Source organism: Callithrix jacchus, chromosome 7 (genome assembly GCF_049354715.1).
Source record: "Callithrix jacchus isolate 240 chromosome 7, calJac240_pri, whole genome shotgun sequence".
Classification (NCBI taxonomy): Eukaryota; Metazoa; Chordata; class Mammalia; order Primates; family Cebidae; genus Callithrix; species Callithrix jacchus.
In genome coordinates this window covers 117,981,940-118,054,028 of record NC_133508.1, presented here as the reverse complement: position 1 = coordinate 118,054,028, position 72,089 = coordinate 117,981,940, and the positions used below count along the sequence as shown (strand labels likewise).

Genomic DNA, 72,089 nt, shown 5'->3' with positions numbered 1-72,089 from the left:
AGGGATTTACTATTTACCTAATACTTTAATTGACTCTTATTATGTTACTAATTATAAAGGAAGTAAACCTTTGTGCTTCATACAAAAAGCAAATATTTTTAAATTAACTTTATGAGAGGCTTAACACTTAATACTATTTTAACAAGCTAACAGTGTCTTATTTCTCAGGTGTAATTCAGGAAAGCTTTCACTTTAGCAATGAATTCAACATTTTGTTACTTCAACATTCTAGAACATGTTATATGCCAATTCTTTAATAGCTAATACCTAAAAATTAACCAAAATATGTGGAAAATTAAGCAACATTGTGTTTTCATGGCATTTATGATTTGCGTATTATTTTCTTCCCAATAAAGATAATAAGATTCTTAGTTCCTACATTTCTCTTCCAACTATTCTGTTTCATCCATAGACAATTGTTATTCCTTGAACATATAGTGCTCTTTAATGTAACTTTGCCTCAAATAAGCTGTTTCTTCGTTCTGATATTCTTTCTACCTTCTATACTTGGGAAACTCATATTTTTCAATTCTCAATTCAAGCCTTATTTCTTTTAAGAAGTCTTCTCTTCCTGATTTGCTTTAGCAGATGTGAGTTCCTCATCCTCTATTCTTCATTTTTATCTCTTAGAATTAAAATACGGAGTAACTCCATAAAACATAGTAGACATCGGTATTCTCATTAGTTCAAGACTTCCTTTATGTCTTCAGTAAAGTTTTAAAGATTTCATCATTTAGTTGTTACATTTCTGACTAGAGTTAATTCTAGGTGTAAAATAATTGCAATTTCTACAGAAAGTGATCTATTTTCTATTGTAAGTTCTAGCTAGTAATAATTGTCTCTATAAGGGTGTATTAGTCCATTTTCATGCTGCTGATAAAGGCTTACTGGAGACTGGGAGATTTACAAAGGAAAGAAGTTTAATAGGACTTATGGTCCCACAAGGCTGGGGAGACTTAACAATCATGGCGGAAGGAAAGAGGGAGTAAGTCACAACTTACGTGGATGGTGGCAGGCAAAGAGTTTCTGCAGGGTAACTCCCATTTTAAAAACATCAGATCTCATGTCAGTATCATGACAACAGCATGGGAAAGCCCTGCCCCCGTAATTCAATCACCTCTCACCAGGTTCCTCTTGCAATGTGGGAATTCAGGATGAGATTTTGGTGGGGACACAGCCAAAACATATCAAAAGGATAGCTATTGATTTTGCATATTTGCTTTTTTAACTACATAACTTACTGACTAATCTTACTAACTGAACATTTTCAAATTTATACCTATGTGCTTTCTTAGAATAGTTATATATTAGCTACTGAAAATTAATACATTGCCACCTCAGTTCTAATATTTTTCATTTCTTTATTTTCTTATGAAATTGAATTGGTGAGCACTTTTATAACTTTGAAGGGTTGTTTTTTTGATGGGTGTATTTTTCTAATTCTAATATTGATCTAAGTGTTGTGTCTTACTCATTTTTCTAAATGTCAGTTCCTGACATATATTATGAGGCTAATATTTGTTACCAGATAAATGAAACATGAATATTTGAATACAGGCCATGCAATCAAATCAATAAAGTATAAAAATTATTGAAATGTTAAACATCTTTGAACATGAATATAAGCTGTTACTCATCCTATATATTCTGCTCTATACCATTTTTTTCTTCTCCATTCTCTTTATTTCTGCTTATAGTTGCTATGAGGTTTGATTTTGTATTTACACAAAGCCATAATGCTTTATAGAAGCACAATACCTTACTAATTCTAGTGCTTAATGATTTGGATAATAAAAAGTTATTCATTAGAGCTCTACTAAATTATACATTCAGAGAGCAAGCACAATTAACTTAATCATTAGAAACCTTGGATTTGAGCCCTAGTTCTAAAAATTATTAGCTGTGGGTTTTTTTTTTTTTTAAGCAAATCCTTTTTGATCTCTCTGAACATTGGTTTCTGAATCTCTAAAATGGGAATAATCATGCCTGTCCCATCTCAGTGATATAAAAATGAAAATGCATATGCAAATCAATGAAGCACTTGTCAGTTTGCTCTAATCTTTTGAAATTTGTGTCATTCCATAGCAACTGAATCAGTTTCCAAGTCCTTGGCATATCATTCCACATATCTCTTGCTTATTTTATTTATTTAAATTCCTACTAACCTATTATGATCATTCTTTATTCTAGGCTTTCATCCTATCTTATCTGCATTATTCAATAGCAAATTCAAACTACTCCATTTACAGAATTTCCTCCCCTTGTAATGATCCTGCCATACATATCCTCTGAATCCTTTGTGGACAACATAGGGTGACTTACCTAACCTCTGTTCCTACTTGCATTTCCCTTGTTTGCTCCTACCATAGGGACTATAAAAGTTATCTACAGCAGAATTCTACTGGGTGGATGTTGAGAAAATTTGCCTTCTTCTCAAATGTGAAGTGACATGGCATAAAATGGAGAGTACTGCTGCTGTTATTCTTCTTCCTGTTTCTCCCGCTGTTGAACAGAATAAGGTAATTGAATCCTTCACAGACCTTTTTAAGGCCATAGGGAAACCAAGAGGAGGCAGGGGCATGATATCATATAATAAGTTGTATAACCAATGCTGGCAGTCATCCTTCTGGTAGATTTGTTTTCAGGTAAAAATCATATACTCGTATTTATTTTAGCCATTGAAGTTGGGCATTTGATTTTTCCTTCCATTTTTAATTGATATATGTCTTCTATTATGTTCAGAATAAAATTCAGATTTTTTTGGTTTTATATGCAAAATCTTTTATGCATGTTTCCTGTATGCCTTTCCCAGCTTCTTAATCTATGCCATCCATGCTACCTTGCATTTCTCTAGGTGCCTTTAAAAATGTTCTTTCTTTTGTGAGGATTGCCTTTTTCCTCTTTTCTTGACTGTCATTCATTCATCTTCAAGATCTTGGTCAGGTATCTTTTTCTTTGGAAATTAATTGCATGTAGAAGTATTATGTGGAGTATTCTCATGAGAAAGACATGAAAGGAAATAAGAAAAATTGAGCAGAAAGAGAAATTGACTTTCAAGAGAGTTGCAACTTAGCCCTCAGCCAATCCCATGATGATTTATAAATCTCACATTTTTAGTTTATTTTAAGTTTCCTCTAATGGAGACCAGCAGGCCAGACTTTGGATCCCTACATAACTTTGGTGAAACAGTTCTGTACCTCCAAGGCAATTATCTGTGATGGAGGCATTTTATGCAAGTCTTCAGCGATCACACTGAAGCTGGGAACTGCTAGCAGTTGGGTGTGTGGAACTTGAGGGTATCTTGGTGGAACATAAAAATACCCACTACCCTTTTTCTGTGTGGTGGCAGTGTGCTGGTAAATGAAAACCTTTACTGATTTTCTTCACTCAGGTTTGATCTTCCTGAATCATGTCTCGTTATTTTCTGTATTCTCTGTTCTCAAAATGGAATTAGATGTATGGAAGGCATGCCTGTTTAATGAAAGTATAATCCTATAAAAGTACAAAGAATTGCTACTTTGTGGAAAAAAAACTTAATATGATAAAGATAAATGAAGATACAGTGATAAAGATTTAATATTTCTCAATATTTCCATAATTTGAAAAAGATCAAATTTTTATTAAAAAATAAATGGTACTATACTTTTCATGAATACTTCATTATATGGTTAAAAGAAATGTATTAATATTTTATTACACAGTAACAATTTATAGTTTTAATGAAGCTGTTGCATCATGTTTCTATGATGGAAACCATCCTAAACAAAATTAAACCGCAGTATTAATGCTTTATAGTTTCCTTTCTATGTTTGGAAAAAAGATACAATTCTAAAAAGAAATAGGATATTAATGAGAAAATTATGCATTAATAGAGTAGGCTTATTTTGACGAATTGCTATATCCACTGTTTTTGTTGTGGGTAACAAATTATCCAACAATGGATTAAACAAATAAAACTCTATTTTTATTGAGCAAGAAGTCACATGAGGGCACACCAGAGCTATGGATAAGTTCAACAATATCATCATTTTCTCATTTGCTTTCTATCCTGCACTTTGCCGACCTTAGAAATTATCTTAATGCTTCACGGTGCTGCAACTCTCAGCATCATGTTTATATTCAAGGATGGAAGAAAGGAGATGGCGGTGGTAATAGATGTCCTCTATTGTTATCAGCAAAGTGTACCTTTCTCATAGCTTCCCAACATACTTCAACCATAACTACTACCAGATTTCTGTTACATCTCACTGGCTGGCCCTAGCTGTCAGGGAGACTGACAAGATGAGCAGTGTTATTACTAGCCTCTATAACAGCAGAAAAGGAGTGGGGGATGGGCAATGGCCTAGTAAACTGTTGGATCTACAAGACTTAAGGAATTGCTGTTTGCATGAACTCAAATGAGTATTTCTGAGGGTAGCAGAGAGAGGACGTGAATCAGAAGAGACTGAACACCTTTTGAAGGCTGGAATAGTTTAGTTTCATGTTTATCTCTGCATTCACATTATTACTATGCCTTGTATTTGAGAGACAATAAAAATTTGATGAATTATTGTCACTAATCATATTGTCCTTTTAAATGTTTATCATATATATTACAGATACACGTTACTGATAACTTTTATATTACCATATTTTACATGACAGCCTAGATGCAAGTATAAAATCACATCAACTCTATACTTTTTGAGATTTAATATAATGCTCCAAAGAGAAAGATCAGCAGCACATATTTAAGAAAGTCGATATTTAGAATTTGAATTAAGAAAGAATGAAATAAATGTTGAAGACTAGTAATCTGCTTTATGAATGTCATAGTATTTATTAAAATTCCACATAAGTATTTCAGTAGTGGAGTGACAGTTCGCCAAATGAATTAGAGCACCATATAATTATTCTTAAGTAATGCAAACTAAGATTCCATATGACTAGTGATAGTGGCATATAATGATAGTGTCATCTCTCTATTTAAGGTACATCATGCCATCAGAGAAGATGAGATGAATCCTAAATGGGTGGGTAATGCTCCATATTGCAAACTTAACAGATTATGACATCAGGCTGATACCCAATCCATCTGTTAGCTGTGCAGGACAGAGGACATATTGTTATGATGATTAGACCAGGTGGTACCTCATTTGATATCACAGCTGTGTTAAACTTCCACTCAGAAACCTAAAACCATGTGAAACATTCCTTGTTTGGGGTCACACTGAAAAGAAAAAGCAGCAGCTGAGATACATTCTTAACAAGTTCCATGCAGAGATTCTTTAGTTGAAATTAAAAATAAAAACTTTTTTTGAAAGTTGGTAATTACAAAAATGAAAGGTGGATAAATTAAAAAAAACTTTTATAATATTTCATGGGAAATGAAGATTTAAAATCTGGATTCTGCTGTTTGCTTCCAGATTATTATATGGTATACTATTTGAATTTCTGATTGATTTATTCAGTCACAGAAAGTCAAAGGCAATTATGGTATATATATAATCTATTCAACAAAATATTGAAATGATTCATTTAAAAATGTATGTCAGTCCCTGGGACACAGTATGCTCTTAATAAATGTTAGCTATTACTTTTATTATTCTTGAATGTTGTGAATTTCTTATTTCTGAGTCCCCTGACAATACCCTGTCCTTTTTCTAGTTAGCCTTTCTATAGGTAACTGTGAGTTATATGTGCATGAATCTGTCTGTACATATGAAACCTCTCCAGCCAAATTTTGCCTTCAGGTTCACAGACAGATTGAGGCTGCTTTTGCTTTTTTTGTAAAATGGATCACAGATTAATTGCAACCATAATTTAGCCTTCAGCCAAAAGTTGCCTTTTGTAAACTTTTTACAGGGTACCTCCTGCTGATGTATGAAGCCCCAGTGGTCTTGGACTTAAAGAGGAGAGTTTGGGCTGGATTTCAGCATTCTCTCCCCATACCCAAATACCCAGAAGGCAGCCTTATAGAAAGTCCAACCTGCATAACCTTAGTTGATGCTACTTTTTTTGGAATTAGCTGCCTCCCTCAAGCAAATGTGGGAAAATTAAAGCCAGAAGCCAGTGGTAATTTCTTATAGAAAAATTTTCTCATTTTCAGTGAGGGGTATAGGGATTAAAAGTACCAAATAAAAAAAATTGGACAATTTGACTTATTCATTTACATAGATATATTAACTGTAAAGGCATACAATGGCCTCTTCCATTTTGGGTTCCTGTCCTGAAAGACATGTTGCCTGCAAATTCAAGCATAACATAGTTAGTAATGAACATCTTTATTAAATTATAAATTATTTTGAAGATGAGAAAAAAAATGATGCCTTATAAAGCACTGTGGTTTACCCTGTAATTTATAAGATGTTCTTTGTACTACTTAGAAGTAATAAAGATTCAATATATGTAGTAAATCATAATTTTGCTGAGACATTTCAGAAGTGGTGGCAGGAGCCAAGATCAGTCAAGCATTCTCATATCCACAGTTTCTTTGTAGATTACTCTTCCACATATGGAACAATTCTCATAAGATGATGAAAAAGAAAAACAAAAAGATTTCAGGGTGCTTGCATGGAGAGAGAGGGAGAGAGCATGGGCAAATGATTGAGATTGCCCCAATGTGAAAAACACTTTGAAAATGCTGATGATGTAAGTAAGCAAAAGGGAAAAAAATGAGGTCATCAAGTGATGTTTCTTTATTAAAAAGTTATATAAAATTTGGAAATAAGTTATAAGCATGGCTGTATATCTTTCAGTAGCATACTAGAGCATTTTCCTATAGGCCTTTCTAAGGATTATCCCTTAGGAGACATGCCTCTGTGCCTTGGTTTGATGTTCTATTGATTAAGAGCTAGATTTTGTGAAATTTTATACTGGTGTATTTTATTTTGTTCAGTAGAATTTCAAATCATTTCTGTCTTGTATAGAAATTGATATTAGTTTTTACTGCTTTATTGCCCTGTAGGACATTATCCAGTTTTTTGTTTATAACTTAACAAACTTACTTCAGTATCACTTTCCTCATTAACTATGTACATTTCTGTTTCACAAATACTCTTGGAATTGGCTTTACTGTTTCCTCATTAATGAGTGAATATGTCTTTGGTGTGTGTTAATTCTCCATTTGTATGAGAGTCACGTTTTAAACTTTTTGAAAATTGTGGCTTTTACATAAAGTTATTTATAAAAAAGAACATCTGTGATATGTGATTGTCTATATTATTGTGAAACATAATAATATATGTAATACATTATAGTATCAATTCTTAATTTTAAAATAGTTAATTACTAGCAGTTTATTAAATAGCACTTAAATTCATTGAGATGTCAAAATATGTGAATTATGCAAATTCTTACCATTGAAATCTCCATCACTCCTAAGTTTTGACAGTCTTCTTGAAATAAAGTTTTTTTCTGTTCTTCATTGGACTAGATGGCACTATTATGGCTTTGCAATATTCATGATAATGAATTTCATAGGTAGAATTTGTTTAGACTTAACAGATCTTCACCAATGGAAGTAAATTTTTAGCTTTCATGGTCTATGCCAGGAGGATTAAAAGGGTGTTTCTCAAAGGCAATCAGCTGAAGTCATTTTGTGATAAAATATATACAGTAACAATTTTCTAATTAGATTTGAATATTAAATCTGATTGGAATAGATAGCATGTGTTTTTCTCTGTCTAAAAGTTCTGAAATATTATTTGTGCTTTTGTATTTCTGATGGTTTTTAAATTCTTGTTCCAGCATCGTCTTCCTTAGAGAAAGATTTAAAAGCATTTAGTCTTAGTTGGAAAAAATAATTAGCTTCAGTATTATCTTTAACATGTACTTAAGAATCATTAGAAATCTAATGGTGTCACCATTTATTGTTACTAAATTTTTGTTATTTAGAGTGTATTCTATGTAATAATGGTACATACATTTATAAGTTAGAGAATTATCTAAGTTCTTGATGATGGGAAGTCTCTATTACACATGAGAAACATGAAGGAAGCCTTCAGAGGAGTTGGAGGTCACAGTGGCCCTTGTCTGAGAGGCTTCCTGGAGGAAGTGAGACATGAAATTGGCTTTGAAAGAGGATGAGGATTTGTGTGGACACAATGCAAAAAATGGGAGCAAAGCCAGAAGGACTATGTCTGATTTTGCTCAAAGAAGAAGATCAGAAAAGCAGTTAAAAATAAGTGTTTAGGACAGAAATGGCAATTGCAGTTCACCCTTGTATGTAAACTCCAAATAATCATTGATAACTGCCTGAAACATTGTGGTAAGAAGGGTTCTGAGATTGATTTCGAGCCAAGAAGAATAGAGAATTGTGATTTCCTGGAGATACCTGCCATTGGCATAGGATCTGGGCCCTAAGGGGAGGAAGGTGACGATGGGGAGAAGATAGTTGCAACACTGCATGTTTTGGTTAGTCCCGCATGAAATAAAATGTCGGGCTTCATCTGCAGTGTGTTAACCACAGCAGCTTCTGTGATAACATCCAACTTGGTTTCCTCAATTAGTTCTATGGGGATAATAGCAGAATATTAGCAAAACTCTCTAGTCCATTTAGCCTTCTCAGCATATCGTAAATTTTCTCTTTTGGAAAATGTGGCAATTTTAACCCTTTCTTAAGTTCTAAAGTAGACTTTTAATGTGACAGAAAACACAAACACAGAAGGTTACACAGAAACATCCTAAAGGCTTTTGTTCATGAAACTAGCATCCACTTCAAGGAATGGTATTTTAAGACTAAAAAGGAAGTCATATGAAGAGCACTAGTTTTTATAATTTAACAAAAAGCAATTATACACAGTGATCAATGTTTTAAATTTTGAGGCTCTGACTTTGAGATAGGCATGATTATATTGCAGAAAAAAAAAAACCTCCCTGAATAATACATATTTTCCTATTAATTGAATGATCTGGTAAATATCCTGCAATGACCATTTCTTAAAAAGACTCTAAATGAACATATTTATTCAATTGGTGTCTCAGTCTCATAGGTTATTAGTGAGACCAATATTGTTTATCAGATTTTAAATGAAACCACCATATTCTTCTTAAAATGAAATTGAAGACTTCTAAAGAAGGTAGAAACTCCTGCCTTCTGCTTTTGCCACAATAGAAATTATAGGCTTTGTTTTAATTGATAAAAGGGGATAAAACTTATCAACATAAAAAATGGAAATCTAAATCGTTCGTTAAACATTTTTAACAATAGTTAAATTTATAGTGTACTTAGCAAACTTAATGTTTGTTATGTAAATGAATGAAACAATGTATGCTAAATAAATGAAACTTTGCTACTCTAATGTCACTGTAGGAAGAATATATGCACCCTTATGAACACACACACACACACACACACACACACACACACACACACACACACAATACCTGTATGCCTCTGTATATCATTAAGAAATAGGTCATGCTGGGCCGGGCGCCGTGGCTCAAGCCTATAATCCCAGCACTTTGGGAGGCCGAGGCGGGTGGATCACGAGGTCAACAGATCGAGACCATCCTGGTCAACATGGTGAAACCCCATCTCTACTACAAATTACAAAAAATTAGCTGGCACGGTGGCACGTGCCTATAATCCCAGCTACTCAGGAGGCTGAGGCAGGAGAATTGCCTGAACCTAGGGGGCGGAGGTTGCGGTGAGCCGAGATCGCGCCATTGCACTCCAGCCTGGGTAACAAGAGTGAAACTCCGTCTCAAAAAAAAAAGAAGAAGAAATGGGTCATGCTATACATATATACATATTTGTCTACAACTTGCTTTTTACAGTTAGCATATATCAAGGACATGTTTCAAGGTTAGTATTTATAGATCTATGTCATTAATTTTAATGACCACATGCTATTTATTTATTGATATACTTTAACCATTCCCCAAGTGATAGGCATTTGTCTTGTTTCACATTCTTTGTCAAGGCAATCTGTATTACAATGAACACATTTTTATGTGTCTCTTTGCTTAAAATGTGATTGTTTTTCTATAATAGAGTCTAAAAGAGGAATTTTTGCATCTAGCAATTGCAAAACATTATTGTCAGGAGAAAGACCGTAAGTCAAAACTACAAGGCAGGATTCATTTTTCCACACCATTGCCAACACTAGATATTAGAAAAATTTTAAAATCTTATAAATCTGATAAAAAGTTGTTTGAATTTGTTTTTCTCTTAATTAAGAGGTGGATATACATGTAGAAAATGCTTATATTCTCTCACTTTTTTTTTTTTAACTTTTTAACAATATGTCTTGGTGATACAGCATATTAAAATATTCAGTAGCAATATCTATAAAATTTTTTTCTTATATATTTATATCTTTTTGTTTTAAATCCATTTAGATAGTCTCTATTCAAAAATTATAAATATATTCAATTTTTATTAAGTATTAAGTATTTACTTTTATACATTTTGTTCAAATACATCTGAGGAAAATTTTCTGTATATTTTGCATGAATTTTACATATGGATAATGTCACAAAAGAGGTTGACTCCCTTAAAATGGTTTTTGAAATGCCAATTTCATCTTTTTATAAATTCATTGGAAATTCTTCCTCTATTGTATTCTATCTAAAAATCTGAATCTGAATCTATTCTATTCAACAGAACTACAATGATTTTTTTGGCATGATTTCCTAACAGATTCAATGAGAACTTCACATTGTTTTTCTTAAAAAATTTTTTGAGTATTATTAGCATTTTATATATCAGACAATTTTATTATCAGCTTATCAAACATGGAAAGTATTATTTTAGACTTGTTTGGAATTGCACTGAATTAGTAGATTACTTTGATGTATTTCTAGAATTGTGTCCTCTAAGAATATGGTCCTCTTTTTATTTAGACTTTATAGATTTTTCATTTAGTTTTGTACAATTTATTAGATTAAATTCTAGGTGTTGATATTTTCATTTATATTTTAAAGAAAATCATTTTTGTTACTTTTGGACTGTAGCTATAACAGAGGCATGCTTATCTCATTTATGAAATGCTTTCAGTGTTTTATTTTTAATTGTTGTTATTGCATATTCTACCAAATGCCCTTTAAAAGTAAGTTTTTTTCTATTGTCTTGTTGTGTGTGTGTATGCACATGCTTCTATGCATATGAAAAGAGATGTGGGGTAGTTTTCCATTTAAAATAATTTTTAATTTTATCAAATTCTTGACATTTATATGGTCATGCATGCTACAAACTTAAACTTTAAATCATAGCTTTTAATGCTGAGCCATCCTTGTATGTTCTGAGATAAATCATACTTGATCATAATCTGTCATTTTTAAAGCATACTACCAATTTAGTTAAAGTAACTAATTTAGTTAACTTTCCAATATTTTTAATTTTTATACCTATGATTAAATGTGAGGCGGTCTCTACTTTTGCTTATGTGTTTGCGTATAACAGTTTTTAAATCCATTGTCCATGTTGATTTTATGCTATCTTTGAAGGATAAATAGGAAATCTGTTTTTAAAAAATGTTCTTAATGAGTGTTGAATACATTTCAGCACATTTTAGTGAATTTGCATTTTCCCATTACATTTCTAGTTAATGTGGATTTTTCAAATATACATGTATTAAGCAGTAAATAATATATCTTTGATTTTTGTGATCAAGTCCACTTTTGTTCCTTGTTTCATTAAGTTCTAGCTTATGTCCTCATTAATTTCTTTTATTTGGGTTAATTTAGCTATTCTAGTTATAGCTTCTTGAGTTAAAAGCCTATTTTGATTTTTTCAGCCTACCTTGTTTTCTAAACAATGCATTTATGATTACACAGTTGCCACTGAGAGATGTTCTCACTCCAATAATTGGTTTTGATATGAGTCTTCTCACTGTGGGTCATTTCTGAATACAGTATAATTTCCATTTACATTTTTTCTTTGGTCTAATAGTTACTTAGGGTGTTATTTGTTGGTTTCCAAATGTATTAAATTGTCTACTTACTCGCTTTCCCTTTTGGTCAAATTTAGTATATTCATATTCAAAGAACATGGCTTCTGTGATTTCTAGACTTTTGAAGGTATGGATACTTTTTTTTCTTACAATACAGTTAAATTTATTTTTATAATTTTTGTTTGGAAAAATATGTACTATCTTAGCTATATAAAATAAACTGAGTTAATCATACCTTATATATTCTCAGTATTCTTACATCTTTCAACCTAATTTTTTATTCTGACCAAATATTTGTTAGTCTTCTACCATGATATTGGATTTGTCAATTCTTTCTAAAATTTATATTTTTATTGCAATTCTTCGCTTCCTCCTTATAAAAGGTTAACACGTTTATACTCTTTCTCATATGGTCTTGCACTTACTCAAAGTAAGTGCAATATATATCCCTGGCCCTGTGACTTGCTTTTGCAATGAACTACTAGAGAATGGGCACAAATAAGGGAAGTAAATATACTTGTATGATTGGCTTAAGATCTTGTGCATCTGTTCTCTGCCTGCAATATCATGTTCCAGATAACTATCAGACCTAACATCAAAAAACAAAAGATAATTGTTGTAAGCCCCTGATATTTTGGTGGTTTTATTTTGTATTATTGCAGCAGAAACATGATTAAAATAGAAATAGGTTTCTGGGTGGGGCTACTGATTTATCTGTTTGTGTTGCTATAAAGAAACATCTGGGCAGGTGTGGTGGCTCATACTTGTAATCCCAGTGCTTTGGGAGGCCGAGGTGGGAGGCTGAGGTGGGTGGCTCACTTGAGGTAAGGAGTTCAAAACTAGGACAAACATGGCGAAACCCCATCTCTACTGAAAACATAAAAATTAGCCAGATGTGGTGGTGCGGCTGAGGCACAAGAATCACTTGAACATGGGAGATGGAGGTTGCAGTGAGCCAAGATAGCACCATTGTACTCCAGCCTGGGTGAAAGTGAGAATCTGTCTCAAAAAAAAAAAAAAAAAGTATCTGAGAGAATTTATGAAGAAAAAGGTTTATTTGGCTCATAGTTCTTCAAGCTATACAAGAAGCATGATGCCAGCATCTGTATCTGGTGAGGGCCTCAAGCTGCCTCTGTTCATGGAAGAGGTGAAGGGAAGTCCACCATGTGGCGAGAACAAGAAGTGAGAGAGGGGGAGGAGGTGCTAGGCTCTTTTCAACAACTAGTTCTTGTGGAACTAAGAATGAGTACTCACTTCCACAAGAATAACACCGAGCCACGAGGGATGCAGCCCCATGATGTAGATGACTCGCAGCTGGCCCCACCTTCAACACTGAGAATCAAATTTCAACATGAGGCTTGGCAGAGCCAAACAAACCATAGCCAGACCATTGTGCTAATATTAAAAACACTAAACGTACATGGCAATGTCTTTGAATAAGAGAACAATGAAACTATCATAGGAAGATGAAGAAATGGTAAATTTTGGTACAGAATTGTTCATAATCTGGTAAACCTATCACAATGATAACATGGAAGGCAGAAAATGAGCCTAATGAAGTTAGACAAAAAGATGACATGGAATATTGATAGCATGAGTTGGTTGTTATGAGCTGCATTTGAAAAGGTGTCTCAAAAATAACTGTGGTTGTGATTTTGGCATAAAAAAATTGATTAGAATTAAATTTTGTTTTAAAATATGAAAATACAATTTTTTAAGAGCTCTACTACCATTCTGGATTAAAAAGAAATTGTGACTGTGAAGACTGAAAATGACATCTGGCCGGCAACTTTGACCAGACAGAAAGCAGACTAGAAAAACTCTACTGTTGCCAGAGAAAATATATTTTCCCTTGCCCTTATCGGATGTGGCTAAGTAGGTATGATGATGATGATGGTTGCAAAGAGAACATTAGAATGGGTACTTACACCTAGGAGGCAAAACTAGGCCTATTCCAGAGTGGGAGGATCTGCTAATATTTGCCCAAGAAGAGATCTGAATTGTTATAAACCAGTTCCTTTTATATTCTTCCCATTCTCCTCAACTGCTTAATTAAAAAAAAAAATTGTTATCCAATACTTGCTTCATCATTGAATAATGAAAGATTTCTTGTCTGCTCTTTATATTTGTACTTCTCTGAATCAAGAGGAGTCACATTTAGATATTAGTACTTTCCTGAATCAAGAGGAGTCATATTTAGATATTAGTACTTCTCTGAATCAAGAGGAGTCATATTTAGATATTAGTACATCTCTGAATCAAGAAGAGTCATATTTAGACCTGGCTTTTTTTTTTTTTAATCATGCGGTTTTCAATTTTGAGCCAGTTGGATAATTGTATAGACGCCTGGGGTATCTCTGGAAGACAGGTATGTATTTTGTGCGCATTAAGTGAGTAATTGTGTCAAAGAAGGTAGACTGTGGTAGAGTTGTGTATTAGGGTTCTCTAGAGGGACGGGACTAATAGGATAGATGGATATATGAAAGGGGATTCATTAAGGAGCATTGACTCATAGGATCGCAAGGTGAAACCCCACAATAGGCTGTCTACAAGCTGAGGAGCAAGGAAGCTGGTCCTACTCTAGGAAGCTGGCAGTGCAGCCTTCATTCTGTGGCCACAGGCCTGAGAGCCCCTGTCAAATCACTGGTGTAAGTCCAAGAGTCTAAAAGCTGAAGAACTTTGAGTCCGATGTTCAAGAGCAGGAAACATCTAGCATGGAAGAAAGATGGAGGCCAGAAGATTTAGCCAGTCTGGTTCTTCTACCTGCTTTTATCCTAGCCACACTGGCAGCTGGTATGCCTACCCAGATGGAGGGTGGGTCTGTGTGCTCCAGTCCACTGACTCAAATGTTAATCTCCTTTTAGTGACACCATCACAGACACACCCAGGAATAATAATTTTTCTTTTTTCTTTCTTTCTTCTTTTTTTTGTTAGAGACAGAGTCTCACTGTGTCACCCAGGCTGAAATGTAGTGGCCTGATCTCAGCTCACTGCAACCTCCATCTCCCAGGTTCAAGCCATTCTCCTGCCTCAGTCTCCTAAGTAGCTGGGACTACAGGTGCCCACCACCATTCCTGGCTAATTTCTGTATTTTTAGTAGAGACGGGGTTTCACTATTTTGGCCAGGCTGGTCTTGAATTCCTAACCTAGTGATCCACCTACTTCAGCCACCCAATGTGCTGGGATTACAGGCTTGAGCCACCGCACAATCATTTTTCCATCCAATCAAGTTGACACTCAATATTAAACATCACAAGTGGATTTTTGTTTCCAATTCTTTGTGTCATCCTTAGTCTAGATATATACACCAACACCCTTGGCCACGTGACTTTGATTTGATTTTAACCATGTGCTATTTTGGCTAATGGATTATGAGGATGTGACAGGAGTGGAGACTTTACATGTTTGCACGTTTTATTTTTGGCAGTAGAGCCAGCAGCACTAGTGTAACTGCTAGTTCCAGAATGGGAGAAACACATGCAACTAACTTGGACCAGAGCTGTCCCAGCCAACCTGAAGACCTGGGAGAGAAAATAAAGTGTTTAAACATGGAAGCCATTAGAATTTGCTGTTAGTAAACAAAAACTTTAACACATCTTGAGTTTCTGTGTGATATGGTGTTTTAGCAGTATCTTTTAGCTAGTGTTATTGGGTGCTTTAGATGTGTAACTGAGAGTTTTGGCACTATTTTTTTTTTTCTTTTGTCCTGTTCTTTGCTTTGAGTTTCATTTTATCTCTCTCTCTCTCTTTTTTTTTTTTTTTTTTTTTGAGACGGAGTTTCGCTCTTGTTGCCCAGGCTGGAGTGCAATGGCGCGACCTTGGCTCACCGCAACCTCTGTCTCCTGGGTTCAAGCAATTCTCCTGCCTCCGCCTCCTGAGTAGCTGGGACTACAGGCACACGCCACCACGCCCAGCTAATTTTTGTACTTTTGGTAGAGACGGGGTTTCACCTTGTTAACCAGAATGGTCTCGATCTCTTGACCTCGTGATCCACCTGCCTCGGCCTCCCAAAGTGCTGGGATTATAGGTGTGAGCCACCGCGCCCAGCTTCTTCTCTCTCTTTAATATTGTTACATTGGCTTTCTTTGTGTTCATATCTGACTTTGCATATATTCCCATCCCTTTGTTATCAGTCTTCCTGGTTTTTTTTTTTTTTAGAACCTATTCAAAAATTAATTGGCATGTGAATAGACATTTTTTCTCTTCTTTAACTGTTTTGTGATTCTCTGTCTTTAAATGGGAGTTTAACCTGTTTTTCTTTTTATTACTCTATTTTGTCTTATGTATGGAATTTAATGTTTTGTATTAACGTGTATTTCTTTTGGTGATTGAGTAGTTTTTCATTGTTGTTTTTGTTTTTTATATGATAATCCTACATCTTTCTTCTAAAGGTACCTAGAAATTTTGAACAAACATATCTACCATTATGAAACAATTAATATGTCAGAAATTATATCCTCCTACCAAGAAGACAAGTAATTAAACTGAATTATGACAGATTAGTTTACTTGCCCTGTGTACTTTCATAAATATTTATATATAACATATGTGTATATATACATACATATTGTGTTTTTACTTTTCTATTTTTACCATTTTTACATATATAAGTAAATTACATATATATGTATATATCTATATGTGTGTGTGTGTATATATATATAGGTCTATAGATATATGGAGAGAGAGAGAAAGTCTTTTTTCTCTAGGCTCTATCAATTTGTCTTTGTCTTATATCTAGATTGTTTACTTGGCATTTGGCCATGTCCATTTTGTAATTTAATTCAATTTATATATACATGCCTTACCAATAATAACGGACTCTTGGAGGGATGAGGTACAATGGATACATCAGTTCATGTTCATCTTTCTATTATCTGGTAACGAAAGCAAGGACATCATTCTGTTTTCATCTTTTTCACGTTGTAGACCCATTTCATTTGATACTCTTATTCTAGATATTTTTATTTCTGCTTTTCAATCTCACATACATGTTATTTTCATTAACCATTCTTTGCAAGAAATAAATGTGGGGTAACTGAAAATATAATTTCTGGGACAAAATTTGCTGGTTTAAATCTATGCTAATTTTTCTAAGGCTAACGTTCCACTGTATAGGTGACTATAGTTAATAATTACATACTACTACAAAATAGCTAAAAGACAAGATTTTAAGTGTTCTCACCACAAAGATATAATAAATATTTGAGGTGATAAGCATGCAAATTAGCCTGATTTGATCATTCCACAATGTATACATGTATTGAAACCTCATGTTGTACCCCACAAATATATGCAATAGCTATCTGTCAATTAAAAAATACAAAAAAAATGTCAATTTGTTTGTCTTTGTAATTTCAAGGGATAGACTCTACAATCAACTTGCTTAGATTGAATTTTACTTATTCTAATGTAGTATGGTTACCTTTTTGCCACATTTTCTTTATCTGAAATGGGGATAATTGTTACTTCTTCCAAGGGTTGCTCTGAAAAACAAATATGTACACACACCACACACACAAACACACACACTTTCTCTCTCTCTCTCTCTGTCTCACATACACACACACACACACACACACACACAGGAACTCTTGACATATAACTAAGTTTTATTAAATATTAACCATTTGTATTTGTATTTTTTAATGCTATGTTGAAGAGAGTGAGAAAATAAAAAGGAAACTATACCTTCAAATGAAAACAACAGAAAATTAAAAAAAAAATTTTTAACATTTAGTTAGATGCATATTCCTAAGAAAAATACCTTTTGTATCATAGATTCATAGTTTTGTAGTCCTTTTCTATTTATAGAAATAGAAAATTCGATTTGACAGTGAAATAAAGGCCATTTCGCTATTTTGAATAACATGTATTAAATTCTTCTTATGCCTAAGCCATATTTCTGTGTGCTAAAATATACTGAAGAAATAGTAACTAAAGATAATTATCAAATGATTTATATTAATAAAAGAACAGTTCAATTTTAACTAACGTAGTTTCTGTAAGGGCCATAATCAGAATAGAACACAGAACTGGAAGTGCATATTCTTTTCTAATGGGAGTTGTATGAATATTGGGTCTTTTTGTGAAGATGATTATGAGATAAACCAGCATGGAAAACCACTGTATTCCCCACTTGAGGAGACTGCTGCCCAAAAAATAATAGAAAATTAAAGATTTCTTTAAAATCCAAGAGATCTTGAAGATTTAGAATAGCTACCTTATTACATATGGACAACTACTTTCTCTGGGGCTAAAGATGATGTGTCTTTTATTATAATTACAAAGGGCACAATCTACCTCTATTACTTTCTTTTTCATAGTTTTCTTGCTACATAAGCACTTGTGTAGTGACACTTATTTAAAAGTGAATTCTTGAAGACTTGTAGAATAATCACAATGAGAAAAGTGCTGAATGATTTTACGAGGCAATAATCCACTTCTCTTATTGAAAAACTCTGACCAGCCTTCAGCCTCATAGTTTATCCACACGGGAACCAGATTATTGCCTCATAAAACAGCTCGGTGCTCCTATTATGACTTAAATATAATTGTGTTTAAAGACCTTGTTGATTCCATTTAGCAAAATTAGTTGTTATCTTATTTCATCGTAGCAGTGGCTTCTAATAACCTTGATGATATTTTGATGTGTGCCCAATTATACTTTCAAGAACTGAAAACAGTAAATTTTTTTTAAGGTAAAATTTCTACTGGAAAATAAATTTTCAACCTTTTTAAATGTTATAATTCAGCATCTTTTTTTTTTCCCTGAGATAATTTGTTACAACTTAGTAAAAAGCCAATTATTTTCTTTTTCTAATACAGTTAAAATTAAAAAGTTGATTAATTTTTCTCTCCTGCAGATTCATTTTACTTAAAGAAGCTTCAGCAATAATAAGTTGAGTTTCAGCGATATGCATGTAAGGTCATACATTGTAATGTTAGACAATTTTGGATCTGATTAAAAATTTGGCATTTTTAGGATTTGTAACCATGGTCAAGTTGCTTACTATAGTAAACCTCAGTTTCGTCATTCATTAAAAAAGGCAATATTATGATAAAAATTGTTATAGGAAATTTAATGACAATGCGATGGCCTAAGTGTTCACCAGGTATTTTTCTCCCAGTGTGTATTAGTTTTTCCCTATTTTGTATGTAAAATGTTTCTATTATAGAGCTCATACAAGGACATATAGAAATAGTGTAATTAAAGGACAGCAAGAATAAAAAAAAAATCGTATCCATAGAATGCATCTTAACTTTTTTTTGCTAACAAGAAAAAGGATAATTTCAGAGTGATTCAAAAATCACAGCAGAGTATGGAGATGGTTATTGGATGTCCTTCAATATTCCTTAGCCAACTTGTTGAAATCCTCCTGGTGAAGCCTAGAAAATTCAGTTTTATGACAAATATTACCATTAATTTCAGAGCATTATTTTATTTGCAATAATTACTTTAGTGCAAGGTAACGGCAACTTCAGATTTCCTGAATGGCTGATTGTGTCACTTGCCTCCTGTGAAGGGGGAAATATTTTCTGGGCACTAGTTCAGTGATTGCCCATCCCTTTCTGTACTTGACAATCACAACTATAGCTCCCCTGATTTGGATTCCGTTTGTGCTCAAGAATGCATTTTCCTTAAGTCAAATTTATAAAGTAGAAAATCTTAATTCTATTTTTCCATAAGAGTCTACATATTATTTAGGAACCAATCTTTCATTTCTTACAATGTGACAATTGTAAGATTCTGTTAACTTTTCCTAATATTATTCTCCTAATACTCAGAGTGAAGTAACCATTTAAATTCTCTAAGTAGAAAATATGCTAATTATCAATTTAACTTATATATTAAAGGCATGTTGGAGCAACTGGAGTGTAATAAATTAAGTGCAATTTATAAATATTTTCTTGAATTCCTAGTTCATGGTAGATTATAGGTTGGGAACACCAAGAATAAAAAGGTCTTGCTATTTTTGTCATTTTCACAAATGTGTATTTTTGGTTATATTCAGAAACTTTGTCACTAAATGTCTATTCAGCTTGATTTTTTTTTTCTATCCAAACTGTAGGGGAGAGCATCTTTCCAGGAGATACTTTTAAGGAGAGCTATTAGCAGCTACCATCTTAGTCTGTGGAAAGTTGAGAGAGGAGAAAGACTAGTGGATGTGACTAACAACAGTAAAGGAAAGAGAGAGAAAAATAGGTTATCTTACCCCCATGTAATCATAATCAATTTCGATTATCTTTAAAAAATCATTTTTATTGCAAACAACCAAAGTGAAGTCTGAAATATTATATCACACGTATCTCTTATGACCTAACACTACTAAGACTCTGAGCTCTTTCTTATATGTTAACATTTCCCTGGTTCCTCGAAAAATGACATAAGTGAAATTCACAGAACTCATTACCATCTACCTCATAAGGGTATTGTGAAAATGCCCATTAACATTTATAGAGTGCTTTGAGCTCCACAAAAGAAAGACATTACCTAAGAACAAAGTAAATACTTTTAAAAGCAACATTTAAGTGATTTAACTGTGAATGAATCAAACACAGATGGGTTACCTTTATGTAAATAGAAGAATGAAATTAAGCAATGAAGTTATTGGCAAACAATTTCTTGCTTTAGGTTTTATGAATTGGAACTACTTTAAACATGGGTTGAAATTCCATAAACCTAATATGGGGACATTTGCCAATTTTTGATACTATAAATAAATATTCTTTTATGAGGATTCAAGAGAATTATTCAAGAATTATTCATATTTCTAATAATGATCCCACATTTCTCAAGAGAAACTCATGTTAAAGAGGTATTTATTTCAAATCAAAAGAAATTATTGCTTTGTTTTTATAAAATGCTGATTACAAAGATAAGTTTCATTTTCCACTGATTCAACTGATATTTGATTACAGATAATGTTAGACTTTATTGCATCTATTAGAAATGCAACAATATTTATGATTGAATAATATTTTGGAGTATAAAATGCTGAAATAAGAAATTATAGGTTGGCTCAAATATCAGTGGAGTCAATGTCTAGCCTTGGAACCTCAACCATGACATTTAATAGGACTCTGAAGACTGAGAACATAGAGAAAATAGTGATTACAGAGTCTTAGCAAAATTCATCCTTAATGAGCCTTAAGCAGAGACTCAATTTGTGTTACCAAATCATCATGCTTTTTAAGTGAAAATCGTTTTATCTCGCCTTAATTGACAAAGCTAGGGTAAGACTAAAACTAAAGATTAATTATCTTTTATTAGTTTCTCCTGTTAACACTACTCAAAATTGTTTTAATATTTGAGAAATACAACTTTGGGAAAATATAGTTCTCAACTCACAGAAGTCAGTCTGATTCCTAATAATGTATGTCATTTGGCAATCACAAAGTTTCGGGGTTTTTATTCTTATGGTCATCCAGTGAGCAAGTTTGCTATCTTGTCTTTGAAAGCATTCACATAGGTGAATCCATAATCATACCTTAAGATAAAGGTGGAAAGTAAGAAAAACTTTTAAAACGTAGTTAGATATTAACCATTTGCCAAGCCTCAAACTTTGTGGACATGACCTTATTAAATCATAGTGGTCATATAGGGAAAGTATTACTACCACTTCACGGAAAGAGAAATAAAGTCTCTAAGAGTTTTAGTAGCTTGCTTCAGATTACACAGCAAGCAAGAGACAGGCCTAGAATTTTTTTTTTTTTTTTTTTTTGCGACGGAGTTTCACTTGTTACCCAGGCTGGAGTGCAATGGCGCGATCTCTGCTCACAGCAACCTCCGCCTCCTGGGTTCAGGCAATTCTCCTGCCTCAGCCTCCTGAGTAGCTGGGATTACAGGCACGCGCCACCATGCCCAGCTAATTTTTTGTATCTTTAGTAGAGACAGGGTTTCACCATGTTGACCAGGATGGTCTCGATCTCTTGACCTCGTGATCCACCCGCCTCGGCCTCCCAAAGTGATGGGATTACAGGCTTGAGCCACCGCACCTGGCCAGACCTAGAATTTAAATCAAGATCTCTGTGGATCCAAATCGAATGCTGTTCTCCTTATATTCTACTTTCTAGTAAGATAAGCCATTTTGGTGGCTTTTCATAATAATAACTACAGCTGCAAAGATTCTCCTGGAAGTTATTACTTAGGTAGTTACTGGAGAGGCTGTGAATGTCAAGTGTTCTGCATAGCTTTTCAAGCACAAGAACCCCATTCAACATGTTCGCTGATTAACCTATTAAAAACTAGGAGTGATTTAATTTTAATTTGACAGGAATAAATAAATGGATCCCCTCTTATATGCAGAATTTTTCCTGATTTAGAGGGAAGCTCATCCTTTGTATAATGTTTGCTTATTTCTTTGAGATATGTTAGAAGAAGTAAAAGTGAATTAGAAAAAAAATCTAGTAAATTCACAAAATACTTAGATCAGTAGTATTAACATAGAACATCAATAAGAACAAAATAGTTCTAAGGCCTAAGGTTAACCAGCCAGACATCTGCCAGAGAGTGGCAGATCCTAGATGTCAGCCATGGTAGTGTTAATTCCCAAGCTGTGTGCTTGATTTCTGTACTAACTTAATTTAAATAAAAGTTTCTAATGTAAGATTTAATTGAAAGTGATAACAGCAGTCTTTACACCAAACCAAATAGAAATTAAAAATAAAGGCCAACAAAATAGGTGGTATGTCTTCTGATAAGTATCTCTTAGTACTTGTGAAGTTGTGTATTGCAGAGTCTACTTCAAGAACTCATGCTGAAATTTTGTATTATGATAGTTCTGACAGTACTATTCTTAATTTTTGGGTGAGAAGACTGAGGCCCAGAAATTTCTCATTACCTATCTGCTATAATTTGAGACTCCAATAAAAACTTTTCCCATTTTATTTTCTTTGATAACATTTATTATTTATGACTGGTTATTTTTTATCCTATACTATCTATTTTTTATTGGGAAAGAAGTATAGATATTGTTTTCTTTTTTGTCTTTATAAGCAATCAAGGAATCAGTTTTCTAATGCTAAGTTAATAAGAAAAATGAAGGAAATTTAGAAGTTTGTATTGAAACTTTAATAGTTTTAGGTATTATGGCTCTAATTCATGAAAGTATAAAAATGTATGTTTCATAATTTATTTCTCATTATATCCAATTAACTCTTTTGCTATGATACTTCTTTTTGTTTTTTGAGATGGAGTAGTGCCCTGACAGCAGGCTAGAGTGCAGTGATACAGTCTCAGCTCACTGCAACCTCCACCTTCCTGGGTTCAAGCGATTCTTCCACCTCAGCCTCCTGAGTAGCTGGGACCACGGGCATGTACCACAACACCTGGCTAATTTTTGTATTTTTAGTAGAGACAAGGTTTCACCATGTTGGTCAGGATGGTCTTGATCTCTTGACTTCCTGATCTGCTGGCCTTGGCCTCCCAAAGTGCTGAGATTACAGGCATGAGCCAACAAGCCCAGCCTGCTCTGATATTTTCATGTAATTCATAGCTATAGGCTATAATTCAGCAAGAAATAATAAATAAATAGATAAGCATTTGATTACTTGTCTATATACAACTATAGACTATTGTATGTTAGAGGAGAGTAGACAGGGAAAATTTTATTTAAAAATTGTGGCTCACGCCTGTAATCCCAGCACTTTGGGAGGCCGAGGCGGGTGGATCAGGAGGTCAAGAGATCGAGACCATTCTGGTCAACATGGTGAAACCCCGTCTCTACTAAAAATACAAAAAGAAATTAGCTGGGCATGGTGGTGCGCGCCTGTAATCCCAACTACTCAGGAGGCTGAAGCGGGAGAATTGCCTGAACCCAGGAGGTGAAAGTTGTGGTGAGCCAAGATCGCGCCATTTACACTCCAGACTGGGTAACAAGAGCGAAACTCCGTCTCAAAAAAAAAAAAAAAAAAAAAAAAAAAAAAAAAATTGTTCCAGATAATCTTCAGGTAAAAATGGGATTTTAGGAGCTACTAAATATATCAAATAATGATATCATAAAAGATGTACAAGAAATACATTCTTTATAAATGTGAAAATCTAAAGAAAATTGAAAAAGCTATATGTTAATTTTTTCAGGCAAGATAGCAAAGGCTAAAAGAGAAAAAAGGATTGAGAGAGAAAAAGTTTAGATGGCAGAGAAATCCATGGTATAGGACTTTGAAACAGTAATTTGTAATGTAATGAATAACTCTTGATAGAAATGATCTAGTTAAACCAATAGCCAAGCAATGTTTTCTGTTATTCAGAAGCAAAGTGAATTGGAATAGTGAGAAACATTAATTTAGTAAAGGAAATATTTTACTATTTCAGAAATTGAAGATAAGCAGGAATCACTCATTTATTCATTCATTTAATAATATTCAAGTATGCCTCTGTTCCAGACATTGTTCTAAGTGCTGGGGTTATAGCAGTGAACAAAATAGACTGGCTAACAGAAAATTGTGACCCTTATGGAGGAAGAACTCTACTAAACCTCTACATAGATGTGTGGAAGTGCTACAAAATGTAGTGGTTGGATCATTTCTTAATTCTTCCTGGGTCTATTTGATAAAATGTGTCCTTAATTCTTAAATCTATTCTTCTGAAATCAATGATTCTTATATTGATGTTGCTGCATCTTCAGTGTGAAAATTAATATTGCATTCTAGAAAAAAAAAGTAACAAATCAACCTAAAAGAAAACAAAAAGTTAGAATGCCAAGTTTAGGGATAATTCTGCATGAAAAGGAGAAGCATCAACTACTGAAAGTGATTTTTTGTTAGAATTCTCAAACAGTGATTTTTTTTTTTATTTGTTAGATTTCTCCAGCAGCTACAGATCTATTTCAGGCCTGTTTATGCTATTCAATAAAATCACACCACATCCATAATTATTAACTTGAACTCTGTAGGTCAGAACAAATGGCCATTCTAGAAGAAAAGTAAAACCACTAAAGAGTAAAGTTGCAATGATTAATAAACTACGAATTCTTATAATGTTCTCACATTAGAAGACAATGTTTCTTTGAAAAAAATGTAAGAGGTATTCTCCGCAGTTTCTTGGTTTTCTATTTTAAGGCACTGGATCTTTGTGAAATGTGAGGTTTTGTGAACTTGCTTTGGATGTGGTTTTCTGAAAAGGCCAAGAAGAAATTCTAAACCCTTTTTGTGATATATTCTTGTTCCCATCAGTGACCTCTCATTGAGGAGAGAGGGAAGAAGGACGAACGAAAATGAGGTTTTCTCTGATGGCAAGTCAATTTAAGAGAACCCTCTGATCAATGAGTGTGCTTGGTTAAGGTAAGAGGTTTCTGGTTTATTTTAAGGTGAAAAAAAGGTCAATACATCCTTGATGGCTTGTAGTCTTTGAAAGTGGGGATACATGTTTTCAACAAGGCATCAGATAGTTAAGCTTGATTTTGCATAAGGACTTTATCTGTGGAGTATAAAAATATCCTTAGTTAACTTAATGGCAAAAAGAGAAGTGAAACTCAAAAGTTGTATTTGACAAAATTCATTAGAAAAGACATATTAGTGAACATTATCTTACTAGACAAAAGTTGACTTCAATTAATGGCTAATATTTTAAAAAATATGTATGACATTGTTTTTTAATTGAACCAGTGAAGACACTGATGTTGAAACTATGTTCAATTCTAAGATTTATAAACCTTAATTTCTCCTTTCTCCCCGATTTAGAAGACATAACATGAAGTATATTTGACAATGAATTGTTTATAAGACACAAAAGGCAAAGAAAAATAAATGGAATATTCTATTCTATTTCACCCAAGAAACCAAATTTCCAGTTAGATTCAATATAGTGAGGGGTGTGCAAACATCTGAGCTAAGAGATTGTCATGTCCCTATCAACGACAACTGCTTGTGGGACCGAAATTGTTTAAGAAATCTGACGAGATTAATGATTTCCAACATTCCTTGTATAGGATGCAATGAGCTCATACTTTCCTTTGTTCATTATGTTTTACAAACAGCTAAATGAGTAACAGCACTAATTTGCTTTAATATAGTCCTTCATATCAAAGTATCTTAAAGTGTTTTTGCAAAGAAATTGCACAGGATCCAGTAATGCATATGCTGTGTTGTTAATCACATTGCAAAGTGAAGATATAAAGAGCTTAAGTAGCTCTTCCTAGATCTATGGAAAAAAATCATTCAAAGATTCATGAATTAATTGTAGGAATCCTGGCTCCTAGTTCATTGATCCAAAGCTGGACCTCATATTTATTAGATAGACATATTTGTCTTTAGGGGCTAACCAGAGGCATACAATTTTTTCAGCTCTAACTATCTCAGCTTAGTAATGAATAATAAAGAATTGCTAGGGAGGGCAAATTTCGAATGCTAGATTTGTAATAAGTTTGATTATGTTTTTCAAAATATTCTATACTTGGCAAAAACAAGATCTTTTGTGTCTATGTGTCTATCTCATCTTTTCTCAGTTTGTTTATTTATAATCTGCTTTGTTCCTAGAGGAATTTGCCGGTCAGTGAACAACAACACACCCATTCTTTGTCCTACTTAAAAATTTAAATTTGGATTTTAAAATATTTTAAAAATTGGTAAATAAAGAATAAACTACTGCTAAAAATGAAATCAGGACATTTTTTGGCCCTGTTCCATTTAAGAATAGAATCAAGGGTTCACTTGTGAACACTTCCCTTAGAAGAATCTTCTAAGAAGCAGCAGCAATGAACAAAGGAAAGTATGAGCTCATTGCATCCTATACAAGGAATGTTGGAAATCAGTGAGTAAGGGTCTCATATAAATATATGTGGATCCCCCAGTAGGATATTACACACACACACACACACACACATTTTCATTGTGTGCCTTACATGAAAATCGTTTATTAGAATATTGTAATCGACTCATATACCTTAGCACATATAAATCTTATGAGATTAATACATCATCCTGTATTTTATAAAATCTAGAAAACTTTCTTTTAAAAACTACCGGACACTCTGCACTATTTGGAAGCAATTTGGAGTCAGTTCTAAATAATATCTCATGCCATGCTAAACATCTGTTCAGAACATACCCTTGTTGGTGTAAATGCTTAGTACTCAAAGGACCAGGTGGTCCTTTGAAAATGTTGGTATTTTTGTTTGAGAGGACATTAAAATAAATATTCTGGACTAAGTCAGTTTACCTCTTAAATTTTTTTTTCTTATTCTATCTGTTTTCAGAATTTTCATGTTTCTAAAATGGGCCGGAGAACTGTCTTTTTCTTAAGCAAACTATACTCAACTCTAATTCAATCATTTGGTGAGGCCATTATACTTATTTATAAACAACAAATAATTTGGTAGAAATAGCTAGATTCCACCTAAGTTTTTCGAGAATATTAATTTAGACTATTTTACACTTTTGCACTGCAGCATTTCCTAATTTAATACAAGGATTTCTTGTTTGCCTATCATGTGAACTGTGGCAGGGGGTACAAAAGATACATAGCACATAGTTTCTATCCCCAGAGAATCTAAAGTTTGGGAACAAACAGCACCTAGGAGGGAAGGTTGCACTTCCACCACGTGGAAAGTTGCAATCCGAGAATGGTACATCCAATAGACCCAGTTAAGGGTAAAGTCATAAAGCAAATTTCATCCAGAAGGTATCTATGGCTATACTATGCAGATGGAAAATATAAACAAATGTATAAAGAAACCATTTAAATGAGCTAAAATGTGCAAGCAAAATGTTCTAATTGAGATTTGTTAAAAATTATTTCATTCATTCAAAAATATTAGTGTCTTTAATGTGTTGGATACTATTCTAGGATATTATCCTGAATGGCAGATGTGTCCCGCCTTTAGGGAGCATGTAGTTTCATAGAGGTGGGAAGATGGATATTCTAAGAGTTTCTCTTTAGTTACAGTATTAATCATTGAAATGAAGGAAACGTACAGGAGTTTGTGAGTGTGTATGTTAAGGACATTTAAGTTAGTATGGTGAATTATGGAAAACTTCACTGACATTGCCACATTTAGGATGAGATGGACAAAAGAGAAAGATAAGCACTTCACCTGGAGGAGAAGAGCAGGAAATGAGGCTGGTAAAGCAAATAACGAGGCAGACTGCAATACTTAGTCATTATGCAAAGGACGATGAGAAACGAGAGAAAAGTTTTGATCAGGAGAATCAGATAATTCAAAACAATTTTGTTTGATAATGGGTTATAGTGACTAAGACTGAACATTTAAGAGACAATTTCAGTAGTCAAGGAGAAAGACAATGATGGCTTGTATTAGGGTCCTTCTGATATGGTTTCTTGGATGTTATTTTTCACTCATATTTTCAGTATCAGATTCTAAAACATGGTGGAACACACTTGTTTAATACCAAATGCAATCTCCTGAGGAGATCTAAATAGGAAGCCCATATATTAGTCAAATGTGTAATCAGTGTGTATTGATTGTGGGTCTGCAGAGTGTCCTGCCTGTGTGTATGCTTTTATAATGGTCCAGGTGGTGCCTAAAGATTTCATGAATTGAATCCCAAGGAGCCAGATAATGATCATGTTTCCTAAGGAGGAAGATGATAGTAACATATCACCATGAGCTGTGAACATTTGCAGTAAGACCAATCTTTCCAAATTAAACAATGCATCTCTTTGCATTTCTAATGCTGGTAATAAAACTTTCACTTTAAACTAGAATGTGTATGTGTTGATCTGAAAGAGACAACTTACATCTTTTATTTTACATCACAAAACATGAAAAGTTTGTGTAATATTCCAACTTTGTTTTAATTATTTAATGTAACTGCACTCTCTTCTAGAAGATTATTTAACAATGTAATAGAATGTTTCAAATAAAAATGTTCTATTTCTTATGAGAAATTCTTCCATTTAAAGCAAATTTCAGATCGTTGCAAATATCTCATTCTTAGTTTACCAAACAATATTAAATTTATTAGAGAACAGTTTAACTGTAGCAACAATATAAATTAACACTGCTCCTCCCCTTCATTCATCTTGGAATAAGATAATGAGGCAAGACTACTTTAGTAGAGATATCACTTTTCACTGAATAACTCATCTGTGAATAGCCCCAGATTGCAAAAATTACAGCATCATTTAAGCTTTATTTATGGTTAGTGTGAGGTTAAAACTGTGGTAATATTTTATAGTGCATGGAAAAACTAATCACAGCAGCATATTTATGGAAGTGGATTAAGATGATTCATCTTTTAAAAAAGATAACTGAACCTATTGACTAATAGTAATTTAGGTCGACTAATATTTTTAAACTTAGGTGAACACTACATATTAAATCAGATAATTTCTAGAGCTATCTAATCCATCTCATATCTGCTGCTGAGCTCTTACTGTGTAGCTCTGGTACCTCTATTCTGTATTGAAACATAAATGTCCATAATTATTAAATAACATCGATAAATCTTACAATGTAATATGTTTCCAGTTTCAAATGTCACCTTTTCTATAGGATGTTTTTTTGTGTGAACAATCTGCTGTAGTTGGTAGCAAATAATTAAAATGGCATCAACTATAAATACAAAACAGCATCAACTATAAAGGTTGGGAACATAGAAATATAAAATATACAGAATAAGATACATTAAATATTCATAGAAATTAAAAGCAAATTCACAGACTCTTGTAAGGTTTAATTAATTTGTCACATACACAGAAAAACTCTTGAAAAAAAATTTTTTTTTCATTTATCTCCCTAGAGTCCTGTTCTTTACAGTACGAGTAGCTGCCCTTGCTCAATCTCTTTTTGCCTTCCACTAATTAAAGCAAAAACCAAACAAAAATTAAAATATGGTAAAAAAACAACTATGATGATGTATCATGCACTGAAGAAATTAAACCATAAACAAAATTAAACTGTAAACAAAAAATAATGTTCTGTTGCTGCTTATTATTTGGAATAATAACATCTTGAGGCTCATTTGTAAGAAAAAGAAACTAATTGAATTAACTTAAGAAAAGCATGTATTCCTACCTTACTGATGTATTTAGGATTCAATAGTAAGAGTTTGGACATTATTCTGAAGCCTGAAATAGTCAGCAAGTGATAGACAGTAGAATAATGGTATGAGATTGATGTTTCAGTTGTTTTTAAATTTAATAAATGACTATACTTTGTTTTGTAATCACACAAATGAATAACCACTATAAATAATTTTGAAAATATAACTCAGAAGAAAACAAAAAGACAAAACAGAATGAAAAGAAACAAAATGACAATATTAAAAGAAACGCTGTGATTAGCTATTTTCTGCCTAATGCTCTGAGACCTTTGGGTAGGCTCAATGGAAATACATGATACATTGCTGTATGGCATACATTTCCTTAGAGGCCCTTTGGCAGACTCCTGAGTACTGACATCATTCATGCTCCTCACTCACCACCAACTGCTCAGACTATCACTTCAGTGAGGAACAAAGGAAGTCCATGGATTATACTCTTGGTCTTCATGGTGGTGGTTGGATGTCTTTTCTGCTAGTTTGGAAATGACACTAAGCAAGATAAGCTTGAAAAGTCTGACTCATGATTTCTGCTAGTTTTTGGTCTGGTCTGGTCTGGTCTGATGGTCAGCTGAGCTTAAGCACCCAAAATCAAATGCCCAGCTTAGGTGGATTTGAAGCCTGGTGCTCTGGATTCTGGTTATATAAGTCAAAGTTCTACAAGAAATAAGAAATTTCTTATATATAATAAGAAATTGGTTTGTGTGGTTACTGTGGCTGACAAGTCCCAAGATGTGCAGGGTGAGCTGGCAAGTTGGAGACCCAAGGGAGTCACTGGTACAGGTCCAGTTCAAGTTTGAAGGCCTCAAGAACTAGAACATATGGCATAGTTTTCCAGTCTGAAGGCTAATGTTTCAGTTCAAGTCTGAAGGCAGGAATGAGCTGAAGTCTTAGCTCAAAGGCAATCAGGCAAGATCTCTCTTTTCCTTGGGAGAGGGTCAGCCTTATTGTTTTATTTAGGCCTTCCACTAACTAGATGAGACCCACACACACTAGGTAGTGAAATATGCTTTACTCAGTCTATGGATATAAATGGAACCTCATCCAAAAATATCCTCATAGAAACAACCAGAAAAATACCTGAATCAATATCTGGGCACACTTGAAGTCTAGTCAGGCTCACACATAAAATTAACAATTGTGCTGAGTGTTTTGCATGAGTATAGACTCTAATCTTGATATTTCTTCTCTCATATAGCATATTTTATATTTTCCTTTGATCATTTCCACTGGTATATAAACATATTTTAAAGTTTACCATCTTCTAAAAGCCCTGCCTTCACATCTCCCTAATGCTGCTGTTTCATTTCTCTCTTTTGTAAAATTTTAGAAAGAACCGTCCTTATTAACTTTCTCTATGCCACTGCTCCCATGTTTGTCTTTAGCTCTCATCTGTCTTTTTCTTTGCCATTGTGCCATAATAACCACTGCTGTTTCCAGTCTTTTTTATTGTTAATCGTTTCATAACTTCTTGGAAGCATTTGACACAATTGACCTCTCTGTCTTTGTGGAATCACTCCCTTCTTTTGGTTTTCTTGATAAGAACACTCTCGTGGTTTTCACCTTCTGTACCACTGGTTATTTTGTTACCTCTTTTTTATCGGTCAGATTCAATTTTAGAAGTGGGGTACAGTTCACTTGCCAGTTTTCTGTATATACTCTTTCTTGAGGTCTTAGATATTCAGACAATTGGTATGATTTTAACACTGATTTTTAAGCTACTTTTTAATACTGTTACCATAGGAAGTCTGCATAACTTCTCTGTGCTTCAGTATACTTAGCAATGGAAGTGACTAATAGAGTTTTTATAAAGACTAAATGAATTAATATGTGCAAATAGCTAAAACTATGTTTGGTACGAGGTAAGCTGAAGGTAACAATAAATGTGTTATATGCATGTCTGTGTATTCATTCACATACAGTAACAAGCCTTGGGGGGTGTGTATGTGCGTATTCTAATACTGCAGTGAATCATTTCTCAATTTCTTCTCAATGGATACAGTTATACGATGACATTGATAATGACAAGAAGTACATTGGCATGGGACATGACATTAAAACCGGAATAAAATATCACACGTTCCAAGCAAGTATTTCTATCTGTGTGATCTGGGACGAGGTACTTAAGCTTTCTGAGCATCAGTTGACTTTTTTCTTTACAAGGCTTAAAATAATAGCAATGTCTATCTTGTGGAGTAATGAAGATTCAATTACTGAATATGTGTAAAACGCTTAGAACAGCGTCCATAATAAGCACTTTGTGTGAGACATTATCATGATATGAGGTGAATTATATGTGCTTATCTCTTTCATCAATGAAGGTGTTTGTGGCTAACCTGTTTTCCTATTGGATTATAAAGTTGTTGGTTAGTAAGCCATATCAACTATTTTTATTGCCAGAAGCCTCTACCACAGTCATGAATATCATTGATATAATTAAGTTTTAGCAATTATTCCGAATGGATTATCTACCAATAAAATCTCACATAAACATCTTTTATTTTGGCAAATTATGAATAACCCCTTATTTCAGAAGTATTAGAGATAGAAGCTTACAGTTAAAAAGTAACTAGTGCCTGTAGTTGAGTGTAGAGATAAAGTTTATAAATTAACATTATATTTTTATTTGTATCTAGAATATATTTATGGTATCAAATAGAATTATGTAACTATCTATATCTATTATAAAATTAGGCCAAAAAGTTGATGAGTGTGATTTTCAAAAAGTAAAAATACAAAATTATAAAATCAGTGTTAACTAAATACTTTCAAACCCTTTTTCTGACTACTTTAATGAATATAAACCCTAAGTAGCAATTACTGTGGACATGCAAATCAGATTCCTTCTCATGCTATTTCTATTTTTTCTATTCTGCCATAGAGATTAATTCTAGCTCATTTTAAAGCCATATCTTAAATTCAAATGTAACTAATGTTCAAAGAGATATTAGACATTTTACAATTAGAAGAGTGTTTCTTTGTTCACTTCTGAGGCAAAATAATGTTTAGTTTTAAATAAGAGGTGTTAGTTACTCAGTCAAATAATTTTGTTTTATTTATGGAAATAACAAAAGTGTTAAGACCTGTTACAATCTTTTAAAATTAAAAATGATTATCTTCTGCAGCATGAGCACAATCAGTCTATGTTACATATATAATGCATCTCAACTCATAACCATGTTGGTAGCTTTTTGTGATTAATAATAGGAAATAGATGAGTAAGATAAATTTACCCCTTTTCTTTCAAATGTAGGTGAGGATACATATAGATTCTAAAATTCACAGTATATATAGATATGTTTAATAAAAGAACCTGAAGGTAGACTTATGAAGATAGAAAATGATTGAGATAAAATAGATCAACAAATAATTATTCATCAGTTAATGTGCACAAGACACTTACTCAGGTCCTTCTGATTCCAGCATTGCTTTTAAGATGGCAAACAAATATTTTCAGAATGCTAAATATATTTCAGTCATATATTTCTAGGTATGGGAATTGTAAATGATAAAATTGATGCCCTGAGATTACTTCCATCCTAGGAGCAAGGTAGGTGGACAATAAGACTCTGTGTTTCGAAAGCTGAATCCAAAAAATGATGTTAGCTACTGATAATAAGGTGATATGATTTCACATACTTGAGAAGGACTGTGTGCTCAATGTCGTTGGGTTCTTTACATTAGGCATTCAGGAGGGTCCCTTTACCTTACAGCTCTTTGAAGATTGGTTTGAACAACATTCCAAGAAAAGACATAGGTGCAAATGCTATAAAACTGGAGTGCACAGGTGTTTTTACGAAACCAAAAGCAATGTGGCTGGGGCAAGTAAGCAACAAAGCAAGAAGAGTGTGGGAAGATGACATTGTGCACAGACAAGATTATGTGGCGCCTTGAGGGACGTGGCAAGAAGTTGGATTTTAGTTTCCTGCAGTAAAAACCTATTGATGGTGATCTGATTACATTGAACATCTCAGAAACAAAATTCTGGCTGCTGGTTGGATGATAGGAGAACAAGAGTGGAAAGCAAGGAGATGGAAACTTAACAAGCGGTTGATGTAAATTTGGCTAGAGATGATGGTGAATTTGTAATCACTAAGAGGTGGTAGGATTCAGGACATATGTTTTGAGGGATCTTCCTGATGAATGAGATGAGAGTGAGCAAAAGAGTGGAGTCAAGTGTGCATGTTAGTTTTGTTTGTCTTCCCCTGAGGAATTGGGTTGTCATTGCTGCTGTTTGCTAAGATGGGAAAAGCTTAGAAACAAGAACATAAAATATCTGTACAGGATGAAATAAATTGTTTTGCTTGAGCTACATTCAGTTTGAGATTCTTATATATGCCACAGTAAATGTATTAAGAATGAAATTAAATGCATGAGTTAAGAAGTGAAGTAAAGGGGCAAGGTTGGACAGATAAAGTTAGTAGTTGTCAGTGGATAAAACACATAAAATCATGGGATTATATAAAATTGTTTATGGAAAAAATGGATCTATGCAAGAGAAGAACATTAAAAATTAAGATCTTAGCATCCAAAATTTGGCAATCCGGAGGAAGAGAAAGAACCAATAAAGAAAACTGTGAAGAAGAGTTGAGGGAAATAAGAGGCAAACTAAGAACATGATGATTTAAATATAAAAAAGGAAATAGTTCTAGAAGAAATGGTTGGTAAGCCATATCAATAGTATGAGAGGTAGAATTCGATTGGCTTTGGTATGGCACAGATCTCTGATGGCCTCAGAGCCTTGAGGAGGAATAGCTTTACTGGAAATGGTTAAGAACGTATTAAATAGGTTGTAGAAACCATGAGTTCAAGACAAATCTTTTGAGAAGCATGGCTCTGAAGGAGAGCCAAGAAATAGCAAACAAGAGGACATGAATTCATTCATCTGTTTCATTTGAAGAGTAAAACATGAGGTGTTTTGGCTTTATCAGCTGTCATAGTATTTATTTTCATGATTGGTTCATGGAATATATGAACTAATATATGGAATATATGAACAGTTCATGAGATATATAAATTTCATTTTCTGCATGTATTATTCATCCCCAGATTCTTTGAAACTAAAAGCTTGGTGAACAGTGATGACCTTCCCAGATGGGTATATCCTTTCCTCAGGCCAAGGCGTTTGCATAGCTGTGTTTTCTTGCTAGATTCTCTAGTCAAGCAAAGTTCTTGTATACCAAGAACTATACTGTGTTTTAGAGATTATAAAATAAAGAGAAGTGGTCTGGGTCATTAAAGAGCTTACAGCATAAGTATTCCCCATTAAATTCTGAGTTGGTCTTATTTATGATTTTCTGAAATGTACTATCCTATCAATAGTGTTCCCATTTTTAGTAGACAAAAAAGGCATTGTTCTAGATAGACAAAAATGAACGCACTGTCACAATTACTTTCTAATCAAAATAAAAAGTCCATGTAAAACAACTTTCACATTCAACTTTTCTGGAGAAAAGCATAAAGAACAAAAGCATCTGCAATGTGTGTAAATTGGCTAGTATCCTTGTCTGGCACTTTCCAAATTGTTTTAGCAACGTTTGGCAGGAATTTATCACAAATTACGGATGATTATAATTTTGCAGTATGTGCAAGCAGATGGAGAAGATGAATTGACAGAGAGAATGTTTCTTCCTAGGAAACTGATTGGTAATAATAATTATCTTAAAGAGGGCAAAAAACTATGAATCGCCCATTGACATTTTAATATATGTATATAAAAATTTGAGAATTTATCCTATTAAGAGAGCCTTTAATTTATACAAATTTGGAAACTGACAAAAAGGAAAAAAGTCTACCAAAATTACTCGAGAATGGTGCAGTGTACACACTTAAAAAACACTCTGACTTGTAGAAAAGCATAATTATTCCATTAATATGTCTGTTTGCTAAGGAAAGTAATTAATTTGGCAGCTAATTAAAGAAAGAGCATATAGTTAATAGTAGATTATTTTTCTTAGTGATAAAATTTCAGTGTTTCTAACAAATGAGATCATTTTTCAGTCTTTCTTAAACTTATGAGTAATCATGAAAAATCATGGGAACTTTATAAAATGGCTGTGTTTTGAAGAATTAAATTGAAAATAAGCAAATTTTCATTAAAAATATTTCATAACTGTATTTTGAGGTTTATAGCAACATAGTTCAGTAGAGAGTTGGACAGCACAGTCAGAATATCTGGGATCAAATTTGGGCCACTCTATCCTTGCAAATGACTTAACCTCTCATACCTCTCTCCTCTTTACCGTCAAAATACTACACCATGGAGCCAACCACTTCTTACCACCTCCACCACTACAAGCCTGGTCCATGTTGCCATCATTTCTTATGTGAATTATTGAAACAACCTGGTTTTTCTGTTTCAAATGTTGCTCCCTTTGGACAGTTCTAAAAATGGCAGTCAAAGCAATCTCATTTACTGTAAGTCAGATCATAACACTCTTCTATTCTGACCATCCAAGGGTTCTTTTTGATCTCTGGGGCTCCCTGTGTGTTCGTCCTCGCCCCCATCCCTCTGACCTCATCATCAGCACTTTCCCATTTGCCTTTGTTTCCTCTACACATAAGACCTCCTTGCTGTTCGTTGAGCACATCAGGCATGCGCTAGTCCCTAGTTTTTTGAACCTGCTGTTCCACCTGCCTGGTGCATGCTTCTCTTAGATATCCTTATAATTTGCTCCCTCACTGTTTTCAGGTTTCATTCAGGAAAGCTTCCCTAAACACCATCTTTAAAATTGAAACCTTGTCCCCACATCTTTAACACCCTTCCCTAATCCATTATATTATTTTTTTTCTACAGGATATGTTGTCATCTGTGTATTTTAATTATTTGTATTATTTATCTTTTATCTTGCCTCACTAGAATGTAATATCCATGACAAGAGATATTTTCCTCTCTATTGTTTAGTGTACCTGGCACAAAATAGGAATAAGAAATACACTTAAATAAATAGTGTAGCTTTATTAACTTTCTATTTTGATCATGATTGGGAATTCCGGTCTGGTTGTTACCTCAGACTCCTTGCTGCCAGGGAAGTCATTTAATGTTGCCTTATACATAAAATGAGGCTAAAACTTCAACTTTACTACTCTGTTATGGAGATTAAACAAATAAAAGCATGTACCTTATAGGTTGCTTTGAGGGTTGTATAGAACATTTACATGAAAGTCCCTAGTACACTGCTCGGCAGATAGAAGATGACAAATTAATGTTGATGGAATTTGCCTCTGAATGAAGAGATAGTGTTAAACAAATCAAGATATCTTTATTGGGAGTCCTAATTTTATGTTTATGAAAATAAAATTATATGGAACATTTTCCTTAGGAAATTTTGTGAGATGTAGATTTCTAGTCAATTATGTATTTGTTTCTAAACATACTAATATACATTTTGATGGCTTTTATTTTTCACTCACAATATAAACCTTACCAGAATGCATGGATATCTTTGTCAAAGACCACCAGGAACATATCTGTAGTCAAATAGAGCTGGGTTTTTTGAGTATTGTAATGAGGGAGACCGTACTTCTTGGGGCAACTGTGAACTGTCTCAGTAAGAGAGTGTTATAAAGGAGTTACAGGATTTGAAATGTGTTAGGTAATTTCGGGGGAGTATTCAAGAAGTAGTCTGGATCAAGTGCTGTTTGGAAGTGGGGACAGTCTATGAGTATCTTAAGTTTTATCTGGAGGATGGGAGGAAAAGTGGGTCACAATCGGAAAAATAGTTGCAATCACTCATGTTAGTGGAGGGTGAGAGATATTGGTACTTTGGTGTGTGTGATTTGCACAGTAATCTTGTTATTTTTTGTGCTCTTCCATAAATACAGAGTGGCCTATTTTTTGACTCACTTCATTGCAGCCATTGAGTGACCTCTTCTGATATAGGTGACCTCTGAAATTGCCTGTGATCAAAAGGTGGTCACCAAGACCTTGCTCTAAGTACAGAGTCAGCTTCTAGCAACACTAAGGCTTAACTTCCAGGGTCAGGCAAGCTTCCAAATGTCACGGGCTGCCTTTTCCTTTTCCAGGCATTGTATACACATGCACATTTATTCAAACTTGGTTTTGACAATTTTAATTCTTTTTTTTTAACTAAATGATAAGTTACCACATTTAGAGAATTCATTCTTAAGATATATAATTCTTGAGAAAAAATCAGCATAATTTTATATCAAATTTTAAATAATGTATAATATTAGTTTTGGTACAAACTAATACTCAACATTCTCAACCTTTCTTTCTTTTATTTTCCTTTTTTTTTTTTTTTTGAGACAGAGTCTTGCCATGTCACCCAGGCTAGAGTGCAGTGGTGCAATCTCCTCACTGCAACCTCTGACTCTCGGGTTCAAGCAATTCTTTTGCCTCAGCCTCCCAAGTAGCTGGGACTACAGGCATCCATCACCATGCCTTGGTAATTATTGTTTTTAGTAGATACAGGGTTTGACTATGTTGGCCAGGCTGATCTTGAACTCCTGACCTTGTGATCTGCCTGCCTTGGCCTCTCAAAGTGCTGGGATTATAGGCGTAAGCCACCGCACCAGGCCAATACTCAACCTCCCTTAGCTAAGCAGTTGTAAATAAAAAATACATATATACACTAACTAAACAATAGTTTGAAAAAAGTGAAATTAGCCACACATGTTTGTAATGTATGTATCTTTTTTTTTTATTGTTCTTTAGGTTCTGGGGTACATGTGCAGATCATGCAAGATTGTTGCATAGACATATACATGGCAAGGTGGTTTGTGGCCTCCATCCCCCTGTCACTTATATCTGGCATTTCTCCCCATATTATCTCTCCCCAACCTCCCCACCCCCTGCTGTCCAACCCCTAGCCCCCACCAACAAACCCCAATGTGTGATGCTTCCCTCCCTATGTTCACGTGTTCTCATTATTCAACATCTGCCTATGAGTGAGAACATGTGCTGTTTGCTTTTCTGTTCGTCAGTTTGCTGAGAATGATGGTTTCCAGATTCATCCATTTCCCTACAAAGGACACAAACTCATCGTTTTTTATGGCTGCATAGTATTTCATGGTGTATCCGTGCCACAGTTTCCTTGTCCAGTCTATCATCGATGGGTATTTGGGTTGGTTCCAGGTCTTTGCTATTGTAAACAGTGTCACAGTGAACATATGTGTGCACCTGTCTTTATAATAGAACAATTTATAATCCTTTGGGTATATACCCAGTAATGGGATTGCTGGGGCAAATGCAATTTCTATTTCTAGATCCTTGAGGAATTGCCACACTGTCTTCCACAATGGTTGAACTAATTAACCCTCTCAATAACAGTGTAAAAGTGTTTCTATTTCTCCACATCCTCTCCAGCATCTGTTGTCTCCAGATTAATGATTAATTCTAACTGGCATGAGATGGTATCTCAATGTGGTTTTGATTTGCATTTCTCTAATGACCAGTGATGATGAGCATTTTTTCATACATTTGTTGGCCTCATATATGTCTTCTTTTGAAAAGTGTCTGTTCATATCCTTTGCCCACTTTTGAATTTTTTTTCCCCCACTTGTAAATCTGTTTTAGTTCTTTGTAGATTCTGGATATTAGTCCTTTGTCAGATGGGTGGATTGCAAAAATTTTTTCCCATTCTCTTGGTTGCCAGTTCACTATGATGATTGTTTCTTTGGCTGTACAGAAGCTCTGGAGTTTAATTAGATCCCATTTGTCTATTTTGGCTTTTGTTGCCAATGCTTTTGGTGTTTTAGTCATGAAGTCCTCACATAAGCCTATGTCTTTACTGGTTTTGCCTAGGTTTTTTCTAGGGTTTTTATGGTGTTAGGGCTTATGTTTAAGTATTTAATCCATCTGGAATTAATTTTTAGTGTAAGGTGTCAGGAAGGGGTCCAGTTTCTGCTTTCTGCACATGGCTAGCCAGTTTTCCCAATGCCATTTATTAAACAGGGAATCCTTTCCCCATTGCTTATTTTTGTGAGGTTTGTCAAAGATCAGATGGTTGTAGATATGTGGCATTACTTCCGAGGCCTCTGTTCTGTTCCATTGGTCTATATCTCTGTTTTGATACCAGTACCAAGCTGTTTTGATTATTGTACCCTTGTAGTATAGTTTGAAGTCAGGTAGCATGATGATTGAAAAGAGCATTTACAATAAAAATTAAAGTTCAAATGTCTTCTTGTAACTTATTACAAAGAAACATCCAATTTCTTCAGGTGGCCTTTAAATATTATTGCAGCTCACATAAATGGATACTGATCATTTTTTGAGTTATCTTTAGAAGATCTGCATTTAAAATTTTATTATTTACAAATATCCCACATATTGAAAGTAGAACTTATGCCAAATAATCTAAATGTTAGCATTGATGCTGCACATAAGGTGGTGCAAACATAATTATGGTTTTAACCATTAAAAACAATAGCAAAACCCACAATTACTTTTGCCCCAAACTAATAGCTATTTCAGCAGCATAAAATATTTAAGTTATTATTATACTTTAAGTTCTAAGATTAAAAAAATTTAAGTATTGAGCTTTTAAATCTTATTGAATTAGAGCAGTCATTCTCATAAGTGGGTCTCATATGAAATGATGCACACGCACACACATACATACATATATATGTATAATCTTAAGTTTTATCTGGGTGATGAGAGGAAAGGGGCCTCAATTGTAATTGGATTGGAAAAGTAGCTGCAATCACTCATGTTATTGGAGTGTGGGAGATATTTGGTAATTTTTGTGTGTGTGACACACACACATATATACACACACACACACACACATATACATATATATATATGAGAGAAAAAGAGAGAGTGAGTCTTTAAAAGTAACCTGTATAGGCTTTTAGCTCTAGATACTCATCCAGTTGAATCTCTTCTTTTGCTATAAGGAAAATGAGACATGTAGATGGACATTAAATTATACTCCAAGAAATACAAAGCTGAAATAAGGAACTGGGTTTTTCTACTTCAGAGTTGAGCCTTTTCCATGATGACACATGTCTTATCTCTTTGAGTTAAGTTGAAAATTCCCATGGATTTTTCTTTCTTATATAGAAATTCATATAAATTCAACATTTATTATTTGGGAAATCCACAAAGAACATTGAATACAATTGTCAAGTTCCTTTTATTTTACTACATTTTGCTAGTTCACAAAAAGCTTCCTTAACCATAAAGCATTCCAACAAAGGTTAGACATAGGTGATTTTCTATTGTATAGTATGAAGTGAGAGCTTCAAAAATGGACATGATGCTTCTGTTGACAGCCTCCAAGTAGTCTATCTTTTAAATAAAATTATTGTTTAATGCTTGCTGAAACTGTCACCTAAATTAAGAATTACAAAACTTCACCAGTCTTTGGTTGTTTTAAGTTAAGCACTTAAAAATATCCTGGGTGTTTAAGTAAAACACCCTACATGATTTGGTCAGTATATTGCATACTCCTTGTGGAAGACATATACTTAGAAGTTAAAGAATGAAACAAAACTCCCAAGTTCTATGGAATATGATTCCATAGCATTTTTATTGTTTTATTAGGTGAGGCTTAGGGAAGTAATTGAAAATGAATTCAGAATAGAAAATATTCTTTTCAAAGTTCAATTTTCTGCTATAAATTGCTTGATGAGAATTCTCCCAACAAGTCAGTAAGAAAACAAAAATAAACAAAATTCTGATGGATTTCAACATAATTTTTTAAAGTTTTATTATCTTTTTGTTTTAATAAGTGATATTTCACAAGAGCTTTTAGACTCATAAATTTAGTTAGAAATTTGACATGTTCTCCCTAAACCTCTTTTTAAAAGTCCCACATAGAATCCATATGCATGTGTGACACACTTTGCTAAATGAAACACTCAATTACAGGACTGTGTTTGCTATGTTCCAATTTAGTTAATGTTTTTGCATTGGTGAGTCCATCCTTATTTAATACCTTATAAAAAGAAAAGCCAGCCTCTTACAAAAGAACAAATTTATTGTACCCCAAGGATTTGTGCTTAAAAAGGTCTCCTACTGTATGTGCAGTAAGTCTAATACTTGTAGAGTATTGTAGAGTGCCTTAATGCTACAGATTCTGTACACCTTGGAAATAAAGATGCAAATCACAAAACAATAAATTCCAGGTTTGTAACAAACGCCCTGAAGAAAACTTTAACAAATCATAACCGTCAGTGATACTGATGAAAGTTTTTGTCATGCAAAGAATACAAATCACTGTGCTGTTATGAGAGTCTCTCTCTCTCTCTCTCTTCTTTTTGGTTGCAGGCAGATCATCAACCTTAATGATAAAAGCCTTGCACAAAAATAATTCTTAAGCCTCAGGAACAAACACCTCTTTGGCATCCTGAGAGAATATTCCACAAACATCATCAATCTCCTTTGGATCATGATTTACAACCTTTCCTTTTGGCTGACTTGAGCCATTTGTGAGCATGCCCCAGCAGCATCACACTGGGAGCTTCCTCCACTTTACCCTCTAAACACATAGCAACGTAGCCGTGTGTGCTGCTGCTGTGGAAGCACGTGTTTGACAAATCAAGTACAAATTACAGATATTAAACTATAAATGCACGTTTCAAAACAGCAGCTTTTTAATGACTGGACTCTCCAGAAAAGTGTAGAAGGTGTGGATCTTTCTGTGTAGGTCCCGGAGCCAATCTGTTTTATTTCGTATATTAATTGTCAATGGCATACTGAAGAACCACCTAACGATGACTGACTGCTGGCCATGAAATTTGGGTTTTTCAAAAGAAAAAAATTAAAGTTCATAAAATAATAATGTGGATGGGTGTATATTTCTCCCAGCAAAGCTTGTGTCTCAAGAATTGTTAACAGTTGTCTGATAAATGCCATCTATTTGGATGCTTTCCTTGAAATTCGAGAAAGGAGTCTATGTATCACAGCTGAATTCATTTAGTATGTGCCTAAACCCACTCTTACTCTGTGTACTCACTAAAACAGATGCACATACATTATTAATTGTTGACTAACTTGTAATCATCATCAAGGGCAGAAAAACTATACCCCCATCAGGAAAGCATACATACATTATGATTACTTAAAAACATAGGCAGATCTTTATAATGTCTATGTTGAGTGTGACATATCTAGCAATATGCACGAAGGAAGCATTGCAAAGCAAAGTGTTTACTGTAACAAAGTGATGCTAACCAGAGGAATTTTTGAAGCTTGATATTTGATGGAGGAGTTGGAATTGTTATTCTCCCTCTATAACCCCAACAAATGATGTGCATATACACAGAATAAGAGGGAGTGAATGTAATAATGTCATATAAGTTTGGTCTTAACTGTAAATCTTAGATTTTTTTTATAGTTAGTTGGATTATATTATAGGAAGTGATGGTTCACAAATTCAATCACTCAGGTCTGGTGAAGAGCAATGAGATCATAGGAGAACATCTATATTAGGAAAATCAAATTTGTGCTCATTACACAGGAAAAGAGTTCATATTTTCATTTTCTTCTTGCTTGTGTTTTTATTTGCTCTGTAATCTTGGCTAGGATGACTTTAGTTCTAAGTATCAAGTTCCTGAGTCAGAACTAACAAGAAGTTTACAAGATGCACTGTCTCCTTTGCTGCTGGTGGGATTATGAAATGGAAAATTCTAAAAGACAATATTGAAATAATTTTACATGCCCTTAAAAATATCCATATGCTTTGAATAATTTCATTTTTCTGAATTGATTGGAAGGGCAAAATCTGAAATTCATCTAAATATTTCTATAGGGAGATTTATTTTGAAATAACTAAACAGTAGAAACAAATAATGATAAGAACAGTTAAGTAAATGACGGTATGTACATATACTGTGATATTATGAAGCCCTTAAATTACTTGTGTGTAATATAATCAATCACATATCGTATAATAAGAAATGTTAAATAAAAAGTTACCCCAAACTTTTCATAGAATATAATAGAAAAATATATGCTCAGAAAAAACATTGGAGGAAAAATATGGAAATATTAATAATGAGTTCTCTCAAAGTAGAATTATGAATGTTCCTAAGTTATTTACTTTTTTTTTTTTTTTACTATTTTGTATACTTTATTTATATAACCACTCTATTTATAGACTCTTTTAGAATTGGTGGTTATAGAAAACAATATACTGAGTTCACCAAACTGTTTCATTTTCTGGGGAACAGAATGAAACTACATTTCTCAGCACCCATGCATCAAATGGGGGAGATGTTTCTGGGTCTCATTAGTGGCAGGTAGGCAGAAGTGATATAGCACTTCCATTCCAAGGCTATCAAGTATGGGTGTGTCTTTTTCATGTGCAAGCTCTTAAGTCTTCTAGACTGGAAGTAAAAGGCTGTGAGATGCTAGATCAGCCTAGATCCCTTAGCTACCATTTAGATGAGAGCTAAACAAGTGGTCTGTGTTAACCTCATTGACACTCTTAGAATTATTGAGATTTTCAAGTTTGTTGTATCATTGGAGCCTAGCAACTATCAGCTCTTTTACTCTGATAAAAATCACTTACTAGTTTTCTTTACTTAATAATAAAAGTCACAGACATGTGAGCAATACAATATAGGAGCATGTAAGATATTGCTGGTTTTATGTGCCCTGATTATTTTATGTAGCTCCCTTTAAAGCTGTTAAAAATCATGGTTTTGTGGGTCTTAGTCTAGTCGTGTATCCACTAGCACTGGGAGTAGTGAGCTTCCAGATTTTATATTAATAGCAAAAAATACATAAAAACATGTGACAAATTTGTAGATGTTATTGCTTCAAGATGCCTCCTCAATTAGGGAAATTTTTTTCACACTTGCTTGCATTGTGACCATTTGTAAGACTAATCTTTCCTTCTATATGTGACAAATGCCTACTCATTCTTTAAAACTAAACTCCAATGCTATGCCTTAATAAAGCCCTTCTTTAATTTAGTCTGTGATGTGTATCATTATACATAAGCTCTAAATACAGAAAAAATGATTTAAAAATATTATGCTTCCAAGTCTTAGCAAAGAGCCTAGCATCGTTACAGTAGGTAGTTTGTCAGACATAAGCAGGTCAGGAGAGGCCCCTCTTCCCACCCCAACCAGTGATATCAGGCAACCGTCAGATGATGGTTAGGCAGCTGTCACACTGTCTCTCTAAAATAATAATTGGTTGCAGCCAGTGCCAGGGAAAGGCAGCCTCTCAATAGATAGAAAAAAACCTGAAACTGGTGGTCAGCAGCTTCCTGATAAGATCTCAGGAGTTAGATAAGTGGGCTCAAGCCTGTGTGTGAAGAGGCAAAATGGTGGAATTTAATTGGTACATGAACTTCCAGGGCCATTCAACTGGTAAGGGAAGAATGTCTCAAGTGTGCATAGATACAACTCCAGTAAATACACTACGCATGCTTACCTCCTGAGTGCTAGCAAGCCGCTGTGCATGTGAGCAGCACCCCCCCAAGGGAAGAATCGGGGAAAGGATGCAAGACCCCGCAAGTGTGCCATCATATAAAACCCTAAGTCAGAGGTCAAACAGCATAGTTGACCCTTCTCAAGTTGCTTGTTTGGCCCTCTTCCAAATGTACTTTACTTCCTTCCATTTCCACTCCGAGTTTTTAAAATAAACTTGCTCTTGCTCTGAAACTTGCCTTGGACTCTCCTTCTGCCTTATGCCTCTCAGTGGAATTCTTTCTTCTCATGAGGCAAGAATTGAGGTTGCTATAGAACCGTATGAATTCACTGCCAGTAATAGCATCAAATATGTAATCATTAAATTTGATACTGTTTCAAAATATATTTTATTTGTAATTTTCTACGTTCATCAATTTGAGTGTAACAAGTGACATAAACATAAAGATTTCCTATAATCTGTACCTCCTACCTTCGATATTATAAATATTCTTTACCTTGGGATACTTTTGATTCAGCAAATTTAATGTAATTCTTTTTTTCTTTTGGTAACTGAACTTTGTTTTTTAAGTCAACCTTTTTACCTTTTCTAGTGACTTAAAGTTAACTTTAATGTAGCATTTTACCATTGGATAATAAATTCTTTAATTTCTTTATTAGGTGGTTATGTTAATGTAAAAAGCTTAGTTTACATTTCTGGCTTATGCACTACAATGCAGTCATTAAAATGAAAGTATCGAATCCAGTTCTGCCTATAAAGATTTGTGTAATATATTTTGGAGTCAAAAATCATAAATGGCGATATTCTGTGTGTGTTATGACTTCTGCTTCCACATAGAATGTATACAAACTCAGGAATACATTTCTCCGATCCTAACTACACAAAGTCTGGATAATAGATAAAATCTTACCTTTTATTGAAAACATCAGAACTTCGAGGTAACAAGATAACCAGGCAAACTAAATTCTAAGTCCCTCTGAGGAGACAGGATATACCAGCCAATTTTGCCTTTGGCAGAATATGGGAGGAAGAGGCAACCACAATAAAAGTGGGTAATAAGAAAATGGTTAAAACCTTAACTGATTGTTAAAAACCAAACGAATACTCCTGCAAAAGTTCAGAATCCCTAGGAGTCCCAGACACACACACACACTAAGTCTCCTTTTATTCAGTTCCTTTTCTGTGGTCCTCCACCCAGTAATCTTGACAGAGAGGGATAGAACTAGAGAACTGAGAAGGTTTCCCTTAGTGGCAGACAGGTACAGAACCCTGTGCACTTCCCCAGACCCTTCTTCATATGAAGCAAAATTGTATCTCTCTCAGATTTTTTTGTTTGTCTCACAACTATTGCACCAAGTAGCATCAACCATATTCAACTACTGTGAATAAACAGGAAAACTTCCTGCCACTGGTCTCAGGCAAAGGTGTTCTGCTATTGAGGAAGAGGCAGAAGTCAAATACGTCTGTCCCTAGTAAAGAGACAGGAAACTCACTTGGGCACAATATGTGGTGCTGATAGAAGTGGATGGATGCTACTACTGAAGGAAGGATAGGAAATTTTCTACTACCCAAGACCACCCACAGATACGAGACAAAATTTGGCTGCTAAGGTGGGGTTTTGTAATGGTTCATTGTATGTGTCAACTTGACTGGGCTAAAGCAGATAGCTGATCAAACATCATTTCTGAATATGTCTGTGAGAGTGTTTCTGGAAGACATTAGTACTATAATTTGAATGTGCCTCCTCCAAAATTCAGATATTGTCAATGGGATAGTATTAATGAGTGGGATCTTTAAGAAGAAATTAGGCCATGTAGTGTTTTCCCTTATTAATGAGATTAGGTTCCTTTATAAAAGACTTGATGGATGAAGCTTATTCCTTCTGCCTTTCTGCCACCTTCTGTGTGAGAATATAGCCTGTGTTCGCTCCAAAGGATGCAGCATCAAAGTGCCATCTTGGAAGCCGAGGGCAGCCCTCACCAGACAACTGAACCAGCTGACACCTTGATCTTGGACTTCCCAGCTTTCAGAACTATGAGAAATACATTTCTGTTCTTTATAAATTACCACATCTCATTTATTCTGTTGTGGTATCACAAAAAAGGACTAAAGACAATTCACATTTAGGTCATTAGATTGAGTTAAGACCATCCTTAGCAATGTGAAAAGGGATCATTCGATCTGTTGTAGGAATGAATGAAACAAAAAAGAGGGGCAAATTTGCTCTCTCTGTTTGAATTGGGGCATGCATATTTCCCTCTGCTATCTGAGATTGCTGCTCGTGGATCTCAGTCATTTGGACTCAATCCTGGACATACACTGCATCCTTGGTTTTCGAGCTTTGGGAATTGGATTGACGTATGTTGTCAACTTTTCTCGTTTTCCAGCTTGCCAGTGGCAGATCATGAAACTTGTCAGCCTCCATATTGCATGAGCCAATTTCTATAATCAGTCTCTCTCTCCCTCTCCTATTGGTTTGGTTTCTCTGAAGAACCCTAATAGAGGAGAGAAGAAGGAATACAAAGAAAGTCCTACCCTTGCAGTTCAGGTGTACGGAACCTGCCTAATACTGAGGTTCAACCAAGAGAACCAAGAATCAAACACCTATCCACTACCAAAAGCCTCACACAGAGCAGCAGATGCTATTAGTCTACCAATGTAGAACTATGAAAGCATGCAGGGAGACCCATCTCTGTAGTGCAGATGTTCAGGGACTTATAAAACAGAGTGGAGCATAAACACTGAGAAAACCCCTCAGCATACTAAGCCCTGTGCTAAACACAGGGAGCAGCAGCTGACCACTATGAGAATGCTGTTGTCCCCCCTCATCCGTGATTTCACTTTCATGATGTTAGTTACCTATGGTCAACCATGAAGTGAAAATATTAAGATATGCAGTTTTGTGGTAGTTCAGAGTGATAAGAGGTCAGTCATGAATGCTACTTTGAAGTGGGAGAAGAATTCAAGGGAGGCTTAACTTTTGAAGTTGTCACTTGTGCTTTGAAGGAATTGAACTTTCCTACAAGGTGGGACTAGAAGAGGATATTTAAGGGAGTTAATAGCTTGTACAAAAGCATATGGAAACATAATTTCCAAGCAAACCAGAGACCCTGATGTGGTGGATTGTGTGTCTATTGAATTTATTACATCAAGGAGTAGTCCTAGCTTGGGACAGAAAATGAGTGTCAGTCTGTGACAGGAGTGAATGCTAAGAAATTAGAGTTGGCTGTGTAGGCAACGGGTTGTTGTAGAAGCTTTCAAGGAATAAAGTAAGATGATCAAATTTGCAATTCAGAAAGGCACTCTGGCATCAATGAAGCAAACAGGTACTAGGAATAAATAATGGGAGAGAGCCAAGATTAAGGTTACCGTCAGTCAGGATTGCTCAGGAAAACAACTGAAAATAATTTCAAATATTGTAATGGAAAAAATGCTAGAATGCAAGCATAACATAAAATGTGTAAGCTAAGAATGTTAATCAACTTTTTAATTATTCATGAGTCATGCTGTAAATGTTTTCAGGTAGACTTTTAAAAAATAAATCATGTTCTTTATTAAAACATTTAAAAGGCCCAGTGTGGAGGCTCATGCCTGTAATCCCAGCACTTTGGGAGGCCGAGACGAGCGGATCCCGAGGTCAGGAGATCAAGACCATCCTGGCCAACTCTGTCTCTACTAAAAATACAAAAATTAGCTATGGTATATGCCTGTAATCCCAGCTACTTGGGAGGCTGAGGTAAGAGAATCCCTTGACCCAGGGAGTAAGAGGTTGCAGTGAGCAAGATGGTGCCACTGCACTCAGCCTGGCAACAGAGCTATACTCTGTCTCAAAACATAAAATAAAAATTTTTTAAAATTTCAAGCAACCATCTCTATACAATATATCCTTGGCTTATGTTATATCTCTTTAATACTAGTTTCTAGTATATTCATAGCATAGTAACACTTAATTTGTCTTTGTAAATTAAACCAATTTCTCCTATGTATTGGAGTAATAATTCTAGATATTATAGCATTAATAATATAACAAGCCCAGGGCTAGTCCCTTCCAGTTTAACAGACGGCCTAGGGCCAAATTTTGATACATACAATATTTTAAGATAATAAAGAACTACAAACGTTTGCTCTTTCTTCAGCAGATATAAGCTCCCACAATTAATATGTTACACTCTAACTCTACAGCATATATTATATCTCAAAAACTACTATCGTAGTTCTGATGCTGCCTATTTTATCAAAGTGCCAACTGCAGGCATTTGAAGTGATACAAACCTAAGATCTAAATCCTGAATTTGTCTCATGTCTATGAAGTGCAATATTGTTCTTGAAATTGATGCTAAAGATGTTCTTACATCTAAAATCACAGAACAAGGACATTTACTCAAAGTGAACTACTAAATTATTAAATTGTTTTGTGTTATGAATCTAGAGCAATAGTTTAAACTTTAATAATTTTGGGAAATCAAAATCCGCTTGATTTTCTTCCCTGTTTCTACCACTGGTAGCCATGTGTTATTTGGAGACTAGTAGACTTTGAAGTTTTCTGTCACATCCCATCCATCTCTTCATCAATATTGAACTGCATTGCCTATCTTTCTATCTTTCTCTCTCACGCTTACTAAAATAAATTTTTCCTCACTTTTTGAAAGAGTGGATAAGGTATCCACAAGCTCAGTTACCAGGACTGTCAATGGCACAGATTCAGAGTTAAGACTCTTCCTATACAGTGGCTGGAAATATACCACAGGACCACAATCCCCAACTACCTTTTCCAGTTGGGAAGAAATATAAATATTTTATTGAGATAAGCACATCCAATCAAACATCAAATATGTGTTTACTCACTATTCCAGGTCTAGAACCTACAGTTTCTCTAGAAATATTTGGATTGGAGAATCAGTCTTAATCCCTGTTCCAATGGAGGTTAAAAAATAAAAGAGCACAAACAAATAAAAATACAAAAAAGTAGTTAAAATGTATAGCAAATCTTAAAGTGAATGGGTCTGTTATAAAGACATTAAAAATTTGAAGCTGCCAGAGATTATAAACAATCTGGAAGAAATTATTCAAAGAATGATAGTTGAATGTCCAGAAAAATAATATTAAAAACTTCGCATCAAACTTAGTATTCATACATTTTGCTATGTTAATAGACACTAATTGAGAATATTGTGCAATTTCATAGAACTTGCCCTGTGGAGAAGAAAAGAAAATAAATAGCATATTGGACAATTTGAAGGCCTGTCATATGTGCGAATATAATTTCAGCCCAGAATTTGACCTTTAAATATAATATGCTGATGGAAAACTTGGGTAGGAAAGGGAGCATAATTAGATCTAGTAGCTAATTAAATATAAAATACTGATAGTATATTAACGTCGGTATAGAAAGATTCTAGTGATTTACCATGAATATAATATGACTTGTCTGGGTCATCTTTTTTTTTTTTTTTAACTTTTAGTTTCAGGAGTACATGTGCAGGTGGGTTCTATAGATAAATTGTGTGTTGCATGGGTTTGGTGTACATATTTTATACTGTGTTATAAAGACAGTATACAATAGGTAGTTTTTCCAACCTCACCTTCCTCCCTACCTCCACCCTCAAATAGGCCCTAGTGTCTACTGTTTCCTTCTTTGTGATCGTGTTTAGCTTCCATTTATAAGTGAGGACATGTGGTGTTTGATTTTCTGTTACTGTGTTATTTCACTTAATGTAATGGCCTCCAGCTTCACCTGTGTTGCAAAGGACATTATCTCATGCTTTTTATGGCTGCATAGTGTTCCATGGTGTATATGGACTGCAGTTTATTTACCTAGTACACCACTGATGGACATTTAATTTGATTCGAAGTCTTGCTATTGTGAATAGTGCTGCAATGAACATGTGGATCCATGTGTCATTATGTTAGAATGATTTATATTCCTTTGGGTTTGGACCTAATAATGAAATTTCTGGGTTGAATGGTATTTCTGTTTTAAGTTTTTTGAGAAATTGACAAACTGCTTTCCACAGTGGCTAGACTAATTTACATTCCCATCAACAGTGAATAAGCATTCCCTTTTCTCAGCAGCCTCACTGGCGTATGCTATTTTGGGCAATAGTCATTTTGGACAGATGTGAGATGGGTTGTGTTTTACTCTGTTGATAGTTTCTTTTGCTGTGCAGAAGCACTTTAGTTCAATTAGGTCATATTGGTCAATTTTTGCTTGTATTGTAATTGCTTTTGGCATCTTCGGCATAAAATCTTTGCCAGGGTCCATGTCTAGAATGGTATTTCCCAGGTTCTCTTAAGGGTTTTTGTAGATTTGGGTTTTACATTCAAGTCTTTAATCCATCTTGACTTGATTTTTTATATGGTATAAAGGAGGGATCCAGTTTCAATCTTCCGCCTATGACTAGCCAATTGTCCCAGCACTATTTATTGAATAGGGATTCCTTTCTCCATTGCCTGTTTTTATCAACTATATTGAAGATCAGATGCTTGTAGGCGGGCCGCTTTTTTTTCTGGGCTCTTTATTCTGTTCAATTTGCCTATGTGTCTGCTTTTGTACCAGTACCATGCTGTTTTGGTTATAGCCTGTGTTATAGTTCAGCAACAAGTAATGTAATACCTCCAGCTTAGTTCTTTTTGCTTAGGATTGCTTTGGTTATTCAGACTCTTTTTTGGTTCCATATGAATGTTAAAATAGTTTTTTTCTAATTCTGTGAAGAATGTCATTGGTAATTTTATAGGTATAACATTGTGTCTGTAAGTTTTTGGAGGTAATATAGCCATTTTAACAATATTGATTTTTTTTTTAATCCATGAGCATGGACTTTTTTCCATTTGTTTGCATCATCTTTAATTTTTTGCTACAGTTTTTTGGTAATTCTTGTAGAGATCATTCACCTTCCCAGGTAGCTGTATTCCCAGGTATTTTACCTTTTTTAAAATTGTTATATTTTAAGTTCTGGAATGCATGTGTAGAACAGGAAGATTTTTTTTTTTTTTTTTTTTTTTTTTTTTTGTCATCAGGCTGGAGTGCAGTAGAACAATGCAGGTTTGTTATATAAGTACACTCATGCCATGGCGGATTGCTGCACCCATCAACCTGTCACCTACATTAGGTATTTCTCCTCATACAATCCTTCCCCAGTCCCCCCACCCCCAGCAGGCCCCAGTGTGTGATGTTCCCCTCCCTGTGTCCATGTGTTCTTATTGTTCAACACCCACTTATAAATGAGAACACGTGATATTTGGTTTTCTGTTCCTGTGTTAGTTTGCTGAAAATGATGGTTTCCAGCTTTATCCATGTTCCTGCAAAGGACATGGACTCATCCTTTTTATGGCTGCATAATATTCCTTGTGTATATGTGCCACATTTTCTTTATCCAGTCTATCATTGATGGGCATTTGGGTTGGTTCCAAGTCCTAGTTATTGTAAATAGTGCTGCAATAAACATACATGTGCATGTGTTCTTAGAGTAGAATGTTTATAATTCTTTGAGTATACACCTAGTGATGGGATTGCTGGGTCAAATGGTTCTAGATCCTTGAGTAGTTGCCACACTGTCTTCCACAATGGTTGAACTAATTTACAGTCCCACCAACAGTATAAAAACGTTCCAATTTCTCCACATTCTCTCCAGCATCTGTTGTTTCCTAACTTTTTAATGATCACTAATCTAACTGGCATGAGGTGGTATCTCATCGTTTTGATTTGCTTTTCTCTAATGACCAGTGATAATGAGCTTTTTCTCAGATGTTTGTTGGCTGCATAAATGTCTTCTTTTCAGAAGTGTCTGTTCATATCCTTTGCCTACTTTTTGATGGCATTGTTGTTGTTTTTTTTTTCCTTGTAAATTTGTTTCAGTTCCTGATAGATTCTGGATATTGGCCCTTTGTCAGATGGATAGATTGCAAAAATTTTCTTCTTTCTGTAGGCTGCCTATTCACTCTAACGATAGTTTCTTTTGTCTGAAGAAGCTCTTTAGTTTAATTAGATCCCATTTGTCAAATTTGGCTTTTGTTGCCATTGCTTTTGGTGTTTTAGTTATGAAGTCTTTGCCCATGCCTATGTCCTGAATGGTATTGCCTAGGTTTTCTTCCATAGTTCGTATGGTTTTAGGTCTTAACATTTAAGTCTTTAATCCACCTTGAGTTAATTTTTGTATAAGGTGTAAGGAAGGGGTCTAGTTTTAGTTTTCTGCATATGGCTAGCCTGTTTTCCTGACACCATTTATTAAATACGGATCCTTTCTTATAGCTTATTTTTGTCAGGTTTGTCAAAGTTCAGATGGTTATAGATGTGTGGCATTATTTCTGAGGCCTCTGTTCTATTCCATTGGTCTATATATCTGTTTGGATATTAGTACCATGCTTTTTTTGTTACTATAGCCTTATAGTATAAAGTCAGGTAGTGTGATGCCTCCGGCTTTGTTCTTTTTGCTTAGGATTGTCTTGGCTATACAGGTTCTTTTTTGATTCTGTATCAAATTTGAAGTAGTTTTTTCTAATTCTGTGAAGAACATCAATGGGACTTTGATGGGGGTAGCATTGAATCTATAAATTACTTTGGGTAGTATGGTCATTTCCATGATACTGTGTTTTCCTATCCATGAGCATTTCCTATCCATGAGTTTTTCCATTTGTTTCTCCTCTCTCATTTCCTTGAGCAATGGTTTGTAGTTCTTGAAGAGATCCTTTACATCCCTTGTAAGTTGTATTCCTAGGTATTTTATTCTCTTTGTAGCAATTCTGAATGGGAATTCACTCATGATTTCACTCTCTGCTTGTCTATTATTGGTGTGTAGGAATGCTTGTGATTTTGCACATTGATTTTGTATCCTGAGACTTCATTGAAGTTGCTTATTAGGTTAAGGAGATTTGGGGCTGAAGTGATGGGATTTTCGAAATACGTAATCATGTCATTTGTAACCAGAGACAATTTGACTTCCTCTCTTCCTATGTGAAGACACTTTATTTCTTTCTCTTGCCTGGTTGCCCTGGCCAGAACTTCCATTCCTATGTTGAATAGGAGTGGTGAGAGAGAACATCCTTGTCTTGTGCCAGTTTTCAAAGGGAATGCTTCTGGCTTTTGCCCATTTAGTATGATATTGGCTGTGAGTTTATCCTAAATAGCTCTTATTATTTTGAGATACTTTTCATCAATACCTAGTTTATTGAGAGTTTTTAGCATGAGGGGTCATTTAATTTAATGAAGGCCTTTTCTGCATCTATTGTGGTAATCCTGTGTTTTTTGTCATTGGTTCTGTTTATGTGATGGATTATGTTTTTTCATTTGCATATGTTAAACCAGCCTTGTATCCCAAGGATAAAGCTGACTAGATTGTGGCAGATAAGCTTTTTGATGTGCTGCTGGATTCAGTTTGCCAGTATTTTATTGAGGATTATTGCATTGATGTTCATCAGGCATATTGGCCTGAAATTTTCTTTTTTGATGTGTATCTGCCAGGTTGTGGTATCAGGATGATGCTGGCCTCATAAAATGAGTTAGGGAGGAATCCCTCTTTTTCTGTTGTTTGGAATAGTTTCAGAAGGAATGCTACCAGCTCCTCTTTGTACCTCTGGTAGAATTCATCTGTGAATCCGTCTGGTCCAAGACTTTATTTGGTTGGTAGGCTATTAATTACTACCTGAATTTCAGAACTTGTTATCGTCTATTCAGGGATTTGATTTCTTCCTGGTTTAGTCTTGGGAGGGTATAAGTGTCCAGGAATTTATCCATTTCATCTAGATTTTCTAGTTTATTTGCATAAAGGTGTTTATACTCTGATGGTAGTTTGTATTTCTGTGGCATCATTGGTGATATCCCCTTATCATTTTTTATTGTGTCTATTTGGTTCTTCTCTCTTTTCTTATTTGTTAATCTGACTAGTGGTCTATCTATTTTGTTAATCTTTTCAAAAAAAAAAAACAGTCCTGGATTCATCGATTTTTTTTGAAGGTTTTTTTTTTTTTGTGCCTCTATTTCCTTCAGCTCTGCTCTTAGTTATTTCTTGTCTTCTACTAGCTTTGGAATTTGTTTGCTCTTTCTTCTCTAGTTCTTTTAACTGTGATGTTAGGGTGTTGATTTTAGATCTTTCCTGCTTTCTCCTGTGGGCATTTAGTGGTATAAGTTTCTTTCTAAGCACTGCATTTGCTGAGTCCCAGATATTCTGGTACATTGTGTCTTTGTTTTCATTGGTTTCAAAGAACTTTTTTATTTCTGCCTTAATTTTGTTATTACTCAGTAGTCATTCATGAGCACGTTGCTCAGTTTCCATGTAGTTGTGCGGTTTTGAGTGGCTTTCTTAATCCTGAGTTCTAATTTGATTGCACTGTGGTCTGAGAGACTGTTTGTTATGATTTCTGTTTTTTTTTTTTTTTTTGCATTTGTTGAGATGTGTTTTACTTTGAATTATGAGGTCAATTTTAAAATAAGTGTGATCTGGTGCTGAGAAGAATGTATATTCTGTTGATTTGGGGTAAACAGTGCTGTAGATGTATATTAAGTTTACTTGGTCCAGAGCTGAATTTAAGTCCTGAATATCCTTGTTAATTTTCTGTCTCATTGTTCAGTCTAATATTGACAGTGGAGTGTAAAAGTCTCCCACTATCATTGTGTGGGAGTCTGAGTCTCTGTAGGTCTCTAAGAACTTGATTTATGAATCTGGGTACTACTGTATTGGGTGGATATATATTTAGGATAGTTAGCTATTCTTTTGTTGCATTGTTCCCTTTACCATTATGTAATGCCCTTCTTTGTCTTTTTTGATCTTTGTTAGTTTAAACTCTGTTTTATCAGCGACTAGGATTGCAAACCCTGCCTTTTTTTTTTTTTTTTTGCTTTCCCTTTGCTTGGTAAATCTTCTTCCAACCCTTTATTTTGAGCCCACATGTATCTTTGCACGTAAGATGGGTCTCCTGAATACAGCACACCAATGGGTCCTAACTCTTTATCCAATTTGCCAGTCTGTGTCTTTTGATTGGGGCATTTAGCCCATTTACATTTAAGGTTAGTATTTTTATGTGTGAATTTGATCCTGTCATTATGATGCTAGCTGGTTATTTTATCCATTAGTTGATGCAGTTTCTTCACACTGTCAATGGTCTTTACAGTTTGGTATATTTTTGCAGTGGCTGGTACTGGTTTTTCCTTTCCTTCTTTAGTGCTTCCTTCAGGGGCTCTTGTAAGGCAGGCCTGTTGGTGGGAAAATCACTCAGCATTTGCTTGTCTGTAAAGGATTTTATTTCTTTTTTGCTTATGAAGCTTGGTTTGGCTGGATATGAAATTCTAGTTTGAAAATTCTTTAAGAATGTTGAAAATTCTTTAAGAATGTTGAATATCCACTCTCTTCTGACTTGTAGGGTTTCTGCAGAGAGATCTGCTATCTGTCTGATCGGCTTCCTTTTGTGGGTGACCCAACCTTTCTCTCTGTCCTTAACATTTTTTTCTTCAATTTCAACCTTGGTGGTGAATCTGACAATTATGTGTCTTGGGGTTGCTCTTCTTGATGAATATCTTCATGGTGTTCTCTGTATTTCCTGAATTTAATTGTTGGCCTCTCTTGCTAGGTTGGGAGAATTCTCCTGGATAATATCCTAAAGAGTGTTTTCCAACTTGGTTCCATTCTCTCCATCACTTTCAGGTATACCAGTGAAATGCAGTTTGGTCTTTTCCCATAGTCCCATATTTCATGGAGGCTTTGTTCATTCCTTTTTACTTTTTTGTCTAATATTGTCTTCATGCTTTATTTCATTAAGTTGATCTTCAATCTCTGATATCCTTTCTTCTGCTTGATCAGTTTGGCTACTGATATTTGTGTATGCTCCACGAAGTTCTCGTGCTGTGTTTTTCAGCTCCATCCAGTTATTTATGTTCTTCTATAAACTGGTTATTCTAGTTAGCAACTCCTCTAACCTTTTTTCAAGGTTCTTAGCTTCCTTGCATTGGGCTAGAACATGCTTCTTTAGCTTGGTGGAGTTTATTATTACCCACCTTCTGAAACCTACTTCTGTCAATTTGTCAAACTCATTTTCCATCCAGTTTTGTTCCCTTGCTGGCGAGGAGTTCTGATCCTTTGAAGGAGAAGAGGCATTCTGGTGTTTGGAATTTTCAGCCATTTTGCACTGGTTTTTCCTCATCGTCATGAATTTATCTACCTTTGGTCTTTGTTGTTGGTGACCTCCAGCTGTGATTTTTGTGGATGTCCTTTTTGTTGATGTCGATGCAATTCCTTTTTATTTGTTAGTTTTCCTTCTAACAGTCAGGCCCCTCTCCTGCTGGTCTGCTGGAGTTTGCTGAAGTTCTGCTCCAACCCTGTTTGCCTGGGTATCAGTAGTGGAGATTGCAGAACAGCAAAGATAGCTGCCTGTTCCTTCCTCTGGAAGTTTATTCCAGAGAGGTACCCGCCAGATGCCAGCCAGAGCCCTCCTGAATGAGGTTTCTGTCGACCTCTGCTGGAAGGTGTCTCTCAGTTAGAAGGCCTAGGGGTCAGGGACCTACTTGAGGAGGCAGTCTATCCCTTAGCAGAGCTCAAAGCCCTGTGCTGGGAGGTCCACTGCTCTCTTCAGAGCTGGCATGCAGTAATATTTAAATCTGCTGAAGCTGCAGCCACAGCTACCCCTTCCCACAGGTGCTCTGTGCCAGGGAGATGGGAGTTTTATCTCTAAGCTCCTCACTGACTGAGGCTGCTGCCTTTTTTTCAGAGATGCCCTGCCAAGAGTGGAGTTATCTAGAGAGGCAGTCTGGCTACACTGGCTTTGTTGAGTTGTGGTAGGCTTCACCCAGTTAAAATTTTTCAGCAGCTTTGTTTACACTGTAAGGGGAAAATCAACTACTCAGCTTCAGTAATGGCAGACACCCCTCCCCCCACCAAGCTCAAGCATCCAAGGTCAACTTCAGACTACTATGCTGGCAATTAGAATTTCTAGCTGGTGGATCTTAGCTTGCTGGGTGCCATGGGGGTGGGGTCCACTGAGCTAGACTACTTGGCTCCCTGGCTTCAGCCCCCTTTCTAGGGAAGTAAATAGTTTTGTCTCTCTGGTGGTCCAGGCACCACTGGGGTGTGGAAAAAAAACTCCTGCAGATAGACCTGTGTTTGCCCAAATGGCTGCCCAGTTTTGTGCTTGAAACCCAGGGACCTGGTGTTGTAAGCACCTGAGGAAATCCCCTGGTCTGTGGGTTGCAAAGACTGTGGGGGAAGTGTAGGATCTGGGCTGGAATGCACTCTTCCTCATGGCACAGTCCCGCACAGCTTCCATTGGCTAAGGGGGGAAGTTTGCTGACCCCTTATGCTTCCCATGTGAGGTAATGTTCCACCCTGCTTCAGCTTGTCCTCCATGAGCTACAGCCCCTGTCTAACCAGTTCCAGTGAGATGAACTAGGTGCCTCAGTTGGAACTGCAGAAATCACCTACCTTCTGCATTGACCTCACTGGGAGCTAAGACTGGAGCTGTTTCTATTTGGCCATCTTGCCAGCCACCTCATTTTATCTTTTTCTATGGCAATTGTGAATGAGATTTCATTCTAAATTTGACCTGTAGCTTGGGCATTATTGGTGTATAGAAATGCTGCTGATTTGTGTACATTGATTTTGTAGCACAAAATTTGCTGAAGTTGTTTATCAGATCAAGGAGTTTTGAGGCAGATACTGTAGGGTTTTCTAGGTAAAAAATTATATTGTCTGCAAATGGAGGCAGTTTGACATCCTCTCTTCCTATTTGAATGACTTTTATCTATTTCTCTTGACTGACTCTTGTGGCTAAGACTTCCAGTACTATGTTGAATAGGAGTGGTGAGAGTGGGCTTCTTTGTCTTGTTCTGGTTCTCAAGGGGGAATGCTTCTAGGTTTTACCCACTCAGTTTGATGTTGGCTGTGGCTTTGTCCTAGATGGCTTTTATTATTTTGAGATATGTTTCTTCAATGCTTAGTTTGTTAAGAGTTTTTACACTTGATCTTAGCCAAAAGGCCAAGAAGCGATGTTGAGGGTTTTTAATATGAGGTGATACTGAATTTTATCAAAGCCTTTTATGTATCTATTGATATAATAATGTGGTTTTGCTTATGAGATTAATCACATTTATTGATTTGCGTATGTTAAACCAACCTTGGATCCCAGAGGTAATGCCTACTTGATTGTGGTTGATTAGCGATTTTGTTGACTAGTATATTGTGAAGGGTTTTGCATCTATGTTCATCAACAATATTTGCCTAAAGTTTTTGTTGTTGTTGTGTCTTTTACAGGTTTTGGTATCAGGATGATGCTGCCCTTATAAACTGAGTTCAAGAGGAGTCCATCCTCTTCGATTTTTTAAAATACTTTTAGTAGAAATGGTACCAGTTCTTCTTTATGTGTCTAGTAGAATTTATCTGTTAATCCCTCTGGACTTGGTGTTTTTCTCGTTGGTAGGCTTTTTATTGCTAATGACAATTCAGATCTTGTTATCAGTCTGCTAAGAGTTTGATTTTCTTCCTAGTTCAATTTTGAGGTGTATTTTTCCAGAAATGTCTCCATTTCTTCTAGGTTTTCTAATATGTATGCATAGAGGTGTTCTAATAGTCTCGATGTGTGTGTGTGTGTGTGTGTGTGTGCGCATTTCTGTGAGGTCAGTGGTAATGTCTCCTTTGTCATTTATGATTGTGTTTGGATCTTCTGTTTTCTTTTGTTAGTCTAGCTAGTAGTCTCTGTATCTTATTTTTTCAACTAACCAACTTCTGGTTTCATTGATCTTTTCTTTGTTTTTTTTCTGGTCTCAATTTCTTTAAATTCAGGTCTGATTTTGGTTATATCTTGTCTTTTACTAGCTTTGAGGTTAGTTTGCTCTTGTTTTTCTAGTTCCCCTACCCGTGATGTTAGATTGTTGTTTTGAGATTTTTCTCACTTTTTGATGTGGGCACTTAGCACTATAAACTTTTACCTTAACACTGCCTCTGCTGTGTCTCAGAGATTCTCGTATGTTGTATCTTTGTTTTTATTAGTTTCAGTGAATTTCTTGATTACTGCCTCAATTTCATTGTTTACTCCAAAGTCATTTGGGAGTAGGCTGTTTAATTCCATGTAGTTGTATGGTTATAAATGATCTTGATACTGCTTTCTATTTGTATTGTGCTGTGATCCAGGAGGGAGCATGGTTGGTATAATTTTGATTTTTTGAATTATATTAGAATTGTTTTATGAGTGATTATGTGTGCAATTTTAGAGTATGTGTCATGTAGCGATGAGAATAATGTGTATTCTCCTTTTTGGGGGCATAGAGTTCTGTAGATATTTGTTAGGTCCATTTGGTCAAATATTGAGTTCAGGTCCTGAATATCTTTGTTAGCTTTTGGCTTTGATCATTTTTCTAATACTGTCACTGGGGTGTTGAATTCTTCCTCTATCATTGTATTATAGTGGAAGTTTTTTAGAGCCCAACAAAGGAAACCTTCCTTTGTTGGGCTCTAAAAACCTTTTTTTAAAAAAATGTATCTGTGTGCTCCTCTTCTCCTAGGTCCACATATATTTAGAATAGTTAAATCTTGTTGAATTGAACCCTTTACCATTATGTAATGCCTTTCTTTGTCTTTTTAAATCATTGCTGGTTTAACGTCTGTTTTATCTAAAATTAGAATAGTAACTCCTGCTTTTCTGTCTGCCTGGTAGAGTTTTCTATATTTCTTTATTTTAAGCCTATGGGTGTCATTGCATGTGAGATAGGCCTTTTAAAGACAGCACAGATTTGGATCTTATTTCTTGAACAGACTTTTCCACTTTTTGCCTTTTAATTGGGGCATTTAGCCTGTTTACATTCACAGTTAATATTAATCCTGTCATTGTGTTGTTAACTGGTTATTATGCAGATTTGATTGTATAGTTACTTGATAGTGTCAATAGTTTATGTACCTAATTATTTGTTTGTATGCGTGATGGCCAGTAACAATCTTTCATTTCCATATTCCACACTCCATTAAGAACTTCTTGTAAAGTGAAAGGTGGTAATGAATTTCTTTGGCACTTCTTTATTCTGAAAAGGTTCTTCTTTCTTTCTTTTTTTTTTTTTTTCTTGAGACGGAGCTTTGCTCTTGTTACCCAGGCTGGAGTGCAATGATGCAATCTCGGCTCACCATAACCTCCGCCTCCTGGGTTCAGGCAATTCTCCTGCCTCAGCCTCCTGAGTAGCTGGGATTACAGGCACGCGCCACTGTGGCCAGCTAAGTTTTTTGTATTTTTAGTAGAGACGGGGTTTCACCATGTTGACCAGGATGGTCTCGATCTCTTGACCTTGTGATCCACCTGCTTCGGCCTCCCAAAATGCTGGGATTACAGGTGTGAACCACCACGCCCAGACCAAGGTTCTTATTTCTCCTTCATTTATAAAGCTTAGTTTGGGTGTATGTAAAATGCCTTGTTGGAATTTTATTTAGGAATACTGAATATAGGCCCTCATACTCTTCTTGTTTGTGTGGTTCCTGCTGAAATGTCTGCTGTTGCCTGGTGGGGTTTGTAGTTGCCTCTTCTGTTGTAGTTGACCTGCCCTTTCTCTCTAGCTGTCTTTAGCATTTATTCTTTCTTGTTAACCTTGGAGAATCTAATAACTATGTGTCTTGGGGATGGTCATCTTGTATAGTATCTTGCAGGGGTTCTCTTCATTTTCTGGGTTTGAATGTTGACCTCTGGAAAAAGGTTGGAGAAATTTTTATAAATGATATCCTCAAATATGTTTTCCAAGTTGCTTATTTCTCGCCTTGTCTTCCAAGGATACCAATGAGTCTTAGATTTGGCCACTTTACATAATCCCACATTTCAGTTTGGTTGATTGACTGAATTGATTGATTGGTTGGTTGATTGATTGATTAGTTTGGCAAACCAGTTTTAAGCTCTGACATTCTTTCCTCAGCTTGGTCTATTTTGTTGTTAATACTTGTGATTGCATTATGTAATCCTTACACTGAGTTTTTCAACTGTATCAGATGAGCTCGTATTTTTCTTAAAGTGGCTACTTCATCTTTCAGTTCCTATATCATTTTATTGTAGTCCTTAGATTCCTTGAATTGGGTTTCAACTTTCTTCTGAATCTCAATGATCTTCATTCTTTTCCGTATTTTGAATTCTTTGATTGTTATTCCAGCCATTTCAGCCTGGTTAAGAACCATTGTTGGGGAACTAGTACAGTTTTTTGGAAAAAAGAAGACATTCTGATTTTCTGAGTTGCTGGAGACTTTGCTGATTCATTCTCATCTATATGGGCTGATGTTCCTTTAACTGTGGTGTGATTTGAGTATAGTCAGTTGTCTTCATTTCTGGATGTTTTCAGAGGGCTGAAGCTTCGTGCAGGGTCTTTATTTGAAGCTGAATTATTACCCTTGGTTTCACTGAGGGGGTACATTAGCAAAGTATTTTTGGTGTTGATGTTTGGGCTGTGATTCAGTAGATGGTTCTGAGGTGTAATGGCCAGTAGGTATACTCTTATTCAGTCATATTGTTCTTCTGTATTTCCTCACAGTTGTGGTCATGCTTCCTTTTAGTTGTCTGATGGTGTGGATTCCTCTCCCGTTGGAGTTCTTACTGCAATCTCAGTTTGGCACACCTGGCCTACACACAACACCGCTGGGGTGAACTCAGGCTTCCTCCCCAGTTTGGGGGTGGCAGGGACCATGACTTTGGCAGTGGCAATGGCAGAGGACCTTTCACTTGTTTATTGGGGTGCCACCCCATAGAAACACAGAGCCACTACCAATCAGAATGATCAGTCTGGGCTGGGGTGACTGCATTGTGGGCTCAAGCTGGGATCCCCTGCTTGGTGATGAGCAGGGGAGTGGGGGGCTCACAGGGAAGATAGGCTGGCCTCTTCTATTTAGGGTGACTTCAGTCTGGTGGTGGTCTCAGTAAAGCACTCAGGGTCTTTGTTCCTTCCCCAGTCTGAGGGCAGCAAGGGCAGTACCAGTGCAGTGGCAGTGGCAAAGGGGCTTTCAGTTGCCTCTAGGAGCTCTACCCCAGAGAAATACAGAGCTGCTACCAGGGGAATGTTCCACCAGGGAGTGTGGTGGTTGCTTTGCAGACCTGAGTCAGGGGCCCTGCTTGGTGAAGAGCAGGGAGTCAGAGGCTCACAGGGAGGAGAGACTGGGCTCATTTCCATATGGCAACTGCAGTGTGCTGGAGGCATGAGTAGAACCCTCAGGCTCTTTTTCCTACCCCAGTTCAAAGACAACAAGGGGAGAACTGCTGAAGTGGCAGGGTAGAGGGTTTGTTGGTTCCCTCTGGGAGCTCACCAGGGATGCACAAAGCCACTACCAGTGGGAATGCTCAGATGGGGGTGGGGCAGCTGCTCTGTGGTCCTGAGCCAGGAGCCCTACCTGGTGAAGAATAGGGGATGGAGACTCACAGGGAAGAGAGACTGGCCTCCTCTCTGTATTGTTGCTGTGGTGTGTTGGAGGTGCCAGTGACATAGCCAGGCCCTCTGTTCCTTTCCCAGCCCATGGGTAGTAAGGGTGCTTCCATTCCAGCTACAATGGGAGAGTGGTGGTAGGTTTTCTCTGGCCATTTCCTTTGTTGAGAAATGCAGAACCTCTACCAAGTGGAGCCTTTAAGTAGCAGCAGGATGATTGTGTTGGGGTTCCAGGTCAAGAGACCCCGCCCAATGGAGTAAAAGGGGCAGGAATCCACATGGAATACTATCTGGGTACTTTTCTGTAAGGCAGCTATGCTTGCTAGGGGCCCACTTTAGCTCTTAATCACTTTTCTCCCTCCTGAGACTCAGGGCAGTAGGGGCTGAAGCTGCAGAGTAGCAAAAATGATGGGCCTGCCTGCCACCACTGGGAGCTTGGTCCCAGGGAAGCACAAAGCTGCTGCCCGCCGGATAGCCCAGGTAGCAGTGGGGTGGCTGGGGTCCCAGGTCAGGAGGCCCTGTCCACTGAGAAGTGCGACCTGTGTGGAAAACAGTCTGGCTGCTTTCTCGTAAGGCAGCTGCACTGTGTGGGGACCCATGTTAGTCATTAATCATTTTGCTCACTCCTGAGCCTGAGAGCAGTAGGGGCGGGAGCTGCAAAGCAGCAAAACTGGCAGGCCTGTCTCCTTCCTTTTGCTGCTCCATCCTCAGGAAGTGCAGGGCTGCTACCAGTGGAGAGCTTAGGAGGGCATGGGATGGTCAGGCTAGGGTCCCAGGCCAGTGGGCCTTGTCTGGTGGCATGCAGTATAGACGAGGCCTGTAGTCCATCTGCTCCTCAGCCCCGTGGATTCAGCCACTATCCTTGGGGTCCCTAAAAGAGACTGGCCTCATCTATTGCTGGAGTTGCAGCCATTGGCACCAGGATGCCCAGAAGTCCAAGGACCCTCAGACTCAATGTGTGCCTGAGGGTAGCTCTGCCCAGACTTTTTGTGGCTGTCTTCATCGGTCTAGAAGCAACGAGAGTGCTACAGGGAATCAATCTCCTGAGGCCAGTGTGGCAAAGGTTTTTGGCAGAGTGCCAGAGTATGGGTTCCTGGAGCCTCTCACTCATTTCCCTGCAGTAGGAAGACTCCTGACCCACACCAGTCCTGGATGGGTGTTCATCTTGTCTCCTTCTACTCTGTTTTTCATGAGTCATGTTGCTACCTTGATGAATCCCACCATGTCTGGTTGGAAGATCGAGTTGAAGAGCTGATGTTTACTCACCACTCATTCTCCTCTCTATGACAGTGGCACACACTGGCTGCTTCAAGTCAGATATCTTGGTCCTCTCCCTCTCTTTGTTCATTAATGAAGTTGGTGAGTATTTAGAAGGCCTCCTTACCACACAAAGTGATACCACATCCAGGATCCAAAAACAAATCACAGAGGATGCATATATAGTTTTTACAAATCCCAACTTTTTATTGTTAGGTTTAAGTAGCACAAAATTATATATTGCATTAGATGTCATATAAATGCCAAATTATCACAAAAGATTCTAAATGCTTGCTCTCAATGTCTTTACTTATCGTATTGTGGTCAATTACACATGGTTCATGGACCAACATTGTTTTAGGAGACAGTATTTCTATCTATATTTTTTATGGTAATATGGCAACCTATTGGTCTTAGTTGGCTATTAGTTCTTGATTACTTTATATAGTACCAAGTCCTTTTTGCTTTTTTCAATCTGTGTTTCTTAAGGTAAAATTTAACAGGAGTGAATCAAAGACTTTGCAAATGGACCCTAAAGCCAATCATACAAATAAAGAATTAAAAAAAAATCACAGTAACTTCTGTAAAAGTATTTAAGGGTTTCATTTATTAAAAGGTCAATATAAATCAGTTCAAATCAGTAGGAATCAATAATCCAATAGAAATGGGAAGTAGGTAAATATTTCATTTTGTCTTTTTCCAGTATTCACTGTAGTATCCTTTTTGGTTCTGTGTACTTTAAAAAAGAAAGAAGGGCCGGGCGCGGTGGCTCAAGCCTGTAATCCCAGCACTTTGGGAGGCCGAGGCGGGTGGATCACGAGGTCAAAAGATCGAGACCATCCCGGTCAACATGGTGAAACCCTGTCTCTACTAAAAATTCAAAAAATTAGCTGGGCGTGGTGGCGCATGCCTGTAATCCCAGCTACTTGGGAGGTTGAGGCAGGAGAATTGCCTGAACCCAGGAGGTGGAGGTTGCGGTGAGCTGAGATCGTGCCATTGCACTCCAGCCTGGGTAACAGGAGTGAAACTCCGACTCAAAAAAAAAAAAAAAAGAAAAGAAACAGAGGTGCAGAGTAGAAGAAAACTCTGGGACACTTAAGTGAAGAACTGGACAGAGTTGAAAAATTCTGTAGCATAAAATGCATGGATGGGTCTAGGGGAAAATAAAAACCCGATCAGAATGATTTTGATTCGTGTTTTCTTTTTTTGAAGTATTTTAGAACAATGACTCTTGGAGCAATGGGCAACAGGCTTACAAGCAGTGAAACCAGTCTGCAGTCTAAGAGAGATGATGGAGCAAGTAACATTGGATAAGGAGAAGTGCAGACAAATCTGAGAGTAATGGAAAAGCAAAATCTGTAAGATTTGACTCATTGTGTATCAGGTGAGAGATACACTTAATTTTCCCCTTTCACCAGGAAGAAAAATAGGAAAAAGTTGTTAATAGGCAACTCCAAGAAGAGTAAACACACATAGCTATTAATTAAACTTAGTCATTATGTTGAATCTTACTTTTAATAATAGTAAGTGCAAATTAAAACAATACCAATTTTTCCAGCTGTGAGAGAGCAGCAAGTACTGGAATCTGGTCAAATCTCAACATGCAGATGAAAATATAAAGAAAAGAAACAGGAACCGCCTGGGCTGATCAGTAAACATGACCCCTTTAATTACCTATAAAAGATAGATAACAACACCACTATACCTACTACCAAACATTTGTTAAGTTCATGCTGAGTTTGAGATTAGCTGCAGTGCTGAGTTTAGACAACCTGCCTCAGCTAGAGACAAATTGGACTAAAAATATAAATGCCGTTGAAGAGAAGAGATCTCTGGCTCATCTGGAGCATCTGAGGGAAATTTTCAACTTATTGTTTTCTAATGGACTTCAGACAGTTTGAGACCTGGCTAGGTGATGTATTACTCTCAGGGACGGACAGCTTTTATTGGTAGAGTTTTCCTAGCCTTAGTCTCAGAAAACCTTTATAGATGCTGACTCCTTGATCCCATTTCCTAAAAATGATAATAATCCATGCTAGGCAGCTGTCGGGAGATGAGCATTCATGCACACTGATGAAGGAAGTAAACGTTCAAACCAGCTTTCTGCAAAGCAGTGGTTTACTATGTGGAAGAGACTTAACAATAATGTTCATTCCCTTAGTTGCAGTAATTCCTCTTCTGGAAAGCTGTTTTGTGGCAATAAGCAGGAATGAGGTGATAAATGTTTGAAGATGCTTATTGGAGTTTTATTTATAATTATACCTAAATACATAAAATATTATAAATAACCTACGATAAAGGAATGGTTAAAATCTCAATACAATTCTATGCAGCTAAGGTATAATATTATAAAAAGCAAGTTGCAAAACAGAATATATATATATATACACACACATATATATGCATGTGTGTGTGTGTATACACACACTAATTTTTCAAGACAAGTATAATACATTAAAATATTAACAGTGTATCTCTGTTATAGAATTAGATGTTCTTAAATTTTTAACTTTTTAATGTTTTGTATTCACTACACTGAGAATGCATTGCTTATATAATCAAGAAAAAACCCATATTTAAAAATTTCTGTTAGATCAAGTTTTATTAACTTAGACTATAATTCTCTATTTACCAAAATATGATTAATGCCTTCTGATTTTAAGACTTGTTTTTAAATAGACAAGACACCAACGGATGTAGTAAGTTCAGCCTTGACTTTGTTATTGGTTAATCCTTCAAAATCTGTCCAAGATAAGTCCTCTCTTGCAGCAGCTGCAATGGTGACTTAATAAAGAAAAAAAAAAATGATCCTGACTTTATCATTTGCTGATTTTCATGTTGTAAATGCTCTCACTATGGCAAATATGAAACCCCAAACATTTTAACATCCATCTTGCAAATTATCTGATGTTTAACAATTGGCCCTTCCAGACAGTGCAAGCCAGCTCCAGAGGTCCACTCAGTCACCTTTGATGTTCTGTCAAGTTTGTTGAGCTAAATGAAGATTGTTTTGCTTGCTTTCTTTCTATGTCAAAAACTTTCTTTTCCTGGTAGGCTTAACTTTCTTCATACTATTGTTACAATTTTGTGTCATTTAAAAAATTTGTCTTTTGTTATGGTGCCCTTGCCTTTAATATCTATGTACCTACAATTTAAAGTACATTCTACCTATTTCAGTATTAGTTATATTTACACAATTTATTGTTAATTTTGTCTTATTTCATACTCTGAGTGCTCACTTTCTCCAGGTCATTTATTTGTCATCAAACAGTTCTTTCCTTTCGGTCAGTTACACACCAGAGAAAAGATCTACTGAACCTGTCAAATATTCATCTCTCTTTTAAAGGTCGTCTATTGCATATTACTTATCTCTCCTAATCATTGATGCCTATTATCTTCTTTATGATTATATAAAAGAGCGTAGTTCATTAACAGTGCTCAACATTCCTCAGTGTTCATGGATTCAAGTACAGTAAGTCTGCTCATTTATAAATGATTTTCAACATTTCTCATACCTGCCCAGCAAGGAAAAGGGCAGGGGCATTCTTTTTGCATTCTTTATTACCTCTTAATTGTTTACATTTCTTTTCTCCATTTTTTTTCTGTTGAAGTCTGATAAAAGGAAAGGATCAATATCTCAAGTGTGTTACAACATCATTAATCTTATTTCTCAATTTACTATTACAAAATTTATTTTCTCTTTGCTTTTTCATTCTGTATATTTGTGAAAATAATTCAATTTTAATTAACTTCTATAACTTTGTCTTATTTATCTTATTGAGTTTTGGATATGTTTTAACCATGGAGATTAAGTAAAAAATTATTGGTTTTGTTTTTCTCTATTTTAAAATATAGTCTTTTTACTATTGGTTTTATAGGCAGTATCTCTAGCTATATGGAAATTGTTTTAAAAGTGATTATTTTAAAAAAGAAAAACCAAAAGGAAATCAGCCCACAATATCTGTGCCGAAAGTTACCTGCAAAATGTTTATGTAATTTTTATCTATGTAAAGAATAAGAGGCTAAAAAGGGGATGCACAGAGTTGGGCTTGCTTACAATTTTAGGCTATTTACTTCTCATTTTTAGAACAATTATATTTAATGTTTCTTTTCTCTTAAAGGATATATAAATACTCTGAACTTATTTTTAGAAAGATTGTCAATTCATTATTAAAATCACATTTTAACACCTCAGGTTTATATAAATAAGCTCAATAGCTAATGAATAATAGTGATATTTCCTTTGGGGAAGTCTTCCACAGTCTTCTGTGTCATTGAGAGGTAACTCTCCATGAATATCTCCTGTTTCTGCGTATCTTTCGAGTAGAGGCACTTACTGTCTTTTGTTCTGAACTATAATTTCAAGGATGTTTGTATAAAGTAAAGCCTTAGATGACAGAGACACTTTCTTTCTATGAAGCAAAAGGAGGTTTGGCATTCTTACTGCTCATTATAAAAGATCTGGGTTCCCTATGCTTAGTATTCTTCTCCTGTAATAAGATTTACTGTATGTGCAGGTAAACATCTGTCCATCTTTACACCTCCCTATGAGAAATGGGGCTCAGGAAACCAACACAAAAATGCTGTTATCCTTCTTACTGCTATTGAGGTAATAAATTGTGTGTTTTACCTCTGACCTAGGAATCTTGTTTCTTTGACCAGTATCCATGAAACTATGGCAGGTCAGCTTTGTAACATTCAAGTTGGGTTAAAATCTGAGACCTTTTGCCATTCTTGACACAAATAATAGACCACCATTGGCTATGAAATAAAATGATTTCTTGTAACAAAAGTTCCAAACTTCCTAAACCACCTCATTACCTTCTTATCAATCCATTCCTGCTCTGTGATTAACCCAGATTGATTTCATTCACAAAAAGTGAGATATAAAAACTGACTGCAGTCAGTTGCTGCTATAAAAGAGTAGGTGATCAGGTAATTGTTGGATTGAAAACTACAAAACTAAATGATTTAAGAGACAACTAAAGTCTCAGCTGTGTGCTAGTAAATAAAAAACGCTACATAGAAACCCATGGTAATTTGTAAATCAGAAATGGGTCACTTCTTTGACTTGAGATGCAGAGCTGTTTACCACACTAAGAAACATTGCTATAGTCAACACTGCAGTTGGGAAGGACAGCTGGTGATCCGGACTGAGACAATATGGAACCTTTGTGTGAATTAGAACTCTACCTATCTAGGCATATGCAGCTTATCAATTTGAAGACCTGAAGGCACCTTTGTGCAGGCACACAGTACTGAGCCAGGGCTCAGAGTGTGGTAACTCTATAAGCATATCTTGGTGATTTCAGCCTTACTCAGTTTCTCAGCTGGATCATAGGGAAGATCATAGAAACCACACAATCTCCAGCAGGAGCCACGTAGTTTTCACTTTCTGTGTCCGCGTGACTTATTAATAACAATAGCTACAATTTGTTTAGTGTATGCTATGTGCCAAACACTATGTAATTTTATCCTCAGAACAACTGTATGAAACAAGTATTGTTATTAACTTCATTTTACAAATGAAGAAAATGAGATTTCCAGTGACCACTTAGACTATAGGTAGCAAAGGCACGGCTCAAAGTCAGATCTGTCTGACTCCTAAGTCCTTGTGAATAACCATCACACTCTCCTGCCTTTAGTATCTTCACCATCCAACCTGAAATAAAAAGCTGTGATACCTGATTGCAGCTTTTTAATGAACTTTATTTCTCCCCTTTCTCTTGCTCTCAAGCCTCTCTTGAATTAATACTCATAAAATAGTTATTTGTTGCTTTTTATTATCAATGTGATGATGGTAGAATCCAACCACCAGAGTTTAATTGTCCTGCTAATCCGTTTGTTTTGTGCTGTTTGCTTTGTTATGCCTTTTTTTCTGCTAGAAAAAAAAAAAAGTTTGGCTGTTTCAAAAATTTAACATGTTTCCAATTTTTTATACTTTATTTTCTCTAACCACCTAGTATTTTGAAAATGAGAAAATACTAGGTAGTTATATCACCTAGTATTTCTTTACATACATTCTAATATTCCTAATTTTATGCTATTTTTGTCAATCTTTTTCTGTGCTTAGCATTCCTGACTTTTAATAATAAAACTAAATTGTCTCAATTAATTCTTTTGATTTTCTATTCTCATGTCTGGAAAAACATACCTTTTTGAATTCTCTGCTTCCCGTAATTCAGTGAAAGCTCATTAAGTTTAGGTCTCTTGAATAAAGAATTAATAATAACTTGAAATTAAATAGGCTCAAATGATCTATATTTTAAAGTTAGGGCATGTGTCATGGGTGTAACTTGATTCTCCTAAATCCACTGAGTTTTTTCTTATCCTCTCTATTTGCATGCACTTGCTTCTGTGAAAAAGAATGAGGACGTCTTTTGAGGGAGTTTGACCAGTGTACCTCTTTCTGCAACTAAAGGAAATTCAGCTACTACTGAGGGACAAACCAAGCACAGACAGATGTAAGCGATGAAACTCTACTGCAGGGGGTCTCAAGGCACATGTCCTTTTATATTTATCAATAATCAGTCTTGCCTTCTTTCCTTTGTAGAAAGAATCAGCTTTTCTTTTGACATTATGTTTTTACTTCAAAAGAAAAATTCTTTCTCTGTGTCTTTCTCTGTCTCTCTCTCTCTCTCTTTCTCTGTGTGTGTGTATATATATGTATATGTATAAAATGATTATTAGGATATTATGATTAACAAAGTCACTTTCACTTAAAAATGCATTTGAAAAGACTTTAGATTAATGAGCTCCTAACATTTTTCTCTCTAGTGGCTGGATTCATATTCCAAATAATACATTTTTTATTCCTCTAATTAGTTTTGGAACATCATTAATAATGGACCATAGAAAAATTGAGAAACGTATACTAAGGGAAAAATTTTAATCAAACAACAAAAGTCAAACGTTAATTTTTTTTGTTGTCATAGCATTAGATTTAATAGTAAAATAAGCCATGATTTTCATTATTTGCATTTACATTATTGTTATCATTGAATGTCTAAGTTACACTCAGTGGTTACTTTCTGTACTCTTTTATCAATATCTGAGTATTATCTCATGAGATGCAATTCACATGAAATTTATAAAAATGGGGCATTACTGCCATACTTAAAATTATGACATTTTAATAATAGTGGTATAATTAAGTCATCACATTCCAGATATTTACTGCTGCATCAAATTCTGTTAGCTTTGTATGTTAATAAAATTGCTATGCTTTGTGAGGATACATATAAAATAA

General features: G+C 35.4%; 1 long non-coding RNA gene across 1 annotated transcript; it reads left to right on the top strand.

Annotated features, from left to right (window-relative positions):
• Positions 1–23,845: 23,845 nt before the first annotated feature.
• Positions 23,846–71,465, top strand: LOC118143001 (uncharacterized). Its single transcript, XR_004727010.2, has 3 exons — positions 23,846–25,160; positions 66,053–66,224; positions 71,207–71,465. It is a non-coding gene; the product is annotated as an uncharacterized LOC118143001 (long non-coding RNA).
• Positions 71,466–72,089: the final 624 nt, after the last annotated feature.